We start from the raw sequence: 72,089 nt of genomic DNA on the forward strand, positions 1-72,089 counted from the left end.
ACCCACAGCAAGCATCACCCTCAATGGTGAAAAATTGAAAGCATTTCCCCTGAAATCAGGAACAAGACAGGGGTGCCCACTCTCACCACTACTATTCAACATAGTCTTGGAAGTTTTGGCCACAGCAATCAGAGCAGAAAAAGAAGTAAAAGGAATCCAGATAGGAAAAGAAGAAGTGAAACTCTCGCTGTTTGCAGATGACATGATCCTCTACATAGCAAACCCTAAAGACTCTACCAGAAAATTACTAGAGCTAATCAACGAATATAGTAAAGTTGCAGGATATAAAATTAATACACAGAAATCCCTTGCATTTCTATACACTAACAATGAGAAAACAGAAAGAGAAATTAAGGAAACAATACCATTCACCATTGCAACAAAAAGAATAAAATACTTAGGAGTATATCTACCTAAAGAAACAAAAGACCTGTACATAGAAAACTATAAAACACTGATGAAAGAAATCAAAGAGGACACAAACAGATGGAGAAACATACCGTGTTCATGGATTGGAAGAATCAATATTGCCAAAATGGCTATTCTACCCAAAGCAATCTATAGATTCAATGCAATCCCTATCAAGCTACCAACGGTACTTTTCACAGAACTAGAACAAATAATTTCACAATTTGTATGGAAATACAGAAAACCACGAATAGCCAAAGTAATCTTGAGAAAGAAGAATGGAACTGGAGGAATCACCCTCCCTGACTTCAGACTCTACTACAAAGCCACAGTCATCAAGACAGTATGGTACTGGCACAAAGACAGAAATATAGATCAATGGAACAGAATAGAAAGCCCAGAGATAAATCCACGAACCTATGGATACCTTATCTTTGACAAAGGAGGCAAGGATATACAATGGAAAAAAGACAACCTCTTTAACAAGTGGTGCTGGGAAAACTGGTCAACCACTTGTAAAAGAATGAAACTAGAACACTTTCTAACACCATACACAAAAATAAACTCAAAATGGATTAAAGATCTAAATGTAAGACCAGAAACTATAAAACTCCTAGAGGAGAACATAGGCAAAACACTCTCTGACATAAATCTCAGCAGGATCCTCTATGACCCACCTCCCAGAATATTGGAAATAAAAGCAAAACTAAACAAATGGGACCTAATGAAACTTAAAAGCTTTTGCACTACAAAGGAAACTATAAGTAAGGTGAAAAGACAGCCCTCAGATTGGGAGAAAATAATAGCAAATGAAGAAACAGACAAAGGATTAATCTCAAAAATATACAAGCAACTCCTGAAGCTCAATTCCAGAAAAATAAATGACCCAATCAAAAAATGGGCCAAAGAACTAAACAGACATTTCTCCAAAGAAGACATACAGATGGCTAACAAACACATGAAAAGATGCTCAACATCACTCATTATTAGAGAAATGCAAATCAAAACCACAATGAGATACCATTACACACCAGTCAGGATGGCTGCTATCCAAAAGTCTACAAGCAATAAATGCTGGAGAGGGTGTGGAGAAAAGGGAACCCTCTTACACTGTTGGTGGGAATGCAAACTAGTACAGCCACTATGGAAAACAGTGTGGAGATTTCTTAAAAAACTGGAAATAGAACTGCCATATGACCCAGCAATACCACTTCTGGGCATACACACCGAGGAAACCAGATCTGAAAGAGACACGTGCACCCCAATGTTCATCGCAGCACTGTTTATAATAGCCAGGACATGGAAGCAGCCTAGATGCCCATCCGCAGATGAATGGATAAGGAAGCTGTGGTACATATACACCATGGAATATTACTCAGCCGTTAAAAAGAATTCATTTGAATCAGTTCTAATGAGATGGACGAGACTGGAGCCCATTATACAGAGTGAAGTAAGCCAGAAAGATAAAGAACATTACAGCATACTAACACATATATACGGAATTTAGAAAGATGGTAACGATGACCCTATATGCAAAACAGAAAAAGAAACACAGAAGTACAGAACAGACTTTTGAACTCTGTGGGAGAAGGTGAGGGTGGGATGTTTCAAAAGAATAGCATGTATATTATCTATGGTGAATCAGATCACTAGCCCAGGTGGGATGCATGAGACAAGTGCTCGGGCCTGGTGCACTGGGAGGACCCAGAGGAGTCGGGTGGAGAGGGAGGTGGGAGGGGGGATCGGGATGGGGAATACGTGTAACTCAATGGCTGATTCGTGTCAATGTATGACAAAACCCACTGAAATGTTGTGAAGTAATTGGCCTCCAACTAATAAAATAAAATTAAAAAAAAAAAAAATCATCCATATTCTACATGTCACTTTAGCTACAGTGTTTAAAAACATTCCTAACACAGAGTTATAGAAAAATGAAAGTGGTTTTCAGTTTTTCTACAGGGAACTTAATAAGAAGTTATGAATAATTTGAATTCATAAATTAAATTTTGAGACAGAAGATTAAACATTTTTCATTATATTATCTTTGGTTTTCTTCAACTTGGTGCAGTTCGAATGACAATTTTTTCAAATGATTTCAAAAATTACTTATTTGTTCTTATTTTTAATCTCAGTTGCAAACACATTCTTTAATGAAACTAATCATTACTTTGAAATGTTTAAATCAGTATTTAAACTAACATCAAGATTGGTTACAATCTTGAATATTAGCATACATATATATCAACTACTTAATTGTAGTCATATAACCTCTATACAAATTAGAAAACTGGTTTTTAAGTTTTAATTTACAACTAGATCATTGAAATCATATTGCACATAGAGTAGGATGACTTACTTGACAGAGAATGAATTCTTATGTATAATTTTAAAGAATAATTAATACTACCTTAATCTATACATTTGAAAATAGTTATCATGTGGTATTTAAAATTTAATATTTAAAATTGTTTGTATTAAGTAATGTCTGATATTTTAACCTATTGCATAATAGTTTAAAAACCAAGAGAAATGATTTAAAAAAATGCTTTTCTGATGATGGTGTTGTGGTGGTTTAATTGTTATGTCATGTCCGACTCTTTTGCAACCCATGAACTATAGCCCACCAGGCACCTCTGTCCATGGAATTTCCCAGGTGAGAATACTGGAAAGAGATGCTGTTATCTTCTCGAGGGAATCTTCCCTACCCAGGGAATGAACCTGTGTCTCCTACACTGGCAGGTAGATTCTTTATAGCTGAACCACCAAGGAAGCCAAGGGATATAAATCTAATTTGAATATTTGCAGCAGAAATTTGTCAAGGACAATTGAATTAAAGCATGTTTAAAGTTCAGATTTTTGCATAATGTTTTAGAGAGCTGAAAACTTTATTAACAAATCTATTTTTTTTCCTTTAGGTTTACTTTTTAAAATATTGTAGTTTATTCATATTTTCATAAAGGATCAAAAGTCCCTTGAGAGATTTATAAATTCAGGTACTATGGCTACATTAATTTCAAAATTTGCTGAATTTCAATGTACTTACCAAGAAAAACCACTAATTGTTTACTTTTCAGACCATTTTCTCGCTTCCGATATATTGGAATATTTGAATTTATGTCACACCTTTCAGTAGAAGCAGGGGAAAACAGAAGAGGTCATATTATCATAAATATTTGAAGGCTAGATAAAAGTATATGCTAATGGGTTGAATGTGTCTTATGCTAAAAAAAAGAGATGGGTTATGGATAATCTTAAAGGACCATCAATTAGAATGACGTATATATAATTTTGAAATATGTGATATTTCAAATGATATATACTTTTAAAATATGGAAATAATAAAGAATAGCAATTTAGTAATTAGAAAGATCAGGACAGACAAAACTATATGGTCAGCTCGCATAGAAAGAGAAAAATAATTTTCCACAAGTCAACGTCTAAAAAAGATATAATGAAAACAATTCTCTTCATAGAGTAGAAGATTATTTAGAGATTTTATGAAATATTCAACGGATGACAAGTACGTAATTTATTTTTATAATATTAGAATTTAGGGAAACATCTGATGGCTCTGTATATTTTGAAATAATCAGCAGGTGATATTTAAAATTATGAAACATAATTAATTTCTGTGATAATTTCACTTAAAGTGCATGTAGATAGAGATTTCACAAGACAGATAGTATGAGGATGAAAAGATAAGGAGAAAATGACCAAATAAGATCACATGGTTAGTTAAATTGGAGAAAAATGAGGAGAGTGTGTTTTACTGCTATTCAAGTGAAACACTACTATAATTGAGAAAAAATTGTGTTATATGATGTTGGCCAGTCATGCAACATAATACTGAGGAATGAATTAAAAATAAATAGGAAGAGGAAAAAGTGTAGAACATTTCATAATTTATTTACAAATCATGATAATATAAATATAAGATCAAAAATTAATTTCATGTACAATAAGTTGTACCAAAAAAGCTTAAATTAAAATTAATTAATAAGGATAAAATACCATATAATAATGTCAAATATATCCTCATAAAGAAGACACTAAGAACATTTGAACTTATGGCTGGACTTAACCAATCTGCTAATTGATGTTATTGTTCTCCAGTAAAAATATTTCTTGCTTACAGACAAAATAATCACAGAAAATCTTTCAAGTCTTATCAGTAGACTATCAAACCTTTTGTAATAATACTGAGCAGTAACAACACTATAGGAGAAAATATTATAAACAATTGAATGAATATCTGAGCAACTTTCTTTAATAAATTTTAGATAAAAATAATCAATAGATTATATATAAAATATGCTACTGTTGTTGTTCGCTATGTAAGTCATGTCTGATTCTCTGTGATCCCATGAGCTGCAGCATGGCCAGATTTCCCTGTCCTTCACTATAATATGTTCCACAAATATAAAAATGATCCAAAGAGGACCAAGAAGGTCAAAATATATATACAATATATGCATATATGCTAGATATATATGTGCAAAGTATTTCCTATTATATATACATATACTAAGAAAGAAATTCATATATCTCACCACACTAAGAACCACACAGAAACTTTATTTATCCTCTCATGGTTGTCTCTTATACATGGAGAAAATAATTTTCCTTAATCAATGCCTATTAAAGATAGTATTAATCACATCAAGATACATAATAATCCCTTACTTTCTTCTTGGTTCAGTACCATGAAAACACTGAAATGGATCAATGCTACACTAATTTAAGGAATCATTCTGATCTTTGAAAGAAATATTTTGTTCCTTGGAATTAAAAATATCAAAATCAATAAAATGTGAGATACAAAGTAAGAGAAAATTTTAAATGAAGGTTTTTTAGGCATGAGAGGACTCATTCCTACTTGAAATGTTGATTTCCAAATTCATACATTCTGGCTTTTGGAAAAACCGTACCAAATGCCATGATTTGATTCAAAGCATTTATCACATTCTTGGTGCATCAACCCAAATCTGTGCAACTCACACTACTATGAAGTGGCTTTCTTCCTCAGAAGCAATGTTGTGTAGGACATTAGAGTAAATAAGAGAAATTCTAAAAAGATAGTGGTAGTATAGCAATCAATTTAAAATCTTCCCAAAGTTAGTGAGCTAAGAAAGCCAAAACTCCATGGAAAATACTTGTTAAAAAAAAAAACCCAAAGCCCTCAATCTGCTCCAGTTATGTATTGCCACATAACAAACTGCCTTAAATACTAGTGCCTTAAAAATTACTTTTTGTCATTGTTGTCATTTAGTTGCTAAGTCTTGTCCGACTCTTTGTGACCTTTGAAGTCCACAAGGCTTCTCTGTCCGTGGGATTCTCCAGGTAAGAATACTGGAGTGGGTTGCCATTTCCCTCTACAGGGGATATCCCCAACCCAGGGATTGAACCTGCATCTCCTGCATTGGCAGGTGGAAATTTTTTTTAATACTGAGCCACCAACAAAGCCCACTTTTTAAAATTATACCTCATATTTTTGTGGGTCAGGAATTCAGACAAGAATTAGGATGGCAATTCTTCAGTTCTATGTGAAATTGGCCGATATTTTTCATTGGTAGTCAAAGGCATTTGGTCTGATCTGAAGGGCTACACACAGCATTCTTGTATCTCTGTAACCTTGGGTGGGATGAATGAAAGGCAGAGGTTAGCTCAAACTACTAACCAGTTGACTTACTTAGGACTCTCCTGAATGGTGGTTGAAAGGTAGGAAGATTTCTTACATGATGGCTCAGGGCTTCCACATGGAGTATTCCAAAAACCAAGATGTAGAAGCTACCAGTTTCCTGAGGACTGGTATGATGTTAATTTCACCACATGCCATTTGCCCGGGCAAACACAAAGACTTGCCAAATTAAAGGTGCATGGTGTACACTCATCTTTTAATGGAAAAATTGTTAAGAATTGGCAGCCATGTTTAATTTTATTGCATGACATGAACATGAAGAAATATGAGCAACTGAGAATAAAATAGAACCAAGTAATTCTTACATAGCTATGAGAAAAGATACCCAGGAAAAGCAGAATTACTTGTCCTATTCTAGAGAAAAGAGAAAGCCAAAATCACTGTTGAAGCATCACTGAAAATTTTGGAAGGAGAATTTGGGAAGTCAAACTGCAGACCAGACCCAAATCCTTGCTTTTCTACTCTAATTAAGTTTCTCCAGGACCCTTTATCTCTCTAATGTCAACACCATCTTTTTCGTGCCATTTTTTTTTTCTTTCTCTGACAACACATTCAATCCACATTAGTGCTATTTGTTCGAAATTCAAAATAAAAGTCTGTTTCTCTTCACCTCCCCTGCTATGATCCTGGTTAAAACTACCATCATCTTACAGCTTTTTTATTTTGATTTGTCCATCTGTCTTCCCTGTTTTCTAGTTGACAGCCTCTTGTTGAGCATACTCAAGAGTTCAACTCTTTGTCAATTATCTCTTTTTTGAAATTTTAATTTATTTATTTTACTTTCAGTTGTGCTGGGTTATTGTTGCTGTGCAGGTTACCCACCATGAGATCTAGTTCTTCTCTAGTCCTATAAGGACACTAGCTCAGAAGCATCCACAGCAGCTGCTAAGACCCTAAGACAAGCTACAAAGTGCAGACAGTTTATGTGGAAAGTGACCCCAGGACTCACTGGGAAGGAAAAGCAATAGATAAAGTGTAACTATCAAGGATGTAACCACCAAGAGCACTTGAAGCTAAATTCTGCTGAAGAACACATTAGACAGTGGAGTTTATATGCCTCAGAGTTATCTCCAAAAAGAAGACAAGGAGCTGAAATATTGATACTCCAATGCCCATTAGTCAGAAGAGGCAGTCTGCTCTTCTAGGAAAGACTTTTCCAAATAGGTAGAAATCTACCTGTAGCTACTTTTTCCTTATTGATCCTTGTCAACTCTGGAATCATGCATGTTACGTCCAGTCCTTTTGGAGTACAACTTTACAGCTACTGCAAGATAAATGGGCCTAAATCTGTCTCACATGACCTGCGGGGGCTTCCCCTGCAGCTCAGTAGTAAAGAATACATCTGCCAATTCAGGAGACACAGAGATGCAGGTTCAGACGCTGGGTTGGGAAAAGCCCAGGAGGAAATGGCAACCCACTTCAGTGTTCTTGCCTGGGAAATCCTATGGAGGAGCCCCACGGGCTACAGTCTAGGGTCTCAAAATAGTTGGACATAACTAAACCACAACAACACGTGGCCTATGAAGGCTAATTGTGCTTTTCTTTCCAACTCAGAAGTCAGTGACATTGTAAGGGTAGTTTGAAATCAACTGTGATGCATTTTTTCCCCCATGGAAATTGAAAGAAAAAAAACAAAACATGCAAATCAGAGCTTTTTCAGAGAGCTAGTTGTTAGACTTTTATTAGCACATCCCTGAAGATCACAGGTGGTACAGTGGTAAAGAATCCACCTGTCAAAGCAGGAGACGTGGATTCAATTCCTGGGTTGGGAAGATTCCCTGAAGGAGGAAATGGCAACCCACTGAAGTATACTTTCTTGGAAAATCCCATGGACAGAGGAGCATGGGCTACAGTTCATGGGGTTGGACATGACGAGAGACTGATCACACATGAAGATAGCTCCTATCTCCAAGCTCTTGCCAGTAGCTAGTGAAATTTGCTGTCTGGAGAAAGGGTACAGATTGATCTGAATGTATTTACTAGATTCATTCTCAGGCACCTCTGTTTTTCCTTTCATGCTGGTTGACAAACAGCTCCATCCATCTTATGAATTTTTAATAAATTTCCTTATAGGAGTATCAGAAGGAAGCTGATCATTATGGATCTAACTTTGTATCAGCTGCTTAGTCATTTATCATGATAATATAACTACAAGTTAATGCTTCAGTACAATATGAGGGAAAAAGTACTAATAAGAAAACCTATTATCTTCTTTGGAGAATAATAAAAAAGACTTTTAACATTTTTTTTTAATTTGCCTTGATCTTGGCAAAATAAAGTTTAAATAGAAGAAAGGACCCATTGAAATATAACTTAAGCAAGTTTGAAAATCACTTCCTTTTAATAAGCAACAAGAGCCTGCAGTGTCTTCTTTAATTCTTGTAAATAATTTATCATTTGAATCTCCCTGCCTCTAAGGTATAGGGTATCTTTTTTTTTTTTTTCCTTCTTCACATGCCCTTTAGCTTATAACTACATCAAAGATAGATCTGAGCTGTTTAGAATAAATGCCTCCATTTCAGAATACATGTCATGTTATTTTTAAAGATGTTATGACATGGCTTATCTGACAGGACCACAGGATTTATTTTAAGAGGTGAAATAGCACATTTAACATGGACTTTGATTTTCATTTCTGCATTTAACATTGTTGGTAGGATAAGCAAATTTTGTCCACTTGAAAATTTATAAGTGATTGCTCTTCTATATGAAGCTGTGAAATAAGAAAAAAAATGGAACCTTTGTCAGAAATGTAGATGAAAAATATGTATAATAGACAACCTCAGCTCACATGTATTCATTACTCATATTCTTCCATTTGAAATATATAAAACTAGACTCTTCAATGAAGGAGAAAATTCTTATTTTTGTTTTAGTTCTTCAGTTAGTGTTTATCAAAATAAGGTATTCAACAAACCTAATACAAAACATAAGAATCATAAGAAAGAGTATAAACCAACTATTGTTTTAAGTTTAGTAAGTCTAAACTTCTCTGAAAGGAGATCAAACCAATCAACCCTAAAGCAAATCAGTACTGAATATTCATTGGAAGGACTGAAGCTGAAGATGAAGCTCCAATATTTTGATCACCTGATGTGAAGAACTGACTCATTGGAAAAGACCCTGTTGCTGGGAAAGATCGAAGGCAGGAGGAGAAGGGAACAACAGAAGATGAGATGGGTGGACGGCATCACTGACTTGATGGACTTGAGTTTGAGCAAGCTCTGGGAGCTGGTGATGGAAGGTGAAGCCTGGCGTGCTGCAGTTCATGGGGTCACAAAGACTTGGACATAACTGAGTGACTGAACTGAACTGAATGAACTGAAATCATCACATTATTTCATGGGTCCTAAAGATCCTTCTTCCTAGCATGTAGATTGGTACCACTTCTGGTCCCAAGAATTTCAGGTCCTGATGAATTCTTTTATAAATGAAAAGGGTGGTTGGCCTCCTTCCAACTCTCTTTGTGAGTATAAGCTTGGACATAAATTCCATCTACTGTTCCAAGAGATAGCATCCGTATTGAATTCAGTTAAATATCACTGGTTATTTTTAAGTAAATTTGTTTAAAAATGAATTCAATAAAATGAGAAAAATTTATCACTTGCTGACACATAATTTTTGTAAGTAGAATAGAAAGAGAATAATTTAATGAGCAAAATATTCACTAGAAAAACTTCTAATAGTGACCATGACCACATAATGTTAAACCAGCCTAAAGGTAAGACTTGAGTAATTTTTTCCATTCTTCATGAATATGAACTTGTTAATATAGATTCACAATCGATGCCTATATGAACTCCACTAAAGGGCAAAACACTAATTTTCAAAGACATTCATCTGCTTTCAACTATAGGAAGTTTCTGTGGTGGAGGAAGAATAAAGACAGTTCTATTACTCTATTATTCTTGGAGTGTTTCTTTTATTTTAATTTATAGATCCCCTGTAATAAGGTCCCCAAGAATTAAGTCGTTTGTACTATGTCAGTGCAGTGGTTAAAATGCAAGACCATACAATTAAGTCTAAGAGCAGTTAGTTGACATACCAAAACCTTAGAAATGAGTAGATGAGAAAGTAAGAGACATTATGGACCATCTACCAAAAAAAAAAAAAAAAAAAAGTCCAGAATCCGATGTTTTGTGTGTTTTCTATCTGATAATTTTCAATTTATCAACAAGTAGCAAATTTCCTATTCTAGCATATTAAACTACAAAGCATATATATATATATATATATATATATATATATATATATATATATGTTTATTTTCTTTGAAATAAATGTCTTCATAAAGTAACTGAGTGTAAAATATGATATTCAAAAACTGTCTTCAAAGTATTCTTTTAACAGGCATATCAAATTATTGTTGTTTGTTTAGTCGTTAAGTCATGTCTGAGTCTGACTCTTTTGAGATCCCGTGGACTGTGGCCCACCAGGCTTCTCTGCCCATGGGATTTCCCAGACAAGAAGACTGGAGTGGGTTGCCATCTCCTTCTCCCAGATATCTTCGTGACCCAGGTATGGAACCCCTGTCTCCTGTATTGAAGGCAGATTCATTATCACAGAGCCACCTGGGAAGTTCAGTTCAGTTCAGTCGCTCAGTCGTGTCTGACTCTTTGCGACCCCCATGAATCGCAGCATGACAGGCCTCCCTGTCCATCACTAACTCCCAGAGTTTATCAAACTCATGCCCATTGTGTCGGTGATGCCATCCAGCCATCACATCCTCTGTTGTCCCCTTCTCCTGCCCTCAATCCCTCCCAGTATCAGGGTCTTTTCCAATGAGTCAATTCTTCGCATGAGGTGGCCAAAGTACTGGAATTTCAGCTTCAGCATCAGTCCTTCCAATGAACACCCAGGACTCATCTCCTTTAGCATGGACTGGTTGGATCTCCGTGAAGTCCAAGAGACTCTCAAGAGTCTTCTCCAACACCACAGTTCAAAAGCATCAATTTTTCAGCGCTCGGCTTTCTCCCCAGTCCAACTCTCATATCCATACATGACCACTGGAAAAACTGTAGCCTTGACTAGATGGACCTTTGTTGGCAAATTAATGTCTCTGCTTTTTAATATGCTATCTAGGTTGGTCATAGCTTTCCTTCTAAGGAGTAAGTGTCTTTTAATTGCATGGTTGCAGTCACCATCTGCAAAGATTTTGGAACCCCAAAAAATAAAGTCTGACACTGTTTCCACTGTCTCCCCATCTATTTCCCATGAGGTGATGGGACCTGATGCCATGATCTTAGTTTTCTGAATGTTAAACTTTAAGCCAAATTTTTCACTCTCCTCTTTCACTTTCATCAAGAAGCTTTTTAGTTCCTCTTAACTCTCTGCCATAAGGGTGGTGTCATCTGCATATCTGCAGTTACTGATATTCCTCCCTCCCGGCAATCTTGATTCCAGCTTGTGCTTCTTCCAGCCCAGCGTTTCCCATGATGTACTCTGCATATAAGTTAAATAAGCAGGGTGACAATATACAGCCTTGATGTACTCCTTTTCCTATTTGGAACCGGTCTGTTTTTCCATGTCCAGTTCTAAATGTTGCTTCCTGGTCTGCACACCAGTTTCTCAAGAGGCAGGTTAGGTAGTCTGGTAATCCCATCTCTTTCAGAATTTTCCACAGTTTATTGTCATCCACACAGTCAAAGGCTTTGGTGTAGTCAATAAAGCAGAAATAGATGTTTTTCTGGAACTCTCTTGCTTTTTCGATGATTCAGTAGATATTGGCAATTTGATCTCTGGTTCCTCAGCCTTTTCTAAAACCAGTTTGAACATCTAGAAGTTCTTGGTTCCTGTATTGCTGAAGCCTGGCTTGGAGAAGTTTGAGCATTAATTTACTAATGTGTGAGATGAGTGCAATTTTGCAGTAGTTTGAGCATTCTTTAGGACTGCCTTCTTAGGGATTGGAATGAAAACTGACATTTTCCAGTCCTGTGGCCAATGCTGAGTTTTCCAAATTTGCTGACATATCGAGTGCAGCATTTTCACAGCATCTTCTTTCAGGATTTGAAATAGCTCAACTGGAATTCCATCACTTCCACTAGCTTTATTCATAGTGATGCTTTCTAAGGCCCACTTGCCTTCACATTCCAGGATGTCTGGCTCTAGGTTAGAGATAACACCATCGTGATTATCTGGGTCATGAAGATCTTTTTTGTACAGTTCTTCTGTGTATTCTTGCCACATCTTCTTAATATCTTCTGCCTCTGTTAGGTCCGTACCGTTTTTGTCCTTTATTGAGCCCATCTTTGCATGAAACGTTCCCTTGGTATCTCTAATTTTCTTGAAGAGATCTCTAGTCTTTCCCATTCTGTGACTTTCCTCTATTTCTTTGCATCGATCACTGAAGAAGGCTTTCTTATCTCTCCTGGCTATTTTTTTTGGAACTCTGCATTCAAATGGGAATATCTTTCCTTTTCTCCTTTGTTTTTGACTTTTCTTTTCACAGCTATTTGTAAGGCCTCCTCAGGCAACCATTTTGCCTTTTTGCATTTCTTTTCCATGGGGATGGTCTTGATCCCTGTCTCCTGTACAATGTCACAAACCTCTGTCCATAGTTCATCAGGGACTCTGTCTATCAGATCTAGTCCCTTAAATCTATTTCTCACTTCCACTGTATAGTCATAAGGGATTTGATTTAGGTCATACCCGAATAGTTTAGTGGTTTCCCCTACTTTCTTTAGTTTAAGTCTGAATTTGGCAATAAGGAGTTCGTGATCTGGGCTACAGTCAGCTCCAGGTCTTGTTTTTGCTGACTGTATAGAGCTTCTCCATCTTTGACTGCAAAGAATATAATCAATCTGATTTTGGTGTTGACCATCTGGTGATGTCCATGTGTAGAGTCTTCCCTTGTGTTGTTGGACGAGGGTTTTTGCTATGATCAGTGTGTTCTCTTGACAAAATCTATTAGCCTTTGCCCTGCTTCATTCTGTACTCCAAGGCCAAATTTGCCTGTTACTCCAGGTGTTTCTTGACTTCCTAATTTTTCATTCCCTATAATGAAAAGGACATCTTGTAGGTCTTCATAGAACCGTTCAACTTCAGCTTCTTCAGCGTTACTGGCTGGGGCATAAGCTTGGATTACCATGATATTGAATGGTTTGCCTTGGAAATGAACAGAGATCATTCTGTTGATTTTGAGATTGTATACAAGTGCTGCATTTTGGACTCTTTTGTTGACCATGATGGCTACTCCATTTCTTCTAAGGGATTCCCGCCCACAGTAGTAGATATAATGGTCATCTGAGTTAAATTCACCCATTCCAGTCCATTTTAGTTTGCTTATTCCTAGAATGTAGACATTCACTCTTGCCATCTCATGTTTGACCACTTCCAATTTGCCTTGAATCATGAACCTAGCATTCCAGGTTCCTATGTAATATTTCAGACATATCAAATAATATAATTATGTGCTGAATAAATTCAAAGTAATATTTAATTGAATCATTTCAAGAAATCTAAAGATATTTTATTTATAAATATTTATTATATATATTTAATAAATTAAATAATGTATTCTCAGAGGGTCTTTAATTCCTCTTCACTTTCTGCCATAAGGGTCATGTCATCTCCATCTCAGGTTATTAGTATTTCTTCCCATAATCTTGATTTCAGCCTGTGTTTCATTCAGCCTGGCATATACTGTTTTAGGTGCTCAGTCTTGTCCAACTCTTTTGCAACCCCATGGACTGGATGGTAGCCTGTCAGGCTCTTTTGTCCATAAGATTTCTCAGGCAAGAATACTGGAGTGGGTTGCCATTTCCTTCTACAATATATTGGCATATATTACATACAAACATACATAAATAAATATATATTGATATAAATAAATGCATATTATATATAAATAAATATATGTCATACATAAACATACATATAATAAACATATATGAATAAATATGTATAAAAATATAAGCATAATGGCTAGTCTATATTAAACTAGGGGCTTTCCTGGTGGCTCAGATGGTAGAAAATCTACCCATAATGCAGGAGACCCAGGTTCGATCCCTGGGTCTAGAATATCCCCTGGAGAAGGAAATGGCAACCCACTCCCGTGTTACTCCCTGGAAAGTCCCATGGACAAAGAAGCCTGACGGGCTACAGTCCATAGATTTGCAAATAATCGGACATGACTGAGTGACTAACACTTCTGTATTTATTAAATTATAAGCTTATAGTAAGTATTATAACTATAATAATTATGAATATAAGTGCCTTATAAGTCTTATTTCTGTATGATTAGCTAGTATATGATTGGCTTCCCTGAGAGCTCAGTTGGTAAAGAATCTTCCTGCAATGCAGGAGACCCCAGCTCAATTCCTGGGTCTGGAAGATTCCCTGGAGAAGGGATAGGATACCCACTCAAGTATTCTTGGGTTTCCCTGTGGCTCAGCTGGTAAAGAACCCACCTGCAATGTGGGAGACCTGGATTTGGTCCCTGGGTTGGGAGGATCCCCTGGAGAAGGGAAAGACTACCCACTTCAGTAGTCTGGCCTGGGGAATTCCATGGGCTGTATAGTCCATGGGGTCACAAAGAGTTGGACACGACTGAGGGACTTTCACTGACTCATCTGTATTCATACTTGTATTACAAGTATAATGCATAATTATGTAGTGTATATAAATGTGTATATACACTATTTAGCTATATTTTCAGTGATAACTATATTGTTCAATTAGATCAGTTCAGTGGCTCAGTTGCGTCTGACTCTTTGTGACCCCATGGACTGCAGTACGCCAGGCTTCCCTGTCCATCACCAACTCCCAGAGCTTACTCAATCTCATGTCCATCGATTTGGTGATGCCATCCATCTATCTCATCTTCTGTTGTCCCCTTCTCCTCCTGCCTTCAATCTTTCCCGGCATCAGACTCTTTTCAAATGAACCAGTTCTCCACATCAGGTGACCACTTTGGAGTTTCAGCTTCAGCATCAGTCCTTCCAATGAATATTCAGGACTGGCTTCCTTTAGGATGGACTGGGTGAATCTCTTTGCTGACCAAAGGACTCTCAAGGATCTTCTCCAACACGACAATTCAAAAGCATCAATTCTTCAGTGCTCATTTTTATTTATAGTCCAACTCTCACATCCATATGTGACTACTGGAAAAAACATAGCTTTGACTAGATGGACATTTATTGACAAAGTAATGTGTCTGCTTTTTAATGTGCTATTTAGGTTGTTCATAGTTTTTCTTCCAAGAAGCAAGCGTTTTTCAACTTTATGACTGCAATCACCACCTGCAGTGATTTTGGAGCTCAAATAAGTAAAGTCTCTCACTGTTTCCATTGTTTCCCCATCTATTTGCCATGAAGTGTTGGAACCTGATGCCATGATCTTGGTTTTCTGAATGTTGAGTTTTAAGACATTTTTTTCACTCTCCTCTTTCACTTTCATCAAGAGACTCTTCAGTTCTTCTTCACTTTCTGCCATAAGGGTTGTGTCATCTGCATATCTGAGGTTTTTGATATTTCTCACGTCAGTCTTGATTCCAACTTGTTTTTCATCCAGCCCAGCACTTTGCATGATGTACTCTGCATATAAGTTAAATAAACAGGGTGAAAATATACAGACTTGATGTACTCCTTTCCTGATTTGGAATCCATGTCCAGTCTTTTGATCCATGTCCAGTTCTAACTGTTGTTTCTTGACCTGCATATGGATTTCTCAGGAGACAGGTATTGGTCTCATATTCCCATCTCTTTAAGAAATTTCCACAGTTCGTTGTGATCCACACAGTCAAAGGCTTTGGCGTAGTCAGTAAATCAGAAGTAGATATTTTTCTGGAACTCTTGCTTTTTCGGTGATCCAACAGATGTTGGCAACTTGATATTGTAGCCAATATATAATTTAAAGACTTCTGTGTTCTGTCCTGAAAATTAACTTGCTCTATATTGTATTATTTTACTGTATAGAGTTCAGATTGTTTAAGATTAAATCTCAACTTCTTCACCAGTTCAAATTATCCCTTGATTATAGACATCAGGATAATCTGGCCTGGGATAAGAAGTGAGCCAGTGTATGGATTCATTGACTGTGGCTCCAGAGTTAGCCAAGATTAAATAGCCTATTTCCTGGGGCATATTTGAGGTTTTTATTAAGTTCTTAAAGCAGCTCTAGAAACTCCTTCTAGCTGTATGCAGCTATTTAGTTTTGTTTATTTTATTTTGCTTCTGTAGAATACATGGGTCATAGATAGGCATAGATAGTGAGTATTATTAAGTTTACTGCTTAATAACATGATTCTACTTTTTTAAAGTTATTGACATATTTTGAAAATCCATAAAATATGGATTTTATAAATGTAAGTATTTTGAACACATGTGTGCTAAGTCACTTCAGGCATGTCTGACTCTTTGCAACCCTATGGACTGGAGCCTGCCTGACTCCTCTGTCCCTGGGGTTCTCCAGGCAAGAATACTGGAGTGGTTTGCCATGTCCTCCTCCAGGGAATCTTCCCAGCCCAAGGATAGAACCTGAATTTCTTATGTCTCCTGCATTACAGTCAGGTTCTTTTACCACTAATGCCACCTGGGAAGCCCAATCATTTTGAATAGGAAAACCTGAAAAATAAGGTGGTGTTCATCATACAAGTTTTAACATATGCAAACAGACACAGGAGAATATCTGATTTTTCTCTCAAAACTCTTTGCATGTAAGTTTATCACTGCCTTGTTTCTTTGCATGAAATCATAATTATTCTGTGAGTGTATCATTGTGTGGCTAATAAAAGTAGCATTCTGATATATAAAATATATAATATTTCTGTCAGCATATTAACAGGCTGGTAGACTTATATTCTATTTTACAAATGCTCCCGCTTTTTCATAGAGCTGTTAATTATCATAAAAGCTTTTGTTAGCATGAGAAATCCTTAGATAGATCAAGTGAAAACTGGTGATGAAACACTGTTGATGGACATGTTTACTCCTAAATCCACCCCACACACTCCAAAAAAAAAAGAACTTAGTCAAATTGGTTGTCCTGAGCTACAAGCAAACAGTTACACCCAAGGGTGCAGCAAATACTTAAAACTCCTTTATTGGTTCCATGCCATTGAAGGGACATTTTTAACCATTAGAATGAAGTATTTTTTCATGTCTTTGAATGAGGGGGTTTGCATTTTTGTACACTGTCATATCCCAGTGTCAGATTAAAGAATTGTCTCAGCTGTGCTATAACCAGATTCCATTTCTTTTAAAATGTTTAATGCATCCAGCTTATTTATGAATTTTATTGGGATAAGAAGACAACACATTTTAAAGTGCACAATGCAGTATTATTGAAGCAATTCAGATCTCATCTCTCTCTAAAGAGGTGTTTTATTTAGCATAATATGTCTTAGGATTCAAATCTTGCCTTTACTTTTAATAAGTTATGTAACAGCAAACAAATAAATTAGCATTTATGAGCTTCAGTTTATTCATCATTAAAATAAATGTGACAAAGTAGCCAAGAACATACAACAAAGAAAGGAAAGTCTCTTAAATAAATGATGTGGAAAGTGGACAGCCACATGCAAGAGAATGAAACTAGATCACTTGTACCATATGCAAAAATTAACTCAAAATGCATTAAAGGTTTCCTAGAAGGAAACATAGACAGTACACATTTCACCCTCAGTATTAGTAATACCTTTTTGGATGTCTCCTCAGAAAAGGGAAATAAAAGCAAAAATAAACAAACATTGCTACATCAAACTAAAAAGCTTCTGCTGCAAAAGAAACCATCAATAAAATAAAGAAAGATAACCTATTGAATGAGAGAAGACATTTGTAAATCATATATCTGATAAGGAATGAAGCCAAAATTTATAAAGCTTATATAACTCAATAACATATAAACAACAGTCCAATTTAAAAATGGAGAGAAGATCTTAGATATTTTTCTTCTTCCAAAAAAGACATATAGATGGCCAATAGGCACATGAAAGACTGTTCAACATCACTAATTATTAGGAAAATGCAAATCCAAACTACAATGAGATACCACCTGACAGCTGTCAGAATGACTGTCATCAAAAAGACAGACAAGAAATGACAAGTGTTGGTAAGGATGTGGACAAAAGGGAACCCTTGTGCACTAGTGAAAATGCTATGGAAATTCATCCAAAACTTAAGAAAGAAACTACCACAAGATCCAACTATTCCACTTCTTTTGGTTTACCAGAAACCTACAACTTTTAAATTGAAGTATAACTTACTACAATGCCATGCTAGTTTTAAGAGTGTAACAAAATAATTCAGATATATCTGTATTCATATCTATATATGAATATATATTCTTTTCAGATTCTTTTCCATTATAATTACAAGATATTAAATATAGTTCTCTATACTATGAGGTAGGTCCTTGATGTTTCCGTATTTTATTAATAGTAGGATGTATGTACATTTTGTTATTTACATGTTAAAAACACTCAGGTACAACAGTAATAGACCACAGGGTTAGTTATTCAGTTGTTTCCAACTCTGTGCGACCCCATGGACTGTAGGCTGCCAGGCTCCTCAGTCCATGAAATTCTCCAGGCAAGAATACTGGAGTTGGGTAGTCACTCTCAGTAGTGTGTATATGTTTCAGTAATCTAAAACTCCACTTTTTGGTGTTTACCAAAAAATACAAAATCTTTAATCCAGAAAGATGTATGCACTATCATTTTTCAGTTCTGTTCATTTTTATCCCAGCATTATCTGCAATAACTAAGATATGGAAACAGCCTAAGTGCCCATGGACAGATGAATTAATAAAAAAGACACAGTGTTTGTGTACAATGGAATCTACTCAGAAATTAAAGAAACCAGCAAATCTTGTCATTTGCAATATAGATTTGACTTGAGGGTATTATGCTAATTGAAATATGTCAGAGAAAGACAAATACTGTATGAGTGGATTAAAGAAAAGAAAAATAAAATAAACACATAGATACAGAGAACAGATTGGTGCTTATCAGGGGGTTGAAAGGAGGGCAAAAGGGGTAAAGAGGTCAACTGTGTGGTGATGAATGGAAACTAGGTTTTCGGTGATGAGCATTCTGTGGTGTGGGGCTCCCCTGGTGGCACAGTGATAAAGAATATATCTACCAATGCAAGAGATGCACATTTGATCCCTGTGCTGAGAAGATCCCCTGGAAAAGCAAATGGCAACCGAACCTGGAGGATTCCATGGACAGAGGAGCCTGGTGGGCCATGGGGTTGCAAAGAGTCAAACACAGCTGAGCACACAGACACTGCTGGTACTACTATGCTGTGGTGTGTCGAATTACAATGCTGTGTACGGGAAACATATATAATATGCTCAACCAAAGTTACCCGAATAAAAAGAAGCCTCAAAAAATGCTGATAATGTTGCCTGTTTATATTTACTTTTTATAGTGTCAAAGAAATTTCAAAAGAAATATCACTCACATGATTAGGTGGTAAACTCTGGAATTCTATACATTTTTAAAATCTTAATAACAATTTGCATTTTTATGTATAAGATGTATATTGATAACCTCTGAACAAACCTTTGAAACAGTGCACAATAAAATTCTCAGTATTACTTCTCTCAAAATAGAATAAAATACAGAATATTATCAAGAATTTCTGATTTTCTTCATTCAGTTATTAAAATTATCTGGAACATTTATTTCTTGGCCAGATTCATAGACTCATGTACTCTGCTCTAATTATTCCCTACTCAAGAAAAATATTGCATTTTATGTAGAGCCCTGCAACTACTGAATTAGAAAATTTGGCACACATTCTTAAGACAAGAGAAAGATATAAATAGAACACATTCAACTTCTTGGAAGCAGAGTCCCTATGAAGGAAAAAGCATATATTTACAGCTATCAGGAGACACATACTTTTGTTCCTCTTGCAATAATGCTTATTTTATTGTTAGTTAACCAGAAGGTGTACTTGAGGCCATCAATTTAAGAATGATGATATGGCAGTCCCAGCTGCCATATCCACTTCATACTGATAATCTTTTCACATTATTTGCAGAAGCAGATTGACTCATTCTAACAGATCAGTAGATCAAAAAAAAAAAAAAAAAAAGTGATAAGGAGATTGAAACCGAAAAAAAAGGGGGCAAAGGAAAAGAGGAGATGGTTGGATAACATCACCAACTCAGTGGACATGAATTTGAGCAAATTCCAGGAAATAAAGAAGGACAGGGTAGCCTAGTGTGCTGCAGTCCGTGGGGTTGCAAAGAATCAGACACAACTTACAGCCAAAAAACAACAAGAAAGGAGGTTAACAGATAATTTGATGAGTCAGTTATATTTAATTAAATTGTCATCAAATTATTTTTATAAATGGAGAGAGTGATATCATCAAGAGGGCAGAATAAAATACCCCAGCCTCCATCCACAGTTGTAGGTTGACAGTTAGAGAGCTTTCCACAAACAGAAATTTTCTGGGAGAGCTCCATAGTCCAGTTAAGAAACTCCAGCAACACGATAGAACAAGAATTTCCTGAGTATAACCATGCAACAAGGGAAGGTAAAACAGCTTCACTGCCTATATAGTTCCATCCGCCAAGCCAGCGGTCCTCAGTGACCAGGAGCAACTCTTCATTCACAAAGAGTTTCCTTTACCAGGGATGGGAGAGCAAAGTGAGTAACCAGCTACCCTAGCCTTCCTGGGTACATTGTGAAGGACCCACTTTGGTTTTACTCCATCCAGAGACTGACAAAGATGAGATTTGTAGAGATGTCTAGAAGCAAGGAAGAAAAGCAAAGAATGTCAACACCAGCCAATGTATTTATAAGCAACATCTTGACTGGTCAGAAATCAAAATCAGATAACATATGCAAAACAGTTCACAGGGTTTGCATATAGAAGCTGCTAAATAGAGAGCAAATTATTCACTCCCCATGCTCAACATTTTCTGTTCTTTAGTAAGTCAGCATACTTGTGTGCTTCATGGCAGACAATATTATTATCAAACAGTCATTTCTATCCTTCCTTGTGAAAACACAAAACAGAAACAAAACGTATTTCCGGGTGACAATGGCAAACCCATGCCACCTTCCTACATACTTGCTTTTCCAGTTTGGATTTGCAAACTAGACATGACCATAAAAATATATGCATGAATGTAAATATATCCTATATATACTTGTATCTCCTGTAAAGAAAAATCTTCTGGTGTGCTTCTGAGAGAGAAAACATCCACCCAAAGAAAAGTCCTTTTGCTTACCACTCACACTGCATTTGAATTTAGGCATGAAAATTTTGTGTTGAATGAAAAGACAGGATAATGAGATTCAGGGCAACATACTGAGAATGGTTGAAAGAGTAATAGACTGATCAATTCCTTGACCTTCTATAAGATCCCCTGGCAGTAAGATAATTAAGTCTCTATTTCTTTATCCACTATTAGATGAGAATTCTGATTTTTGGTATAATTCTAAATTGGATAATCAGAAATTGCTGTGCCTGTATATCCTAATTTTCTTCTGCTATCATGGTAAGAATGTGTACAGTTTAAATCAATGTTGTTAATAGAAATTATTCAACTTATGGATTTAATGTTGCTTGGCAAATTGAGGAAATGAATAAAATAGGACTATTCCCTACCCACAGAGATCTTTAACTTTATTGCAGAAGTAAGAGCAAGATCGTACATCACCTTTAAGATAACATAATTCTCCTTAAACTCTCTCCTCTTCTAAACCTGAAGGATCATGTCCATACCTCTAAAATTATATTAGAATACTGTACACAAAGAGACTTCATTTATTTATTCACATATGACTTATTTTATCTAATAAACATTGCTTGAACAGTAGTAATGGACAGATTCTTGACAGGCGTAGACATGTTTTTAAAGATGAAGAAGACACAATCGCTTCCCTCTAGGAGCTCATGGTTTACCTTTACAAATTAGCACAAATTCACGGTATATTTATTAAGTTCATGACTCCAAATGCATTCTTAATATAATAATGAAGCAAAAATGTCACCACCACCATCAAGAATACTGTAATTAGCTGTACCAGAAAAACCTGCAAATAATTCACAGAAAATTATACATAAAAGCTTACTTGTGAAGACTTTGTCATGTTTTGAAGAAGGAAGGTCTCAATTCTATGTAAGAAACTTGAAAAATCCAGTTAAGAAAGAAATATATTTGTATGGTATTTTAAGGGCATGGTGAGCTGTGGGGAAATAAAGAACCAGACGAGCTAAAATTCCAGTTTACAAAGGGTTATTCCTAGTGGAACTGAGATCACTGAACATTTTCAACCCTGGGCACATTTGCAGAATATGAGCTTATTCTGAGGCTTACGCATGGCAATTCAATTCAGTTCAGTCACTCAGTCATGTCTGACTCTTTGTGACCCCATGGACTGCAGCATGCTAGGCCTCCTGTCCATCACCAACTCCCAGAGTTTACTCAAACTCTTATCAATCAAGTTGGTGATGCCATCCAACCATCTCATCCTCTGTTGATCCCTTCTCCTGTCTTCAATCTTTCCCAGCATCAGGGTCTTTTCCAAGGAGTCAGTTCTTCACATCAGGTGGCCAAAGTATTGCAGTTTCAGCTTCAGCATCAAACCTTCCAATGAATATTCAAGACTGATTTCCTTTAGAATTTACTGGATGGATCTCTTTGCAGTCCAAGAGACTCTCGAGAGTCTTCTCCAACACCATAGTTCAAAAGCATCAATTCTTTGGTGCTCAGCTTTCTTTATAGTCCAATTTTCACACCCATACATGACTACTGGAAAAACCATAGCTTTGACTAGACAGACTTTTTTTTTACTAGACGGCTAGTGCATGTCAAAGGTTGACTATTCTACTGAGTTTTCCAGAGGAGGAAAAGAAGCTTGTGATGGCCCATTAGGCCAGCAAAACCATTACCAATCTATAAAGGATCCATGGTCAGTTTTCATCATGGAGCACTTACAGATGATGGGAGAGTATATCAAGCTGGGAAAGAATGGAAGAGACTGGAAGAGTAGAGTTAAATCTTCTATAATCTTCTGATACATAAGAGACAAAGTACCAGTAAAGGAAGAAACAATGACACCAAAAACACGACCTTTAAGTTATTCAAAGCAAACAATTAGTAAATGTGTATAATTAAGCTGTAGCCCAGGCAGTCTCAACCCAGCTATATCATAGCTCCTCATCCTACAAACTTGTCAGAAATTCAGCTGAGCTGGAATAGAGACCTGAGCCATCAGTTATTGGAGTAGATGATTAAAGAAACAAGCCAAATCCTTTTCCCTTATAGGTCATTACAAAATACTGAGTATAATACAAGTAGGATCTTATTGACTTTCTATTTTATATATAGTGGTTTGTATCCACTAAACCCAAGCTCCTAATGTATCTGAAGAACCAAACCTTTCTGATTATCTATTTTATATACAGTAGTGCATATGTACTAATAGATTCAAGGAATTAGACTGACAGAAAGAGTGCCTAAAGAACTACGGAGGTTTTTAACATTGTACAGGAGGCAGTGACCAAAACCCTCCCAGTGAATAATTAGAGTTACCAGGGGAACATTTAATGTAAAGAGGGGCACAATAAAGGACAGAAACAATATAGACCTAACAGAAGCTATTGAGAATAGGTGCCAAGAATACACAGAGGTGGCAACAATACACAGAAGAACTCTAAAAAAAATATCTTCATGACCCAGATAACCACGATGGTGTGATCACTCACCTAGAGCCAGGGTTCCTAGATTATGAAGTCAAGAGGGTCTTAGGAAGCATCACTATGAACAAAGTAAGTGGAGGTGATGAAATTCCAACTGAACTATTTCAAATCCTAAAAGATGATGTTGTGAAAATGTTGCACTCAATATGTCAGCAAATTTGGAAAATTCAGCTGTGACCAAAAGACTGGAAAAGTTTAGTTTTCATCCAATCCCAAAGAAGGGCAATGCCAAACAATGTTTGAACTACTGCACAATTGCACTCGTTTCACATACAAGCAAATTAATGCTCAAAATTCTCCAAGCCAGGCTTCAACAGTGTGTGAACCGAGAACTTGCAGGTGTTCAAGCTGGATTTAGCTTCCAGCTGGAAAGGCAGAGGATCCAGAGATTATACTGCCAACATACACTGGGTCATAGAAAAAGCAAGAAAATTCCAGAAAAACATTTATTTCTGCTTCATTGACTACACCAAAGTCTTTGACTGTGTGGATCACAACAAACTGTGGAAAATTCTTAAAATGATGGGAGTAGCAGACCACCTTACCTGTCTCCTGAGAAATCTTTATGCAGATCAAGAACCAACAGTTAGAACTGGACATGGAATGATGGATTGATTCCAAATTGGGAAAAGAGTACGTCAAGGCTGTATATTGTCACCCTGCTTATATAACTTATATGCAGAGTACATCATGTGAAATGCCAGGCTGTATGAAACACAAGCTGAAATCAAGATTGCTGGAGGAAATATCAATAACCTCAGATATGCAGATGACACCACCTTTGGGACACAACACAAAGAAGAACTGAAGAGCTTCTTGATGAAGGTGAAAGAGGAGAGTGAAAAACCTAGCTTAAAACTCAACATTTAAAAAATGAAGATTGAGGGATATAGTCCCATCATTCCATGGCAAATAGATGGGGAAACAATGGAAACAGTGTCAGACTTTCTTTTCTTGCACTCTAAAATCACTGCAGATGGTAACTGCAGCCATGAAATTACAAAACAAAAACAAAAACAAAAACAAAAGCTTGCTCCTTGGAAGAAAAGCCTTGACCAACCTAGACAGCATATTCAAAAGCAGAAACATTACTTTGTCATCCAAGGTCCATATAGTCAAAACTATGGTTTTTCCATTAGTCATGTGTGAGTATGAGAATTGGACCATAAAGAAGGCTGTGCACCCAAGAATTGATGTTTTTGAACTGTGGTGTTAGAGGAAACTGTTGAGAGCCCCTTGGACTACAAGCAGATGAAACCAGTCAGTCTTAAAGGAAATCAGTCCTGAATATTCATTAGAAGGACTGATGCTGAAGCTACAATACTTTAACCACTTGATGCACAGAGTTGATTCATTAGAAAAGAAACAGCTGCTGGCAAAGATTGAAGGCTGGAGAAGAAGGGGATGACAGAGGACAAGATGGTTGGATGTCATCACCAACTCAATGGACAGGATTTTGAGCAAGCTCTGGGAGTTTGTGAAGGACAAGGATACCTGCTGTGTTGCAGGTCATGCTGTCACAAAGATTTGGATATGACCGAGCAACTGAACAACAGCAAAGTCTGTAAATGCAAGCTTCCTTGGTAGCTCAGCTGGCAAAGAATCTGTCTGTAATGCAGGAGACCCAGGTTCAATTCCTGGGTAGGGAAGAAGATCCCTTGGAGAAGGAATAGGCTATCCACTGCAGTGTTCTTGGGCTTCCCTTGTGGCCCAGATGGTAAAGAACCAGCCTACAATGTGCAATGTGGAATACCTGGATTCAATCCCTTGTTGGGAAGATCCCTTGGAGAAGTGAATGGCAATCTACCTCAGTATTCTTGCCTGGAGAATTCCATGGAGAGTGATGCCTATCAAGCTGCAGTCTATAGGGTCTTAAAGAGTCAGACACGACTGAGGACTAAGTACAGTGTTAATCCCAAACTCCTAATGTATTATTTTTCTGTGTACCTGAGACAGACACAACATTATAAATATACTATACTTCAACAAAAGGCAGCAACCCAAAAGTGAAAGATCCTGCTTTCAGTCACTTACTCTAACGGTCTAAGCAGGAGCTAAAACCAGATAAAGCATAGAATTCCCTGCTCTATTTTCTTATAAGGAAAATGCATGAATTGGTGAATAGAAGCTTCTGTTAGTGCAGTGGTCACCGCACTGTGGAGAAAGCCCTACGCAAAATGTTCAGGCCATTGTATGGTCTGGGGGCCTACAGGGAAGGTAGTTGAGTTAGAGGCAAGATTGTCTTCAGGATTTCTTCTCTTTTCCCCATAAAGTGTCACAGCAGAAGTCCCTGAAGAGGACTTATGCCCCATACCTCATATAAAAAAACTTAGAAATGAGGGTCCCAGAGCTGGAAATGAGAATATGTGGAGAGCACAATCGGCCCGAGGAGCTGAGTCTTAACTAAAACCCCCTTCCAAGACTGCGATGCACTTGCTGTGCCCCAAATTTGATGTGGGAAGGCAGTATCCCTGCTGAGGCCTGCCAGTGAAAGCCTTCTTAATTGCCTGTTTTCAGGCTAAAAAACAAAACAAAACAACAGCAACAACACACTCGTATGTTTTAAGCCTGGAGCTGTACTCCTCAGACCCGATACTCTAAAAACAAGCACATTTTGAGCGAAAGTAACAGGGGCTTAAATTTCTATCGAATATTTTTGTTTTCCTTTTCTTCTTTGCTTTGGAATAATTTTGGCTTCTACAGAATTTTCCTGTGGTTGTGGTTTAGTCACTAAGTCATGCCCGACTCTTTGTGACCCCACAGGCTCCAGTGTGGTAGGCTTCCCTGTCCTCCACTAGCTCCCTGTTCATGTCCGTTGGGTTGGTGATGTAATGTAACCATTTCACCCTCTTCCACCCCCTCTTCTTTTGCCTCCAATCTTTCCCAGCCCCAGGGTCTTTTGCAATGAGCCAGCTCTTTGCATCAAGTGGCCAAAGGACAGAAGCTTCAGTTTCAGCATCAATCCTTCAAAATAAAATTTATCAAAGTAGAGCTCAGATGGTAAAGAATCTGCCTGCAATTCAGGAGACCCAGGTTCAACCCCTCTGTTGGGAAGATCCTGTGGAGAAGGAAAGGGCTACTCACTCCAGTGATCCTTGCCTGGACAATCCCATGGACAGAGGAGCCTGATGGGTTACAGTCCATGGAGTTGCCAGACATGACTGACTAATACGTTCAGCTCACTTCAAAGTTGACTTGGTTAGTGAGATGGAAGAGAGGAACTCTGATATATTGCTAAGAAAATAAAGAGCTCTGCCAAACACAGGTTGAAAAAATTCTAAATTAGCCTAAAACATCCTTTGTAGATGAGCTTGTAAGGCTGATTAGATTCCTCTCCCAGGCTCAAATATTTTACAAAAATTCCATAATTGCAAACTACAGTGATACATGATGTTGACAAGATCTTTCTGTGGTAAACATTGATCATTCATATTTTCATAAAACATAATCCATTTAGCCATTATAAACAGTTGAGTTCATCAGATTTCCTTTTTCTAACATGATAAAAAAAATAATGAGACATAATAATTATGGGCTTTTCCCCCATTCTCTGTATTGAGGGCTTCTGGAAAGAAGGGGTCACTGTGACCCAGTGACCCATGATCATGATAACATTCTTTCTCAGGTCAACATACTATTAGTCCTCACTAGCAGAAAGACCATGGGGAGTCATTATGGAGAATGTTTCAGACCTGCCTACATTTCATATTGAAAACAAGACTTTGAATTAAGGATTATGGAGCATGACTGACTAGGGAGTGGACTGGTTTTTATTCTATTAAACGGTGAAAATAAAATTTCAAAAAGAGACCTCTTTTTTTTGTGGGTGAACCTATCTCCTAAATGTATTACTCAGAAGGAAACTTCCATGTGAAATCTGAAACTAAAAACTTATCTTAATGTGGGAACAAAACCACAGTTTTGGAGATCCGCCTCTGATGATCTTAAGATCAGATTTTTCTTGATCCTGGTGTTTGTCTACATCTTTTGAATTTTAGAACAATTTGGAGTTAAATTATCTAATTGATCTGGACCTGATTTAACAATTCAAGTCTTTTTATTTTTTGTAAATATCAAAGTTTATATTATATTTTCTAGTTTAATAGTTGTTTATGCCTCACTGTACCATACTTTGTCAATTGAAGTTTTGATTTCTGTTTTCAGTTTTTCTAGGGTTTACTTCTATGACTATTACACTTATGCTATACAAATTTAGGATTTCCCCAGAGGCTCAGAGGTCAATAATCTGCCTGTAATGCAACAGGAGATGTGGGTTCAAACTCTGGGTCAGGAAGTTTTCCTGGAGGAGGAAATGTAATCTACTTACAGTGTTCTTGGCAGGAAAATCCCAGGGACAGAGGAGTCTTCGTGGGTTACAGTCCATGGCATAGAGCAAAGAGTTGGAGGTGACTGAGCACTATGCAAATTTAAGAATGTATTTATCAGTACACCATTATGTGATATGATGAAATTAGTATAGTCATTTTAGTCTTTCCTCAGAGAAGTGCATTTTCCCTTAACAGTTGATAGGAGCCCTTCTTAACAGTTCTCCAGTTACTTGTCTCCAACTGAACTACAAACATTAAACAAAATGAAAATTAAAAAGCATGGTGCTATACAGTAGGTCTTTGTCCCATGTTATGTGGCAGCCTGGATGGGAGGGAGTTTGGGGGAGAATGGATGCACATAAATGTATGACTGCATCCCTTTGCTGTCCACTTGAAATTATCATGACATTATTCATTGGCTATCCTCCAATACAAAAAAAGAATTTAATTAAAAAATGCCATTTAAAAAAATGGCATGGTGGTCACAGAATCTCCCAATGATTATATCTTTTCAAAATCAGGAAGGAAACAGCTCCTTTTTCAGATTTAGACAAGCATTTTCTCAATCATGCTTCCATGCTGTGTATCACAGGATGATGCACACTCTGTTGGTAATGTTTTTAAAGTGACTCCTCTGGATTGTCACCATATGTTTTATGCTTTTAAATGTTTTCAACATGTTAAACTTCTTTGTTTATATAGTAACATTTGCCATTAAGAATTAAGCTCTTCAGATAGTAACAGAGAACCTCCACACAATAAATAACAGTGCCTTCAAAATGTAAAAGCTTATTTTTCTTCTTCATGAAAGTTTAGAGTCTGCTAGTTCAGATCTTATTATAGGGTCTCTTGTCCAGGAAGTCCTCAGAGACTCCAGTTCTCACTACCCTATTACTCAAATGTCCACACTACAAATGGTTTGCATTTTAAAGGTCAACTCATGGCCCCAGTAGGTGCTTCAGGACCAGTTACCATTAATAAGGTCTGGCAGCATGGAGGAGGAAGAAGTGAAGCAAAGGGGAAAAGAGTGTTTTACATTGTTGCTTACATTTCATAACCAAGACCTGAGAATATCTAAAAACAAGAGTGGGTTGCCATTTTCTCTTCCAAGGAATCTTCCCAGCCCAGGAATTAAACTCTGTCTCCTGCACTGGCAGGCAGATTCTTTACTACTGAGTCCCTGGGGAAGTCCTTGACTTATCGTATATCTATTGCAATTTGGTAAATACGTAGACACATTGCTAATTTTAACAGGTGAATTTTATGGGTATATAACAATTTGAATGCTATTTAAAAATACTACTATTGGGGTAGGCTTTTTTCTAAGTTTTAGTGCTAGAAAAGCTTCATAGTGCAGTGTTTAACATGTTAGATTTGCCTGAGATAAAAATTTTGTTTCTGAGAACTTTACCACTACCAGGTTAATATACCTTAGGTGTATTAAAGTGGGATAGGGAAAAGTTTCAGAAAATGTTCAGAAGTCAATCAGTGAACCAGGTCTACAGAGGGTCAGAAGTTTTAAGATATGACAAGGTTCTTTCAAATATTATTATTCAATGTGTTATATAAGGGGTGAAACTACTGTAAGAATACATTTAGTAAAATATTATATTTGCTATTGAACTATCATAATGCTGTCCATTGAATATGAAGACTGATTCCTTGTATTTTATACAATATTATTAGTGTCTTATACCTCATTGATTAGTATACTGAAATTCAGTGCCTATGAAAAATGATTTGCAATTTTTTAGAGTATATCTTAATAATTTTATATACAATGAAATGTTTATTGCTATTGGGTTGACCAAATTGTTTTTTGGACTTTTCTGTAAGATCACATGGAAAAATCTGAATGAACATTTTGGCCAACCTGATATATATAAAAAATGTCAAGTCTTAGATAAGAAATGGCTCTCTGAAACTGTGTAATAATAAGCTTATGTACTTAGTAAGAAGTCGAGAAACTTTTTCCCCTTGCTTTAGCCAATGCAAAGGGTAATTTCAACCATGTTTACAAAAAGCTAGGAAAACTTTCATATATTATAAATTGTTTCTGGGTGGACTTAATTTCCTTTCTTTTCGTTTAAAAAACCAGGGCATATTCATTTTCAGTTAGGAGAATTATCACACTTGAAAGTGTTAGTTGCTCAGTCATGTCTGACTTTTTGCAACTCCATGGACAGTAGCCTGCCTGGATCCTCAGTCTATGGGATTCTCCAGGCAAGAATACTGGAGTGGGTTGCCATTCCCTTCTCCAGGGGATCTTCCTGACCCAGGAATTGAACAGAGGTCTCCTGCATTGTAGGCAGATTCTTTACTGTTTGAACTACCTATCACACTTACAGTCAATATTTGAATTGTGGTGTTGGAGAAAACTCTTGAGAGTCCCTTGGCCTGCAAGGAGATCAAACCAGTCAACCCTAAAGGAAATCAACCCTGAATATTCATTGGAAGGACTGATGCTGAAGCTGAAGCTCCAATACTTAGGCCACCTGATGTGAAGAGCCAACTCATTAGAAAAGACCCTGATGCTGAGAAAGATTGCAAGCAGGAGGAGAAGGGGATGACAAGACGAGATGGTTGGATGGTATCACCAACTCAATGGACATGAGTTTGAGCTAGCTCCATGAGATGGTGAAGGACAGGGAACCCTGGCATGCTACAATCCATGGGGTGGCAGAGAGTCAGACATGACTGAGATACTGAACGACAACAGTCAGTTTTATTTACTAGCATATGAGCTAGTCCATTAAAAATATTTCTATTGCATTTTAGCAGAGTTCCAATTCTTCTGCCATTTATATCTTGCCATTAGAGTCTTTTAATACATCATTTTTCTTTGAAATCTATTTCTATATATCTGACTAAAGCTTCCTGTAACAATGCACTTTCTTTTGAATATGATTCATTTCTCATGTAATCTTCTGAAATGGTACACACTAGACAGGCTTTGAAAAAGAGACTGGATAAGTAAAGATTATTGGCATTTTCTTGGATATATTTGTGTTATCCACCTCTTGTTGTATTGAAAGCTGTGTCATTTTAAGATGCCTTCTTTCAGTGCAGTTAAATAATTCAGGTGAAAAAAATTATGTTATTTGCAGGAGAAGAGTGCTTGGTTTCCTTAGTTTTAATTTTTTTTTTTTTAAAGCAAATGTATCAGAACAAAATACACCAAGGATTTTATTTGTCCTTTCCCAGGCTGGAGAAATTCATGGTACAATCAAAAGACCCAAGAGTGAGTATACAATCTGAAAGAACAAAAAGCAGACATGCAGGAGGAAAACACACAATGTGTATGAAAACAATGAGATTCTTTTTATGCTTTCCTTGTTTTTGCTAGGTTCTTAGCATTAACCAAGTAGCAGATAACTAAATCTTGACAGATCTGCCCAAACGTTTGTATATGCCAGAACAGTTCAAGAAGGAGGAGAGAACCATAAAAATAGATTTGTTAAAAAAAAAAATACCAAAAACCCTTTTCTGAAGTGGCTGGTTATATGTGATGGGGCGTTTGTCTTGCAGATAGACCTCAGGCTTTTTAAGCTGATCCTCTATGCTCTGTCCAGTTCTGGAGGGTTCAAGACAATTAGAGATTGCTCAAGGAACTCTTATCCTCATTCCTGAGTCAAGGTAGGGATTGGATGTCTCAGCATGTTGCACTAGGTTTTTAAATTTTCAGGCTTCTAACTGGTGCCTACTGTCTTCACTCATCTCTTTTGGAATCCTAGCTAGAAGGGAGTCTAACTCCACATATGAAGAAGGTTCTCTTCCAAGAATTAGGAAGTTTCACTGGGGACATGCCCAGAAAAAGTAGTTCTTTATTTCCCACTTCAGGTCTCCAAATATGGAGCAGATGCAAATGAATCATGAAACAAGGAACCTAGACCTGAGGGTCTTTGCCTGGGCAGAGCAGTTCTGTGTTCCAGAGCAGAGCCTTTATAAGAGAGCTCCGTAGGCCTGAGACTTTAGCTCAGATTGCTGTTAGTGGAGTCTGCACCAGGGATGTGCAGCTGCCTCCGTGATGTCACGTGTTCCAGGGCAGCTTGACTAGAGGCTGTTATCCTGTAGGGGGTTTAGGTCTACACTAAACCTGTTTTAGTGTAGATGTTTTCTGTAAATGTGTCTTTATATGGATGTTCAGGTGGAGTTGAACCCAAAGGTGTATCTGAAGGTGATTTAAACAGTCATACAGATGCTTAAGAATTTAGGGTTTGGTCCAGTGCCAAAAACTTGCTAACTTACTTCACAAATAGTATGCTAAGAAAGCAAGCTTAATGTACCAGAAAAAGATGAACAAAGTGAAGGAAAATCTCCAATGTAATAGGGCAAGTCCTTTGCATGGGGAAAACTCTCTGACATCACAGCTAGAAACATAAATGAAACTGGAAATCTGTTGATTAGTGTTTTGAAGGGAAATTATCTCTCTCTTGACTATGCTGTTAGTTCTTCTCCATGTTCAAGGAGTGGTCACCTTAAAATAAGTAGAGTTAATCCACAAAGTTATTTACCTCTGTGATGTCATTTTGAGTCCACATATTTCAAACATTAAGTGCTTTTACTCATACATAAAGCTACTGGAAAGTCACCCTCATAAAAAAAAAGAGTGTGCATAGTTGACTGGGAAAAGTGTTTGAAGACGGAGAAAGCTGTTTCTTGAAGCAGAGCAAATAGTGTGGTAATGAAAAGACAAAGATCAAGAAAGAAGTGTTAAAAGAGAACCTTGAAGGGCTTAGTAATAAGATTGAAGGAAATATAATAATGACACATCAAGGAAAAAGGGAGGACTGGTAGATCTATGTTGAAAACGTGTAAATGCTATCAAGAGGTGGAAATACAGCCACTCCGCAGAGAAGGAGCTGTAGCACAATATATTGCTGGCATGACATGGGATATGTTGTTATGCTCAACTTGGAAAGCCAGATGGACCCCATGCAAAATTTGGCATTGATTTTGACACTCATGGCCACACATCCTAAGATGGTATGTAGATGCTTGTTAATTACATAATTGCTATTTCTTGGAAGAGTATGACAACACCTCAAGCAAGTACAATATGTCTTGAGAGAACAAGGAAAAGAAATTGACATGGGTTAGGGGCTGAGGTCAGGGTGAGTTTCCCCAACAGGGGCAGGGGCTTATGAGATTTTAATCTCCAGTTGACACCAAAAGGGTGAGCACTCAGGGTTTCTTATCAGTTTGTCTCAGTGGGAGAAAATATACTTGATAAAAGATACAAGGGAAATATTCACAGCAAATTTATAATAGGAAGAATACAAAAGTACTGTAACCTAGTTTTATCTTCAAATTTTCTAAAAATGTGATTAAATATACAAAATAATGATAAAGGAAATTAAATATTAAATATTCTATATTGTCAATATACAGTAGGCATATAATCTGACATTATAATATTTGGTAGAAACTTCTTGATATTGCATATATTAATATAATAAAATACATATGGCTGGTAATAGAAATTATATCAGCAAGGTTTATAAACATTTCATCAGATTTTGGGCTAGTCAGTTTCTCAGGAGATTGTTTAGAGAGTGAATCTTTTGATAACCAGATAGTAATAAGCCTCTGACAAATGTATCTAGGCTTTACTCATCCTTGAAAGTTAAAAACAAACTGACACCACATATGCATATTTATTTTGCTTTTTGGCTGCTTTCTTTGTTAGTGACATTGCATACAACAACTTAATTATCTGGATAAAACTGCCTTACATTTAGTAAATGCAGCACTGCAACAATATTTTGTACAGTTTTATGACAGAGATAAATTACAATTGAACAAGTGAAGTTTTTATTATAGTGCCAGTTTTCCACTCTGATGGAATTAAGTTTGAGCCAACATTCTCATTCAATTCCTCCTTTTCAGGAATTTCAATTCAAAACAGTAAGTATGACTTAATCTAGCACTTGGCAAACAATGTCTTTGGCAAGAAGAAATTTGTTCAGTACAATTTTACAAAGAACTCAATATGAAATTGGAGACCAAAAAAATGAAATGTGAAATAATATAAAGGTGCTAAATTCATTTTATGTTATATTCTATCATAATTCAAAATGAATTTTTATAATTTGGAATATGAAATTTAATTTTATATGCTTTACACTTAAATTTTTTTGAAGTTTTATATGTACTTAATAGAATCATTGTGCACCATGAAGCCTATGTTTCATAGTTATTAAAAAATGTAATAAAACCAAAAGCAGATATTTTAAGCTTAAAGGCCTAGAAAACAAAAAAATATATTCATTTATAAAGTAATAAGTAGATAGTATAGATTTTAGTATAGATTTTTAAATTACAAAAATACAGAATGCTTTCAGTTATGTTATTATTCTTAGATTTGTATAATTATTATCTCTAAAAATCCATGGGCCATAGTTGTTACATATATATATACATATATATATGTGTGTGTGTGTATATATATATATATATATATATATGGAGAGTAAAATGTAGATTATTGAATCTTTTGAAAATTGTAAGAAAGAATACTTTAAAGAAATAACTACTATATATTTTACAGGTAAAACAACAATCTGAAGTTACAGTAGGGTGAATAAAAGCAGGCACATTCTAGAAAGAAGTGGGAATTTGCAAGAACAGAACAGCATAAGGCAGCTATCTTGTCTTTAGCAGCTTTTGCCTGAAGGCACACTGCAGTTCACTCCACATGCAGCAGATAAAATTATGATAGAATATTCACAATCATATTGGTTTTAAACAAAATAGGAGAGAGCTGGGACCACAAAAGATGCTTCAAAGGATGGGTGTGCTTGTGAATTAAGTCACTTAATGCTGTCCCACTCTTTGCAACCTTATGGACCGAAGCTGCCAGGCTTCTCTCTCCACCGGATCCTCCAGGCAAGAATACTGGGGTGAGTTGCTATGTGGGGGATCTTCCCAACCAAGGGATCGAACCTGCATCTCTAATGTGTCCTGCATTGACAGGTGGGTTATTTACCACTAGCACCACTCAGGAAGCCCCAAATAATGGGGAATTCCATTCAGTTCAGTTCAGCTGTTCAGTCATGTCTGACTGTTTGTGACCCCATGGACTGCAGCATGCTAGGCTTCCCAGTCCATCACCAACTACTGGAGCTTGCTTAAACTCATGTCCATTGATTTCGTGATGCCATTCAACCATCTCATCCTCTGTTGTCCCCTTCTGCTCCTGCCTTCAATCTTTCCCAGCATCAGGGTCTTCTCCAATGTCAGTTCTTCACATCAGGTGGCCAAAGTGCTGGAGTTTCAGCTTCAACATTAATCCTTCCAATGAATATTCAGGACTAATTTCCTTTAGGATTGACTGGTTTGATTTCCTTGTTGTCCAAAGGACTCTCAAGGGTCTTTTCCAACACCACAGTTCAGAAGTATCAATTCTTTGGTGCTCAGCTTTTTTTATAGTGCAACTCTCATATCCATACTTGACTAGACAGACCTTTGTTGGCAAAGTAATGTCTCTGCTTTTTAATATGCTGTCTAGGTTGGTCATAGCTTTTCTTCCAAGGAACAAGTGTATTTTAATTTGATGGCTGCAGCCCAAGAAAATAAAGTCTGTCACTCCACATTCTTTTTCAGTTACTGATAAACTAGGTATGACTTGCCCCTGGCAATATTTGCTCTGTCTGGTTGAGAAGTCTTTATATATATATATATATATATATATATATATATATATATATATATATTGCAAATGCATGACAGTAAGTCCCAAAGGTAAAGTTTGTCAGATTAGAATCTGATTGTCCCCAGGCAAATTTGCCAAACAAAAACAATTCATGGAAAATTTCTTGAAATCAGTGACTTTAAAAACCTATTTTAGTTATAATCCAAACATAGATTTTGTATAAAGGAAAATTCCATTAGCAATAAACACTCGACATCCCAGAAAAATCATGCAAGAAACACATGTAAAACTCTATCACCTCCACTGCTGCATAAGGAAGAACAGCTATACACTCTGTTCACAAAGGAGCGGTAAGCACGCTTCCCTGAAAGCATTTGACAAACATTTTCCAAAATGTCAAAATACTATAAAAATGTTATTTTTATTTTTGAGGTGTTATTTACCAAGCATAAAATGCATAAAAGTTAAGGGCACAATTCAATGAATTTTATACATGTACAACAATGATCCAAGCTGTAGGATGCATTCATGTTAAATTGCTTCAGTGGGCTCCACCTCTTGTGCCACCCTATGGATGGCAGCCTGCCAGGCTCCTCTTACCATGGGATTCTCCAGGCAAGAATACTGGAGTGAGCTGCCGTGCCCTCCTCCAGAGGATCTTCTGAACCCAGTGATTGAACTAGGACTCTTAATGTCTCCCACATTGGCAGTCTGGTTCTTTAGCACCAGTGCCACCTGGCAACCCTCAAAACTGTAGATTAGAAATGTATAATTTGTATTTTTTTCCTCAATTTAATGTTTAGACATTTATCCACATTTTTGCATAAATCATTTTGTGCCATAGTGAGATATTTGGAAGAATGATACTTTGATGTTGATAATATTTTACTGTATGACAATACTGTATTTGTTTTCCTTACTCCTTTCATATTTAGTTTGTTTTCAATTATTTTTATGAAGAAAGTTCTTGTGAACATATTTGTGGATTTGTGCACTCATTTCTTTTAAGTACATACTTAAAAGTGAGGTTTCTGGGTGATGGAATTGCCCTAAGTGTAGCATCTAATTAGAAGGAGCAAAACTTTTCCCCCCAAATTTTATTAACAATTTTATACTCATACAAGCAATGTGTGGGAATACATTTGCCCCATTTCCTCTTCAAATTTGGATTTGCCATTCGGTTTCTTAATCAAGTTTTTATAATTCATATTGTTGGGGGAGTTTGTAATTTCCTTGGTTCTGTCTTGTCACAACAAGCGCCTGACAGACCATTGTTACAGCCCTCGGAAGGACCACTGTTACAGCTCTTGGATGGACCCGTGTTACACCTCAATTTTATTTAGAAAGTAAAGGAAAATACATTCTTAAGGCATGAGGCAATGCCGACCCAAAAGGCACGAAGAGAAGAGAGGCCCCGGTCCAGTTTTTGCTCCTCTTTTTATATGCTTTTTTCTCCTCCGCCAGGGCCTGCTGTATGTAAATTGGGCTAGCCAGAAGTGCCATTTGTTTTACCTGAGGTCCTCACTCTGCTCCTCAGACCTTATTTTGTTCTATTTTTGCGAGTTTTTCCCTTCCTTGTCTTTTAGTCACTGCCATTCTGGACTCCTTTTTCCTATTCTAACTACCTAACATTACCAACTCAAGAGATAGGAAGTCCAATTCTTTGGGAATCGGGGGGTGGTGGGGGGGGGAGTCAAGGTCTCTCTGGTCACTTCCTGCTGAACTGGGATGGCGAGGGGGCATTGGGCCTCCCCCTCTTTCTAGTCTCAAGCCTCAGAGTTCTTATACTGGTGTCCATCTGAGGGTGAGTGATATTTTCTGTGGTCGGCTGTAGTTTTATATATCCTTGTTGATCTGACACTACATATTGAAACTTGTTGACCTGGGCAGAGACAAAATGGGTTAGACAATTGATAATACATGGAACAATCTCAAGCAGCATCAATATGGTAATGACAGGGACTAGTAGGGGCATTAGCCAACTCCAAATTTCCCATCACCAGAAGGATCCCCCAAAGAGAGATTGTAGCCAACTGGCAAACTCTCCATCTCATTCTTTGAGATCCTGTGGGGTCTGAATGCTTTTCTTGAGGACTGTGAGATTTTCTTTAACTTAGCTGGAGATATTTACCCAGAAACAACATGTCTCTCTCAAAAAGTCTCAAGTTCCTTCTTGTACAGGGATCAGGAGATCTATCTCCTGTCTGTTTTGGAATACAACCCCTGCCAAGCTGTGTTGGCTCTTTAGGGTTGTCCTGAGAAATATTATCCCCAGAAACTTAATTTTGGGGGTGTTCATTAGAATGGTTACGACTCATTTGTAGTTCTGAATAGGTATCTGAGATCTCCCAGGGGCTCACAGGTGTACTGAGTGTCCTCTTCTGTTTTCTTCCATGGTTTGACTCATGAGTAGTGAATCCAGGAATCATGTCCTTGTCTGCTGCAGGGGGTAGAAAGTATTACAGGGTAGGGGCCCTTCCATGTGGGCTGGAGTTGAGCCTTTGGGGGCCCATCTTTCCAGACTTTAACTAGGACTTGACTCCCTGTACAGTGGGGGCTCTTTAGAATATTTTGGGTCCTGGTTGACACCCAAGCGTATACCCTGTTGGAATTGCCATGGATTAAGACTGGAGGGTCTGAGACTCTGGATCTAGGAAGATGTCATTGACATAAACAAAAGGTCTCCCATATATATATGGAGCTCATAAGGACTATGACCAACCTGTTCCTTAGGGGCAATGTGGATGCAGAGGAGAGCTATTGGTAAAGCCTCCTTCCATCCCAGGGAAGTCTCCTGGATTATCTTTTTTATTGCTGATTTTAAGAATTGGTTGGCTCCTTTTACTTTTCCTGAAAACTGAGGCGTTCAGGCACAATGGAGATAAAAAGTAATACCCAATGCTTTAGAGACACCTTGGGTGACCTTAGAAGTAAATGATGCCCCATTGTCACTTTGTAATGATCTGGGCAGACAAAGTCTCAGAATTATTTCATGGAGCAGTTTTTTTTTTTTTTCCCCCCACCAGCTCCTCAGCTTTCTCAGTCCAGGTGGGAAAGTCTTCAATTCATCCTGTGAATGTATCTATCATGATAATCAAACCTATCATGAAAATAGGTATTTATACCCTTGAGAAACTGGCATCTGGGTGAAGTCCATCTGCCAGTCCTCTCCTGGGTAGGTCCTACATCATTGGACAAGCTGGACCAGTTGGGATCTTTGAACGCCTTGGGGGTTATTTAATAGGTAAGTGGGACAAGAGGAGACCACTTGCCTTATAGTCATTTGGAAGCCTGTTCCTCTGAAGGACCTTTCTAGTGATCTTTGGAGGGCTTTCTCCCCTAAATGAGTGGTGGCATATAAGGAGTTAACCAATTTCCATTAGAGGTTCCCCAAGCAGAAAAAGGAGTCCTTCCTTTTGTAATCACCTCATATGATCTTCTTGAAAGCCCTCACTGTTAGTTTTAAGAGTCTCACCTTCAGTGTATGAAGGAGTTTCTGGCAAACTAGTCTGTGGACCTAAGGTGGCAACCCATATTAGGTCATTGTTATGTAATGCTGCTCTCTTAGCTGCCTGACCAGCTGCTTGGTTCTCTCGTGCCATTTCTGTGTTCCCTTTTTGGTGTCCTTTAGAGTGGGAGACTGAAACCTCAGTGGGCAGATGGACTGCCTCCAAGAGTCCAAGGACTTGATCACCATATTTGATTGAGGACGCTTGGGTGGTCAAATGGCCTCTTTCTTTCCAAATAGCAGCATGTGCATGTAGCACCAGGAAGGCATATTTGGAGTCAGTGTAAATGGCTACTCTTTTCCTTTTCCCAGCTCTAAAGTTCAAGTCAGGGCTATGAGCTCAGCTATCTGGGCTGAAGTACCTGGTGGCAAAGGTTTAGCCTCTATGGTCTGAAAATTGGAAACTACTGTATATTCAGTTCTTTTTCCATTCAAGACAAAGCTGCTTCCATCAATATATCAGATTTCCTCAGGATTGGTCAGAGGATCTTCTGACAATCCCTGTCAGGGTTTTGTACAGTGGCCCAAGGTTTCTAGGTAAGTGTGAAAGGGGAGAGAGCCCTCGTGGGTAAGCAGGAGGGTACCTGAGTTAAGAACCTCACAAAGGGATATAGTGAAGCCTGGATTTTCCATCAGCATTACTTGATAGCCGAGGATTCTTTAATCAGACATCCATAAACGGCCTCTCCCATTTAGGAGTTTTTTCATTTGGTGGTTGGTAAAAATAGTTAGTTTGCCCCCAAAAGAGAGTTTTAAAGCATTTTCTATCAGGATTGCAATAGCTGAAAGATTTCAAAGCAAGGGAGGCCAGCCTCTGGAGGTTGCGTGGAGCCTCTTGGATAAATAAGCTACCGGCTGGGGCTCAGGTCCCAACCTTTGAGTTAACACTCCCAAGACTATTCCCTCTTTTTTGTGGACATAATGTTGGAATGCTTTTTCTGGGTCTGGCAATCTTAAGGCAGGTGCTTGAGTTAAGGTTTGTTTTAGTGTATACTCTGCCTTCTTTTGAGGAGTTCCCCACATCAGTGGGATTGAATCACGCTGTCTGTTCAAGCTTTCATATAAGGGCTGAGGAATTAGACCAAAGCTGGGTATCTAGACTCTAAGATACCCAGTTAGTCCCAAGAAAGCTCGCAATTATTTTTGAGTTGTGGGAGAGCACAACTGAAGGATTCCTTGTACTCCATCAGAGGACAGCCTCCTGGACACATGTGCAATCTGAACTCCCAGGTAAGTGACCTTTGTCTTGACCATCTGACAGCATGGGAGACTTTATATGCCCTCTCTCCCAAAAAGTTTAGAGCCTGAATTGCATGTTGTTGGGCGTTTTTCTCATCTGGAGAGCAGATTAGTGGGTCATTTTATATTGTAATGTTTTCCCATTAGGTCCCAGGTCCAGATCTAGGAGATGCTGGCTAAGAGCCTGCCCAAAAAGGTTGGAGCTATCTCTGAACCCCTGAGGTAATACTGTTCAAGTTATCTGTTGGTGTTTTTCTCCTGGAACCTCCCACTTGAAGGCAAAAAGATATTGGGATTCTTTAGCCCAGTGGTGTGCAAAAGAATGCATCTTTGAGATCCAAGACTATAAAGCACTTGGCAATGGGTAGGATTTCTCCCAAGATTACATAGGGATTGGGTACTGTGGGATGGAGTGGGGCTACAGCTTCATTTATCATCCAGAGATCTTGAACCATTCATCAAGTTCCATCCTTTTTATTTACAGGGAGGATCGGGGTGTTACATGGTGAATTGGTGGGGACCAATAGCCCACAGGCAAGGAATTTATTTATTAGAGGCTGTAGTCCTTCCCAAGCTTCTCTTCTGAGGGGATATTTCTTCCAGTTAGGAAACCGAGTGGGATCTTAGAGGACAATGATGACTGGTTCAGTTTGGTGGACTCATCTAGGGGCCCCCTTGTCCCACACCTGGGGGTTAATTTTGTCCTCCCATAGTTTTTGGTCCCTCTTTATTGGAGGGGTTGTAGTGTGTTCCTCAGTAATAACCAGAAGCTGTAGGACTCTAAGGGCTGAAAAGCTTCCCATCACATGGGATGTCCCCAATTTAGAGAGTATATCTCTTCCCAATAAGGGAGTAGGACACTCAGGGACCACCAGAAACTGGTGGTAAAATATTTGTCCATCCCAGCAACAAAGAAGTGCTTGGGAAGCAAAGAATTGTTTAGTAGTTGTGTTTCCTGTAGCACCCAAAATGGTACAGGTTTGGGAGGAGAAGTCTCTTGAGTAGGAGGTCAGGGCAGAGTAGGTAGCCCCTGTGTCAAAAAGAAATTCTCAGACCTACCTGCCACATCAAGTTTCACCCTTGGATCCAGTGGGTTCACTTGAACTTCCAGTCCAGTGATGGGTGTCTGTGACAGGCAGGCTGGCTGGAGTGGGCCGCTTCAGTACTGTTGAACCATCGTGAGGGAAGGCTTGACACTTGACCTTGAGGCTCTTGGGTCCTGAAGGCAGAGTGCTGTCCAATGTCCCAATTGATGGCATTTGTAGCATGTCATTTTAGGAAACTTGTCACGGTTTGGATATTCTTTGGCCCAATGCTCCGCCTGTACACAGATTAGGCATTTGCCTCATGCCTTGTCCTTCAAGGACTCGGGATTTGCCACAGGCCTTCCCTGGAGGGTGGCCAGCATCTGGGCATACCTTGCCTCTTTCCCTTGCTCCCTTTCCTAGGCCTTGGCCTCCCTCTCCTGTTCTCCGTATAAAAGGTATTGATGTCTGTCTGGACCATCTCATCTAAAGAGGCAACAGGGTCCTTTTGCTGTAGCTGTTGTAACTTTACCCTGATGTCTGATGCACATTGTGGCAGGAATTTGTCCTTTAAAATCACCCATCCCTTGTAAGAGTCTAAGTCTAGATTGGTAATCTTTTGGAGGACCTCTTTTAGTCTTTCCAGAAAGGCAATGGGGTTCTCATTGGGCTCCTGAGTAATTGCTGAGACCTGGGCATAGTTGATTGCTTTTTGCTGGGCTGCTTTCAGTCCTGCCTTCACACAGATCAGAAAAAAAGATCTCTTTCCCAGATGTGCTCAGGATCATTATAATTCCAATTGGGGTCTGAGGTGGTGACTGCAGTTTCCCCTACTGGGTATTTATCACTTGACATGTGAAGCCCCATAGCAAACCTTCAGGCTTCCTTCAAGACCCCAGTATGTTCAGGGTCAGATAAAGTTTGACTAAATGTGACCATGATGTCCTTCCACATCAAGTCAAAGGCCAAGGTAATGTCTTGGAATGTATTTATATATTTGCCTGGGTCATCTGTATAGCTTCCCAGGTTTGTTTGATCTGTCTTACTTCTAAGAGGGAGAGGGGCTTATGGACCCAGGTTGGTCTGAATTCTCCAGTTTCGACTAAGGGACATACTCGAGTTGGTTTTCTGGAGGGGGTGCTCCCAGATATGGGAGCACGTTTGGATACAAGGAAGGAACATCAGGCAATTTGGGAGTTGTGGGAGATGAGCCTTCATGGGGTGGGCGTGGGGGTTCTTTCTCTTGGTTGTCTGTGCCTAACACCATTTGCCTAGTGATCTCACTTCTAGGGCATACAACAATCCCATAGTTAAGACAGAGTTCCTTCATATTTCTTAGAAGAAAACTTGGACATAGTGGATCTCTGTCCATTTCCCTTGTCTTTTGCAGAATAAGTCTAACTGCAAGATGGTATTGTAATTTAAACTCCCATCCTCAGGCCAATGTTCCTTGTCCCCCAGAGGATACCATGGCCAGGCAGGGGCACAAAAAATTTTAAGTGACTTCTCTTTAGATTTAGAGGATTTAACAGGTTCTAATTATCAAAGATGCATCTCAAAGGCATCTGCCAGGAAGTGGATTGGTTATTTCCCATCTGAAAGACAGTGATGACAGGGAAGAAAAGAAAAAAACAAAAAACAAACAAACAAAACTAATAGGCCTCCTTAAATGTCCATGGGTGGACTTCCTTAAGGATGAGTCTTTTTGAAGTTTATGCTACCCATTACTGTTGCAACCTGAGAGCCAGGTGTCCCTGGGTCAGGGTGCAGATTCCCAGGCAAGCTGAGGCATGACAGCCTCCTGGAGATGGAATCCCTGGGCAGGTCGAGGCATGTCCACCTCCTGGGACCCCTGGACTGATGGATCCCTGAGCAGGTTGAGGCATGACAACCTTTCGGAGCAGGTGGAGCCCCCACCTAGAACCAGACCCCTAGGCAGGTTGAGGCAAGTTGACTTCCTGGGACCCACGGACTGGAGTTGGGTATCCCCAAGATCTCCAGCATGACTAGTGCTGGGTAGGATTAAGGGGTTGTAATTTTAACTCATTTTCAGTTTGTTCACCACAGATGGGAATTGATATCATGATGTAAAGCAATCCAAGCTTGTGCCCTGAGACTGGGAACGTGGTGAAACAGCCATAAGCCTTATGTTTACTCTTACTGCTCTACAAGAATGTAAGTCACTGATTTCCTCCCCTAGTTCTCCATGAAAGCAGATTATGGTGTATCCAATGGTAAACATTTCATTGTCATAGACCCACTTTAGGTAATAACAGAAGTAATCATGATGGAGTGGTTATCTGGTCCTGTTAGGGGCATTAAGAGTATCTTAATAATGAGTGGGATATAGCAATGTTGCTTACAAGGGGGCAGGGTCCTGGTTGTAGCAGTTAGTAATTGGCTTAAGAACAAATTGATAAGAGACAGCAGACCAGATGTTCCACCAAAGTGGAGTGGAGATTTGATCCGGGGGGTATGTTTATAACTTTAGAAGAATGGTGGTAAGGGTTTGGGCCCAAATGGCCTGCAGGGCTAACTCCCAAAGTGGCAAATATTATCTTTGGAAGCCCAATTGCCCTTGAAGGGATGCCAAAAGATGGACTTGTAGCAGGTATTATGTGTCTGTCACCCGCCTTAGCAGGTTCACTGAGAGAAGTTGTTGTTGCACTTGTTGTAGGAAACATGGAAGATGAAGGCCTGACAATCTAGAGGGATTGATATTATACAGTATTTCCCTCCCAAAGGCCAGCTGTTTTCTGGTTGTCCGTCCAGAAGTTTGTAGAGGTAACATTATGGCCCTGTACGGGCCTCAGAAAAAGAGCAGGAAACGGGAGGGAAGGGAGCAAGGCAGAACTTTTGAAAGAATGGCATAGCCCAAGGGCATAATGTAAACCAATTAAAATCAAAGGTGTTCAAGATGACAAGTTAAACTAAACTGTTGATCTCCAATCTGCAACCTAAATGACACACCCAGAGTTGGCAGGACAGTTCCAAGCCACTGTCAAAAGACAGAGGAGTGGGTGGTTCCCCAATGGTTTGGATGATCCTCCCACTCATTATCATATGCATTCACCCAGCTCAAAAAAACTAGCCACACCCTGTTCCATGGCCACAGCACTTGCCCTCTGTGATGCCTACACCCTGCAGAGTGTGTTTCCCTCTGAATCCATTCAAATCCACCTCTTTCCTATCACTGTGTCTCTAACTGAATTTTTGCAATGAGATATGAGAGCCTGATATTCATTAGGTCCTGAAGCCAGGCACCACGGTTTTTGGCCAGGCTCAAGTCCTGGGAGAGAGGAGCTTAAGGATGGGAGGGAAAAGTATGGAAAAAACATGCTGAATAATCCTCTTCATAAACTGCCAGAAAATCTGCTAAATACGTGACCCATGCTCACAGTTTTCATTGGCCTGATCCTTGGAACAAAGAAGACTAAGGACAGAAGAGCCCCCACCTGCTTGGGTAACAGCTACTAGGGTGTGGAAGATAGTGGAGCCTTCGGGACGTGCTAGGGAGTAGCCCTGCCAGAGTCCCTTATTGCACCCACTGCTATTTGCCTGTTCATGGGGGCGCTCAAGGAAACAAGAAGTGAGAGATTATAAAGGAATTAAGATTTTGTTAGGCATATGTCCTTCCAGCCATAGGAGCGAGGACCTCCTACCTTAACCGGAGGTCTTCTGGAATCTGAGATTGAGCTGCGTGAGCTTTCTGGGGAGCTTGTTTTTCACTGTCCCAGTTTCCAGCATGCAGGGCTTGTCACTTCCCCTGCGCTAGGCTTTCTTCGCACTCAGCTTCCACTGAGGGAGCTTTCACTGAGTTGGGCTCTTGCAGTGTTTGGCCTCCTCCTTGCAGGGACTGCACTGAGGTTTTTTTAGCCAGGTTAAATCTGAGAAATGGCACCATACGTGTCAAGGGAGTCTGTAATTTCCTTAGTTCTGTTTCATTGCAACAAAAACTTGAAGCGATGGGCGGACCAGTCTTACAGCTCCATGTTACAGCTCAGCTTTATTTAGAAAGTAAAGGAAAATACATTCTCAAGGCATGAGGGCATGCTGACCCAAAAGACCTGAAGAGAAGAGAGGCCCCCCAGCCAAATTTTGGCTCCTCTTTTTATATGCTTTTTCTCCTCCCCCTGGGCCTGCCCCATGTAAATTGGGTTAGCCAGGAGTGCTGTTTGTTTTACCTGAGGCCCTCACTCAGGTCCTCAGACCTTCCTTTGTTCTATTTTTGTGGGCTTTTCCCTTCCTTGTCTTTTAGCCATCACCATTCTGAACTCCTTTTTCTTGTTCTAAATACCTCACAATAGAAAATGAAAGATACTTATTTTAATAGACAGTGTTATTAAATTATGACAAGCATATGCAACTCTGTACCTACAAATCGATCAAGAGAATGAATATTTCATCGCAACACAAAGATACCTATGTCCCTATAAAGTCCAGTAATTTCACTCCTGGGTATATGGCCAGAAGAACTGACAGCAGGGTCTTGAAGAGTTCTTTGTACATCATGTTAATAGCAGCGTTGTTTGCAGTAGCTGAAAGGTAGAAGCACTCCAAATGTTCATTGACTTGTGAATGAATTTTTAAAGTGTAGTATATATATATAGTAGAATACTACTGAACCTCAGGAAGACATGGAATTCTCACAGATGCTACAATGTGATTAGACCCGTGGGCATTATGCAAACTGAAATAAACTAGTCACAAAAAGACAAATGCAGTGTGAATACAACTAGAGTTACCTAGAATAATCAAATTTATAAACAGAAAGTAAAATGGTGGTTGTCAGGGGCTGGGGGTAGGAAGGCATGAGGCTTTGTAGTTTAACGTGTGTATAATTTCAGTTTTGCATGATGAAAGTGTTCGAGAGACTAATGGCAGTGAAAGTTCCACAAGGTATATGTATATAAGGCCATTGAATCATATACTTAAAATGTTCAGGGTGGTAAATTTTAAGTAGTGTGCATGCCATCACAATTTAAAAAATAAAAATAGAAAAAAGATACCAGCGCTCCATTTCAGGCAGTCAAACCCATATCTCTTTCATTGGCCACTGTAACAAAATACCACAAACTAGTGGCATAAGACAAAATACATGTATGCTTTTACTATACTGGAGGGAAGAAGTATACAATCAAGGTATTGTCAGGGCCATGCTCTTTTAAAAACGTCTATGGGAAGATCTTTTCTTGCCTCTTCCAGGTTCTGGTAGACCCAAGCATTCTTTGATTGTGGCAGCATAACTCCCATCTATGCCTTTACCTTTCCGAGGTAATCTTCCCTCTGTGCCTGTGCGTCTCTGTTGCTGTTTAGTCATGGTAAGTCATGTCCAGCTCTTTGTGACCCCGTGGGATTCAGCACCCCAGGTTCCTCTGTCCTCCCCTATCTCCTGGAGTTTGCTCAAATTCATGGCCAATGACTTGGTGATGCTATCTAACCATCTCATCTGTCGCCACCTCCTTCTCCTCTTGTCTTCAATCTTTCCTAACATCAGGGTCTTTTCCAATGAATCAGCTCTTTGCTTCAGGTGACCAGTCCTATTGAAAATGGTCTCACCCTAAATGAGTGTGACTCCATCTTTACTTGATTACATCTGCAAAGATCCCATTTCCAAGTAAGGTCAAGTCACAACTACTGAAGTTAAGACTCCAGTGTATCTTTGAGGTGGTGGGGGGCACAATTCAACCCCAACATACAACTCCATCCCCAGGAAACCACTTATTCTGTCATTATGGACTACTATGGCTTTTATAACAATTAATATAAATGGTATAATAGAGTACGTACTGAGGCAATCTGGCTTCTTTGGCTCAGCATACTGTTTTAACTATTATCCATATTTTTCAATGCTGTTGTATCATGCTACAGACCCATCAGTGATGTGCAAAAAGATCAGTTGCTTAACACCTTTCATAAAACTTGTTATTAACAGTCATTTCAGTATTAGCCATTCTAGTGGGTCTGAAGGGATGATACACTTAAAGATTTATTGACATTCACTTAAAGAAGAATAGCATTTAACATTTTCATGGACTCATTTACTTCTTGTAGATATTCCTTTGTGGAATGTCAAAATATTATGTCCACTGTATGTTAGAAAAGTATCCCCTCCCCCCAAACCCATATCAATATACAACTGATCCCACACTATTTGTTGAAACTCTTATCTTTTCTCATTGGATTTTCCCGGACACCTTAGTCAAGATATGTGGATCATATATGTGTGGATCTATTCATGAAATGTATTTGATTCCATTGAGATAATACATATATTATGTATATAATGTTTGATATTGATTCACAGGTTGTGGATATTAGCTCTAGGGAATGCTCTATCAGTTTTCTTCCTGGTGTTTCTTTCCTCAGCATCCAAAGGTTTCTTCACAAGCATATACTGAGCAGTATTCAACTAAACTTTTAAGGGGACACTCTCAAAATCTTTAGATCTTTCCTTCTATGCAGTTCTCTCTTTCTGTATACAGTTCATTTCAGTTCAGTAACTCAGCGTGACCCCATGGACTCTTTGCAACCCCATGGACTGCAGCATGCCAGGCCTGCCTGTCCATCACCAATTCCGGGAGTTTACTCAAACTCATGTCCATTGAGTTTGTGATGCCATCCAACCATCTCATCCTCTGTCAACCACATTGCCTCCTGCCTTCAATCTTTCCCAGCATCAGGGTCTTTTCCAATGAGTCAGTTGTTCCCATCAAGTGGCCAATCTATTGGAGTTTCAGCTTTAGCATCCGTCCTTCCAATGGACACTCAGGGCTGATCTCCTTTAGGATGGACTGGTTGGATCTCCTTGCAGTCTTAGGGACTCTCAAAAGTCTTCTGCAAGACCACAGTTCAAAAGCATCAATTCTTCATCACTCAGCTTTCTTTGTAGTCCAACTCTCACATCCATAATGACTATTGGAAAAACCATACCCTTGACTAGACGGACCTTTGTTGGCAAAGTAATGTCTCTGCTTTTTAATATGCTGTCTAGGTTGGTCATAACTTTCCTTCCAAGGAGTAAGTGTGTTTTTATTTCAGGGCTGCAGTAACCATCTGCATTTATTTTGGAGCCCCCCCCCCCAAAAAAAATAAAGTATATCACAGTTTCCACTGTTTCCCCATCTATTTGTCATCCAGACCACCTGACCTGCCTCCTGAGAAATTTGTTTCCAGGTCAGGAAGCAACAGTTACAACTGAACATGGAACAACAGACTGGTTCCAAGTAGAAAAGGGAGTACATCAAGTCTGTATATTTTCACCCTGTTTATTTAACATATATGCAGAGTACATCATGAGAAATGCTGGGCTGGATGAAGCACAGGCTGGAATCAAGATTGCCAGGATAGATATCAGTAACCTCAGATATGCAGATGACACCACCCTTATGGCAGAAAGTGAAGAACTAACGAGCCTCTTGATGAAAGTGAAAGAGAAGAGTGAAAAAAGTTGGCTTAAAGTTCAACATTCAGAAAACTAAGATCATGGCATCTGGTCCCATCACTTCATGGCAAATAGATGGGGATACAGTGGAAACAGTGGCTGACTTTATATTTTGGTCTCCAAAATCACTGTGGATTTTGATTGCAGCTATGAAATTAAAAGGCAATTACTTCTTGAAAGGAAAGTTATGACCAACTTGGAAAGCATATCAAAAAGTAGAGACATTACGTTGTCAACAAAGGTCCATCTAGTCAAAGCTATGGTTTTTCCAGTGGTCATGTGTGGATGTGAGAGTTGGGCTATTAAGAAAACTGAGTAATATTCCATGGTGTATATGTACCACAGCTTCCTTATCCATTCGTCTGCTGATTGGCATCTAGGTTGCTTCCATGTCCTGGCTATTATAAACAGTGCTGCGATGAACATTGGGGTGCACGTGTCTCTTTCAGATCTGGTTTCCTCAGTGTGTCCAACTAATAAAAATAAATGAAAAAAAAAAAAAAAAGAAAGAAAGAAATTTGAGAACCTAAGAATTGATGCTTTTGAACTGTGGTGTCGGAGAAGACTTGAGAGTCCCTTGGACTGCAAGGAGATCAAACCAGTACATCCTAAAGGAGATCAGTCCTAAGTGTTTATAGAAAGGATGGATGTTAAAGCTGAAACTCCAGTAGTTTGGTCACTTGATGCAAAGAGCTGACTCATTTGAAAAGACCCTGATGCTGGGAAAGATTGAAGGAGGAGGAGAAGGGGACAACATAGGATGACCTGGTTGTATGGCATCACTGACTCAATGTACATGAGTTTGAGTAAACTCCAGGAGTTGGTGATGGACAGGGAGGCTTGGCATGCTGCGATTCATGGGGTCACAATGAGTCAGAAACAACTGAGCAACTGAACTAAACTGAACTAATGGGACTGGATGCCATGGTCTTAGTTTTCTGAATGTTGAACTTTAAGCCAACTTTTTCACTCTTCTCTTTCACTTTCATCAAGAGGCTCTTTAGTTCTTCTTCACTTTCTGCCCTAAGGGTGGTATCATCTGCATATCTGAGGTTATTGATATTTCTCCCAGCAATCTCGATTCCATCGTGTGTTCATCCAGCCCAGTGTTTCTCTTGCTGTATTCTGCATATAACTTAAATAAGCAGGGTGGCAATATACAGACTTGGTGAGAGTTGGGCTGCTCTCACCAAGAGAGTACTCCCTTTCCTATTTGGAACCAGTCTGTTGTTCCATGTCCAGTTCTAACTGTTGCTTCCTGATCTGCACGCAAATTTCTCAAGAGGCAGGTCAGGTGGACTGGTATTCTCATCTCTTTCAGAATTGTCAACAGTTTGTTGAAATTCACACAGTCAAAGGCTTTGACACAGATAATAGAGCAGAAATATATGTTTTTCTGGAACTTTCTTGCTTTTTCTGTGATCCAGCAGATGTTGCCAATTTGTTCTCTGGTTCCTCTGCCTTTTCTAAAATCAGCTTGAACATCTGCAAGTTCATGGTTCACATGTTGTCGAAGCCTAGCTTGGAGAATTTTGAGCATTACTTTATAGCGTGTGAGATGAGTGCAATTGTGCAGTAGTTTGAGCATTCTCTAGCATTGCTTTTCTTTGTGACTGGAAACAAAATTGATGTTTTCCAGTCCTGTGGCCACTGCCGAGTTTTCCAAATTTGCTGACAAGTTGAGTGCAGCACATTCACAGCATCAGCTTTTAGGATTTGAATTAGCTCAAGTGGAATTCCATCACCTATACCAGCTTTGTTCATAGTGGTGCTTCCAATGGCCCACTTGACTTCACATTCCAGGATATCCAGCATTTTCCTTAATATTCAGCCCACGGATCCCCACTGACTTCCCTTTGCAGGTTCCTAACTGCTGTCTCAACTCAACAGAATTTTTGCCTTACTTTAGCTTTCTCTATTTCCTTACATTGTATCTTGAAAACTCTCTCCAATCTGAAATCTGGGCTAATTTTAAGCCTTATATTTTTGTTTTCTTTGTTTTAGGAATAACTGTCTGGTGAGCTAGTTTTCAAAAATCTGAAAACTTTGTGTCCTATATTTGTTCATTTTTTAATTATTTAAAGTTGAAGAGTCAATTTAGTCCATCTTCATTCTACCTGTAAGCCGACATCAATAATTTTTAAAAATTATATTACTTAAATATAAACTCTTTTCACAGGTTCAAACATAAACTTATTCAAGCCAAAATATTGATTTATTTGTCTTTCAAATCCATATTCATTAGATATCCCCTTGAAATGATCTAATTTCTTAATAAACATAGAATGATTGAATAAATGCAAGAGGTAATGTATGAATCAATGAATAGGTGTGTTGACATTAGCATCATTGCTTTTAATGACAAAGGATAGCTTCATCAAGACCCAAGGAAAGGAGAATAATTTTGAAGTCAGATAGAGAAGAGAAACCTATGGATTCAGACAGAAGAATGCACAGAGTGTTTCAAAAATATGCCCAAATAGACATCTGCCCCTTCTGTCACAAATGCTCTCTCATTTGAAAATTATCACTTTAAAAATTCAGATGATAGCATTGAGCCTATAATTTGAAATTATTTAAAAATACTTTCTGGTAGAAAATTTTCCTTTTGGAAGTAGGAAGAAAATAAAAATTATGTACTACTTTGACAGCTTTTCCATGTTAGAAATAAATCCATAAATTTCTGCAAAAGAACTGCATATGAATAATAAAATGCTTTAAATATTATCTTCAATAATACTATTTGGCAATGCCAAATTTTATAGACTCTTGCTATAATGAAGTATGTGTCCTATATTCACACTTTGGCAATGCTCAAAATTGCACTGCAATTCTTAAGCAGAGTGCTAAATTCTGCTTTGCCAATAAAGATACATCAGCTTAGTCATCTGTCATAAATTTCCTCTGATGTGGATATTAGTAGAAACCTCTGACTCAACTCAACTCTAAGTCAAGATGTAATTTGCTACATAATGTGTTGTGATGGGAAGAGAGAGAATCAATTTTCATTTTGGAGCAAATGGAATAAATTTACACCTGCAGTTGACAAAGAGGTTATAACCTCAACCCAGGAATGCAGAGCAAGCCACAGATGTTCCTAGCTTTAAAATTTGTTGATTTGATTACTGTAATTCACTGAGTCTACACACCTGAAGCTACTGACCCAGTGACTTCAGCTGGTCTAGAATGAAGAAAATCAACTATATTAAACTGGCTATTGGCAATAACACTTCAATATATTTTCATATGCATTGTATCTAATTAAATGACATTCCACCATCATTTCTAGTGACCAAGTAGAGGAACTTGTAATAAAACATTTGAAACTCTCTATGAACCTTCAAGTCAACTAGAACAAAAGTGGAAAATCATCCTCTATTATATACTTACTATATATCAGATAGTGATTTGCAGGTAATACAGGTATATAGAAGCAAGCACAATTATCTATTTAATTTCATGATGGCAACAATACTGTTATTTGTCATTTATTATTTTCATATGTATATAAAGATTTTTGAAACATAGAGACTTGAGTCATATAAAACTTGACAAACAATACTACTAAAAATATCATAGTTGAGTTGAATCTGATTTTAGAATAGAACTCAATTTTCTAAAAAACATGGGTACAGGCAATTTTTAAAGTATTATGAATATAATTTCAGTTCTTGAAGAAAGGTTTTTAAAAATTTATTTTTCTATTAGAATAACTCCCCTAACAATATAGATTTTAGTTATGTATATTGTGTATATTATGCCTTTAAGTTATAGAGTGTGCCATATAATAAAGTTTTACTGCAAGAGATATGTTTTAAATAAACAAATAATAACATCTGAATATGAATAAGAACTAGAAAATGTTTTGTTCTTCCTCTCAGATCTCCCACTTTGCAGGCGATTCTTTACCATCTGGGCCACTAGGAAAGCCCAAGAATACTGGAGTGGATAGCCTATCCCTTCTTAAGGAGATTTTCCCAACCCAGAAATGGAACCTGAGTCTCTTGCATTGCAGACGATTCTTTACCAGCTGAGTTACCAGGGAAGTGTTCTTCCTCAGATGTCTAAATAAGAAACATGTTTTTATTTCCCTTCATGAAAATCATGTCAGCTATCATTATCCTTATAATGAAAACACTTCTTTTTCTGCAAGAGAGGAACCTTTAAAATACTGAAAGGGATTTTAAAATACTGAAGAATATGAAAGGGAAGAAAATGGCAAGACCCTTCATCTTCTTCTAGGTCTTTTATCCACACTGCTTTATAGATCTACTCTGAACGGACAGAGAGATTACTTGGTGATGACTTAGTAAAGCCTGTAATGAGAGTGTTTCATGGAGAAGCAACCAGTCAGCATGGGCAAGATATGAATTGGAGGAAGTGGCTCTCGGCAAACATGCCTCCAGAATTTGGATATTTCTTTTCCAAATGGTAGAGAATTTGGCCATTATTGCTTAATAAGACTCAGACCTACGGGTAAGCACACAGAAGTGAATTTGTAGATGGAGTTGGTGATGGACAGGCAGGCCTGGCATGCTGCGATTCATGGGGTCGCAAAGAGTCGGACACGACTGAGCGACTGAACTGAACTGACTGAACCATCAGGCTGAATAGCTTTCAGGTCATTCTATCAGATGAATCATTTTGCAGAGGGTCCCAGGACACGGTCAGGTTTATGGGAGCAGGGTCAACTTCCAGGTGTAGAGGAGGCATGTGGAGGACAGATTGTTCAGTGCTCTGGGACAGCATACCAGGAGTGAAAGCAGAAACATCGGGGTCCCCAGAGAGCACTGCGTAGAGTTACCTAAGCTCTAGAGTAGGTTCTCGTTAGTTATCGACTTTACACATAGTATCAATAGTCATACATGTTAATCCCATATCCCAATTCATTCCACCCACGCCATCCACTCCCTGCTTCTGCCTTGGTAACCATAAACTTGTTTTCTTCATTTGTGACTCTATTTCTGACTGAACCAATGTGATGGTCAGGAATAGAAACCAGATTCTTAATGGAGAAGCAAAGACAGAGAATAGATACTAAATCCAGATGACTTCTGACTTGTAGGTTGAAGGCTGAAAGTTTTCTGCATACCTTGATCAAAACTGACTGCTGTCTGGAGTATGTGGTGGGATTTTCCTGCAGATAAAATTGTCTTACAGACTGTTGTGTGGCCTTGGAGAGTGAGTGAAGTGAAATTAGCTCAGTTGTGTTTGATATTTTGTGACAGACACAGGCTCCCCTGTCCATTGAATTCTTCAGGCCAGGATACTGGAGTGGGTAGCCGTTCCCTTTTCCGGGGGATCTTCCCAACCCAGGAATCGAACCATGGTCTCCTGCATTGCTGGTGGATTCTTTACCAGCTGAGCTACTAGGGACTCAGAGAAGACTGTGCTAAAATCTTTAGTATTAATTATTAATAGAGAATTCCAATGTAACTACAGAAAATTACAGTATGAGTGTCTAAATGTGCACTGAAATCTATCTGGAAGTGAAAAAAGGGAAAAGACGAAAAGACTAAACCCTGTGATTTAGCGTGTATGTTTGTCATGCTAGAGATTCAACAAACACGGTTGAATGGAACCTTTATCACAGTAACAAATTCATGAAGCACAGTCAACAGTTATCTTGCTCTGGTAAAGCTGTTGCTTGGGAAGCTAAGGTAAGGACTATGCCACAGAAGGAGAAAAGAGATTCAGAAGATGAGATGGTTGGAGGCATCACTGACGAAATGGACATGAACTTGGGCAAACTCGGAGATGGTGAGGGACAGGGAGGCCTGGTGTGCTGCAGTCCATGGGATCGCAAAGAGTCGGACATGGCTGAGTGACTGAACAGCAGTAACAACAATGTCACATTTAGAGGAAGTGTCATGTTCACTGTATGAACCGGGGCTTTTCTGAGGAGGAAATTCATGAGCTTTCATAGAGATTAACACTTCTGATGTGCCATTTCTCCATGTCTGTCTGCTTCTCTTCCCAATGCTACTGATCCATCCTAGATGGACTTTTAAGAATGTCTGTGAAGTGCATTTAGCACATGAAAATGCATTCCAGTCTTCTGTATAACATGAACAGTAGAATTATATGTGATAAAAAGGCTTTTGTGAGAGCCAAGAAGACTAAGTGATACTGATAAATGATTAAATTTTTTTTTTTGGCTACAGAGACAACTTTCGAAAGCATCATTGAATTATACCCTCAAAAATGCAGCAAGTGATCATATATATGCTGTATACTAACTTTTAAATGCTAAATAATAAATATTTGATCTTTGTTAGTATCTTAAACAGAATATATGCTACAAATATTACTAATTTTAATATTGTATTAGAAAACCAGTATATGATTATGACTGTCAGTTTGAACATTTAGAAAAGTGTAATAAATGAGTAGTATGGTAATATAACTTTAATGCCAAGACCTGGGGTCAGCAAAATATAATCTGCTAGCCAAAGCTCAAAACATTTACTGTAGCACTCTTTACAGAAAGAGTTTGCAAGTCTTGACTTAGTGGATAATACCTTTTACAATTGATTCTATTCTGCATATTGTGTGCTTTTATTGGCCAATGTAATTTCTTTTTTTTCCAATATTATTTCAATGACATTAAATACCCTGCATTTTAAATGTCTTATATTTATTTTTTGAAATAAACTAAAAATTTCATGTATGTGTGTGTGTGTGTATATATATATATATATATAATAGGTTCATAAACTACTTTAAAAATTAGAAAAATTCAGTGAAATAAATCCAACTCAAATTGTCAGTTCAGTTCAGTTACTCAGTAGTGTCAGACTCTTTGCAACCCCATGGACTGCAGCATGACAAGCTTCCCTGTCCATCACCAACTCCCAGAGATTACTCAAACTCATGTCCATTGAATCAGTGATACCATCCAACCATCTCTTCCTCTGTCATCCCCTTCTTCTCCTGCCTTCAATCATTCCAAGAACCAGGGTCTTTTCAAATTAGTCAGTTCTTCCCATCAGGTGGCCAAAGTATTGGAGTTTCAGCTTGAGCATCAGTCCTTCCAATGAATACTCAGGACTGATTTCCTTTAGGACTGACTGGTTTGATCTCCTTGCAGTCCAGGGACTCTCAAGAGTCTTCTCCAACACCACTGTTCAAAAGCATCAATCCTTTGGTGCTCAGTTTTCTTTATAGTCCAACTCTCATATCCATACATGACTAGATGGGCCTTTGTTGGCAAAGTAATGTCTCTGCTTTTTAATATGCTGTCTAGGTTGGTCATAGCTTTTCCTCCAAAAAGTGAGCATTTTTTAATTTCATGGCTACAGCCACCATCTGCAGTGATTTTAAAGACCAAAAAAATAAAGTCTGTCACTGTTTCCATTTTTTCCCCATCTATTTGCCATGAAGTGATGGGACTGGATGCCATGATCTTCATTTTTTGAATGTTGAGTTTTAAGCCAACTTTTTCACTCTTCTCTTTCACTTTCATCAAGAGGCCCTTTAGTTCCTCTCCACTTTCTGCCATAAGGGTGGTGTCATCTGCACATCTGAAGTTATTGATATTTCTCCTGGTAATCTTGATTCCAGCTTGTGCTTCATTCAGCCCTGCATTTCACATGATGTATTCTGCATATAAGTTAAATAAGCAGGGTGACAACATCCAGCCTTGACATATTCCTTTCCCAATTTGGAAATAGTCTGTTGTTCCATGTCCTGTTATAACTGTTGCTTCTTGACCTGCATACAGATTTCTCAAGAGACCGGTAAGGTGGTATGGTATTGAATATTTGAATAATTAGGAAAAAATGTTTTGCTATCTCTAGACACTCACTGCCTTTTCCCAGGAGATTATATAACAAATATTCATATCTGTTTTATTGTGGATATGAATTGAAACTCCCAAATTGTATAATGTGGGCTTCCCAGGTGGCTTGGTGGTAAGGAATCCACCTGCCTATGAGGGAGACTTAAGAGGCATGGGTTTGATCCCTGGGTTGGGACAATCCCCTGGAATAGAAAATGGCAACCCACTTCAGTATTTTTGCTTGGAAAATACCATGGACAGTGAAGTCTGGTGGGCTAGAGTCCATAGGGTTGCAAAGAGTCAGAATTGACTGAGCAAATGAGCACCCAAATGGTCTAATTCTAACCTGTTTTATATATGCAAATATCATGGCCTCTGGTCCCATCACTTCATGGAAAATAGATGGGGAAATAATGGAAATTGTGACAGATGTGACAGACTTTGTTTTCTTGGACTCCAGAATCACTGTAGATGATGACTACAGACATGGAATTGAAACACACTTGTTCCTTGTGGTGGGGGTGGGGGGAACTATAACAAACCAGACAGCATATTAAAAAGCAAAGATGCTACTTTACTAACAAAGGTCCATATAGTAAAAACTATGGTTTTACCAATAGTCATGTGTGGATATGAAAGTTGGACCATAAAGAAAGCTGAGTGCCAAAGAACTGATGTTTTTGAACCATGGTGTTGGAGAAGACTCTCGGGAGTCCCTTGGACTGCAAGGAGAACAAACCAGTCAGTAAGTCGTGTCTGGCTCTTTGAGACCGCATGGATTGAAGAAAGCTGGGCTTCCCGTTCTTTCACCATCTCCTGAAGTTTGCTCATGTTCATGTCCATTGATTCATGATGTCATCCAACCATCTCATCCTCTGTTATCCCCTTCTCCTCCTACCTCAATCTTTCCCAGCATCAGGGTCTTTTCCAAAGACTAAGCTCTCTGTAGCAGGTGGCCAAAGTATTAGAGCTTCAGCTTCAGCATCAGTCCTTCCCACAAATATTCATGATTGATTTGTTTTAGAATTGACTGGTTTTATCTCCTTGCAGTCTAAGGGACTCTCAAGAGTCTTCTTCAACACCACAGTTCAAAATCATCAATTCTTAGGCAGTTAGGCTTCTTTATGATCCAACTCACATCTTTACATGACTACTGAAAAAAATAAAGCTTTGACTATACAGACCTTTGTTGGCAGTGATGTCTCTGCTTTTGAATACACTGAATATGCTGTCTACTTTTCTCATAACTTTTCTTCCAAGGAGGGCTTCCCTTGTGACTCAGCTGGTGAAGTAACTGCCTGCAATGAGGTAGACCTGGGTTCGATCCCTGGGTTGGGAAGATCCACTCCAGTATGCTGGCCTGGAGAATTTCATGGACTGTATAATTATTACCGTTACTATTACAAATAATCAGATAAGTCATACATGACTGAGTGAGCAACTTTCACTTCTTCCAGGGAGTGAGTTTCTAAATTTCATGGCTGCAGTCACTGTCCACAGTGATTTTGGAGCTCAAGAAAATAAAGTCTGTCACTGTTACCACTCCCCACTCCCATCTACTTGCCATGAAGGGATGGGATCAGATGCCAGGATCTTAGTTTCTTGAATGTTGAGTTTTAGGCTAGCTTTTTCACTCTCCTATTTCACCTATCAAGCAATGTGTCCTGAATAGTATTGTTTCAAGAATACCAGGAGCCTTCACTACTAGGAATCATTTTAATTTCATCAAGTTAATGTTTTAACATTAAAAATAGGTTATTTTTATCAAATGTGCTGTAGATAAAATTTAAAAATAAAACTAATAGATGAACTAAATGATATTTATTCAGTATGACTAGAAATATAAAATTAAAAATAAATATTCACATCTAAAATACATATAGAAACATAATTTTAGATATAAGTAACCATGTTACATTTTCAAAAGTTATTTTTTATGCTTTGATTATAGCTGTACATATTGAAATAAAAAATTGTGTTGAATAAAGTTTATCAGTGTTGGAAAAAGTAAAAATTTATTTCATTACCTGGATTTCAATAAGGGCATTGTTTTTTTAAAAAACTAAGCAAAAATCAATAGCTTGAATCTATAATAGAAATTACCAATTAGGAAATATAATGAAAAACAAATCCCAGTCACAAAAATTATAAAACTTTAAATTACATAGAAATAAATAGACTTTCTAAAAAATTAAAAAAGTATATATAAAGAAAACCATTAAAATTCTCACTATTAAAATAAGAATAAATTGTGATATAAACCTCATAAAACAGGCCAAAATAATTTATACATTTCATATAGTTAAAAAGAAAAGTGTCAACATTCCCCTTTGAGTGGTAAATTGGCAAATTAATTTTTAATTACATGGGAAAGAAAATATGAGAAAATCTAAAGCATTTTTGAAGTGTTTATACTGTATTTCATTTGATTGTGCTACAAAACTGTAGTAGTTAAAACTGACATGTTTCTTCATAGGCAACAAAGAATAAATAAATATAGAAATAGCCAATATATAAAGAGACACTTGTATAGGATTTTATTGCATGAAAAATGTATTTTTAAATCAGTCAGCAAGGGATTTAAAAGAAAAATAGTTCATATCTCTTCTTCACATCATTTTTGAAACTAAATTCCAAATATTTTAGAGTTTTTAAAAAGGAAATATGCTAAAAAGTTTCCTAGTAGAAAACACATATAAAATATTTTATTGTGTAAGGAATAGCATCGTCACAAAAAACTGAACCTATAATAATAAATAATTGGCTGAATGAAACGCATAAAATATAAATCCATTCATAAATTTAAAAAATTAACAATTAAAAAATGGGTAATTATGTGCAATCCTTATGAATATTCAAAATAGTATTTTAAAGCAGAAATTAAGGTGAATTAGTGGTGAAGAGAGGGCTTTATAGCTAATATTACTGCAGTAGGAGGCAGTGAGGAGCAATAGTTTTTACTGAACAAGGACCAGAATGGAAATATAATGGGGGAACCAGATCACTGACTCAGATAATGGGGTAGTCTTACATCATGTCATTTTTCAAAATTACTGTGAATATGTGACCAGCCAGATGATGTTGAGGAAGGTCCATAGAACATGGGTTTATTAAAAGTGAAGTATATGAACACGACTGAGCAACTGAACTGAACGGAAACCTTGCACAAGTGTATGTTGATAATGATATAATAAACACTGGCAAATGAAAGCTATGAACAAATGCCATAATATGAGCAAAGTTATCATTCAGAATTGTTTAAAATGATAAAAGAACAAAATCAAATACTGAACACTAAAAATATGTTCATACCTGCAAATTTGTATGTTTACAAGCAAATACAAAGTACAAATACATACATCTATATATTTATATTTATTTATATCAAGATGGATATTAAAGTGAGAAAACCTTCAATCCTTGACAAACAGCTTGTTCAGTTGCAAAGCCTCCTGCATCTCATGCATTGGCAGGCCACATAGCTTGTTTTGTTTAGTGCTGGATTCCATTTATTATTAATACTATTTTGCTTAACTCTTTTCTGATAGCTCAGTTGGTAAAGAATCCATCTGCAATGCAGGAGACCCTGGTTTGATTCCTGGGTGGGAAAGATCCACTGGAGAGGAGTAGGCTATCCACTTTAGCATTGTTGGGCTTCCCTTGTGTCTCAGCTGGTAAAGAATCTGCCCACAATGAAAGAGACCCAGGTTCGACCCCTGGGTTGGGAAGACGCCTAGAGAAGAGAAAGGCTACCCACTCCAGTATTCTGGCATGGACAATTCCATGGACTGTATAGTCCATGTGGTCGCAAAGAGTTGGTCACAACTGAGGGACTTTCACTTTTACTTTTTTCATCAAAGTGCATTGATGAATGTTACCATTTATTATTTGTGTAATTTTATTTGAAACTAGCAACAGAATTCTGTACCACACAAACTATAGAACATCTTTGTTAACAGCATTGGCTCTGGATTCATACATTTTAATGTTTGAATCTCAACTTTGTTATTTTCTAGTTTGATCATCTTAGGTAATGTGATTGCATCTAAATTTCTCTGTTTGTTTATATATGAGAAATTGCATTTCGCAGGAGATGCAAGAGACATGGATTCAATCACTGGATCAGAAAGATATCATGGAGAAGGAAATGACAACCCACTCCAGTATTCTTGCCTGGAAAATCCCATGGACAGAGGAGCCTAGGGTCGCAAAGAGTTGGTCACAACTGAGCAACTAACACTCTTACTTTCACTTTCAATAATCCAGCACTCTTCCTTGGCCATTGTGCCGATCCCTACTTTCTAGCTATGGGCCAAAGAAGAAAGCTATAACATTGCATGTATCCATCAGCTTGCTAGAAAGAAGGAAGTCACCACAATGAGTATGTTTTCTTTGTTAAAGAGCTTATTGCCCTTGGTATTATGAAGGATATGGGTTGGTTTGGGTAGAGCTGCCATTTTTTGCTTATCATGAGTGCACTAGCCAGTATCAAGCAGGGTTAGACATCCTACCATCCCACCCGCACACCCCCTCTGCAGCTTTTAGCACCACAGCTACCCTCAGTTTTCATATATCACAAATGTATCAGCCCTGCAGTCTGGACATCCTTTCTAGAGATGCTGAGAGGGTCATAATGAGCCCCAACTCTGAGCCTTAACCTCTAGCCATTGACATTCTGAGTTTACTAATTTTGCTAAGAAATGTTTCACTAACTTCCAGAGCATGCAAAAAATCACATGTTAGTTTGATCTGCCTTCATTTTGATTAATTTTGTAATATTTCTAAGATGTATTCTCTGATGAAGAACCTTATTTTGTTTTAAAAATTAATTATTCAGGTTTTCTTCTCAGTTATATATCTCATGTATCATCTCGGTGGGGAAAAATTGGAAGATATTAATAGGTTTTCCATCCTTGTCTTAGTGAGAGTCATTTTTATGTTTTGCACCAAAAAATGCTCTTTAATATTTCATTGTTACAATTACTAGGCCATGATGTGGTTCCTCAGAGTCAACAATAAAAAATGTAAGTAACTCTTGAGATTACTGCATCTGGTTTGCCCAGTTTAATTTCTCCTTAGTAACTATTTAGGGAAAAGTGTATTATGCTTTAGAATGGTTGGAGAACAGCTGTTTTGCAGACTATATCCTTGTCAACATTATATCCTGAAGTTAAATGACTGCATTACCTGACCTTTATTCTTGGGCTGAAAGCCAGTTAATGGCTATAGCAGCAACTCATATTGAGGGAACAGATTTGCATATTGCATTACAGCTTAATAACCAAAAAGATGACACATGGTGAACCCTTTATAAATACATCTAATTGCATTTATGGAGCAGTGGATGACAATATATATGAGTAAAACTTTTGTGTAATGTAAATACTTAAATACATGTGAAGTACATGTTTGACCATAGAAGAGTAGAGAAGATGGATTTAAAAAACAAGATATAAGACAAAACAGAGAGAAAATGAGAAACTAAGCTAGCTGATGGGAGTCTTTATTTCTCTGCTATTTATTTTTTCAGGTTGCTAAGACTTTTCAGGAAATATATGATTATTGATACCCAGACAGGCAGACAGCCAAAGATCATTGAGCATTTTCCATTAGAGAATATGAGATATATTTATTTTTTTAGATTAAAAATATATACACAAATACATATTTTATGTATATGTTCTATGTACATGTTAATAAAATATTATGAGCTTTATTTTAAGTTGCTAATTTCATATTTACATTATTTAAGAGTAATAGATTGTGCTCAGGGCTCATTTAAAATCAGAAGTTTGTATTAGACACAGACAGACACTTACTTATCCATGGTCTACTTAGAGTATGAGAGTCTCTTAGAATGATGTCCATTGCATTGAAATGAATGTTCAATATATTGTTGTGGGCTGTTTGTAAATTTGTTGTTCAGTTGCTATGTTGTGTTGAACTCTTTATGACCCCCATGGACTGTAGCCCACAGGCTCCTCTGTCCTTCAATATCTTCCAGAGTTTGCTCAAATTCATGTCCACTGAGTCAGTGATGCCCAACACCAATTAAGCTAAAATATTTTCTTTAACATTTTTCAAATAAATCAATTTTCTTTCTAGTTTTCTTTTTTCCTTTCTTTCTTTCTTTCTTTTCTTTTCTTTCTTTCCTTCCCTTCCTCCCTTTCCTCTTTATGACTTCTTCCTTCCATCCTCTCTCTCCCCTCTCTATCTTTCTTTTCCTTTTGTATATTGCATAAATTCAACACCATAATCTGTATCAAAGCTAATTGCCATGAATTTGATCAATACTTTTCTGTTGCTTTGTACTAAAACTCTAAGTAGTAGCTTGTTAATGAGAATTTGGAGTACAAAATGCCCCTCAACTTCAGTGTTTTTCATCATCTAAGCAATTTTTTTTCAAGACTTTCTTCACCAGTTCAGAAATCTTATATCAATTGCATGCCATAACATGAAAAAATTTTGGCAGTCATCAATTTTAGAGAGTGGTTGTTTCAGTAGATTATTTTTAATCTGATAAAAAGTGCATCACTGAAAAATTTTAACCTAACCTGGGGAATGCCCTAACAGAAGGAAAATTTATTCATGGTTTTGAATAAGGACTATTTTTCAATAAAAAAGTTCCAACATGAATATTCCTAACCCCTCATATTTTTCTTTTCTTGGGCTTAGAATATTTTACCATGACCCACTGGGCCTTGGCCAACAATTTATCTACTCCTCATTAAATACAAATATCCTAACACAATCCATCATGTTGAATTTTTCTCTATGCTAAATACCTGCCAAGAAGTTTATCACTTTAAGGCCTTTCCCTTCAATTAAAAAATCCTTTTCTTGGCCTTTCCCATTGCTGGAACTTTCTCATAAGCCAAGATTCACAACCAAGTCCACCTCATAGAGAAAACTTCCCAAACTCGCTCTGTTAAATACTTGAATATGTGTCTAGACAGTCAGAGCTGATGCCACTTGCTACAAAGAACTGACTCGTTGGAGAAGACCCTGAGGCTGGGAAAGATTGAAGACTAAAGGAGAAGGGGGCGGCAGAGGATGATAACAACACTGAACAGATGGACATGAATTCAAGCAAACTCCGGGGGATAGTGAAGGACAGGGAAGCCTGGTGTGCTGCAGTCCACAGGGTCGTAAAGAGTTAGACGTGACTGAACAACAACAACAATAACAACAGCAGCATAGTTAATTTACATTGTTGTGTTAGATTCAGATGTATAGCAAGCAAAATCAGTTATGCATATGTATATATTCACTTTTTTATTTTTCCATATAGACCATACCAGGGTTGAGTAGGGTTCACTGTGCTATACAGTAGCTCATTATTAGTTATCTATTATCTATATAGATATAGATATAGATATAATAGATATAATATATACATATTATATATACACTAATATAGATATATAGATATATACACTAATATATATATATAATAGATATATACACTAATATTTATATATATATATATATTAGTGTATATATTAGTGTATATATGTCAATCCCAATCTCCCAATTTATCCCTCCTCACCATATTCATTTATTGCATTGTTCATCTCTAGTAGAAGGTAAGCTCCAGGAAAGCAGTGTACAATTTTCTCTCTTGTTCTAGGCTTTTCACAAATGTCTGGAAGACACAGTAAGTACTGAATAATCATGTTAAATGAATGGATGGATAAATGAGAAGATGAGTGAGGGAAAGTCAAAATGCTTGCAACTAAAAAATCTCTCAGAAATTAAAAAAAAAAACTCTTTAAATAAACTTATTAAGTTATATTAATGTACAATAGACAAAAAAGTGTACAACTGGCCAAAATTTTACAAACTGACCGCATTCATATAGCCAGCACATAAATTAGAAATAAGATACTATTCACACCAAAAAAAATCTCATTCATACCCATTTCAGTTACTACAGTAGATACACCATGAATTGCAAGTGTATTAAACTATTTAAACAGATTGAATATATTTTGGTAAAGATAAGAACTCTCCTGTATTGTTCCTTTAGCAAATGTTATTAGTTTACCAAGATGTCCATCTTTTCGACTCACTCATTCCTTCAGACTCTGCGAGGAGGGAGAAAGTGAACTACTATAGTCTGTTACTAAACCTTGTTTCTCATGACATAAACATTTATGGAAGAAGAACAATAATCAACATGTTTTTTTTTTAAATCTTCATTACCAAACCATTCCAAATTATAACAATAGCATCCTAATATATCAAATATTAAATGAATATTTTTAGGTATAATAATTTGTGAAAATTTCATCTTATGCTAGAAAACATTTTGACAACTTGTTACAAGGATTGATTAATATCAGTCCATATAACAATTGATTTGTTATAAGATGATTAATATCAACAGGTCCCATAATATTGATATAAAGAAAAGCTGACCAGGATTGGGCAGAGGGGTATGGGGTCAAGGCTTTCTACCTAAGGAGGATGGGCAGAAGAAAGAAGGCGCGTGTCTGGCAGGTATAGCAGGTGGGGGTTGGAAGCAACACAGGTACTTGCTGGTGAGCTGACTAGAGGAAAAGAACAGGTGCTGTGGACTGAACTGTGTCGTTGCTGTTCAGTCGCCCAGTCACGTCTGACTGTTTGTCATCCCGTGAGCTGCAGCATTCCAGGCCTCTCTGTCCCTCCCCATCGCCTGGAGTTTTACCCAAGTTCATTCACTGCATTAGTGATGCTGTCCAGCCATCTCATTCTCTGATGCCCTCTTCTCCTGCTCTCAATCTTTCCCAGCATCGCGGACTTTTTCAATGAGTCATCTATTTGCATCAAATGACCAAAATACTGGAGCTTCAGCATTAGTTCTTCCAGTGAACACTCAAGGTTGTTCTCCTTTAAGACTGGCTAGTTTTATCTCCTTGCAGTCCAAGGGACTCTCAGGAGTCATTTCCAGCACCCTAGCTTGAAGGAATCAGTTCTTTGGTGCTCAGCCTTCTTTCTTTCTTTTTTTTTTTTTTTTTTTTTTTTTTGGTGCTCAGCCTTCATTATGGTCCAGCTCTCACAACTGTACGTGACCACTGAGAAGACTATAGCCTTGACTATACAGACCTCTGTCCACAGAGTAACATCTCTGCTTTTCAACATGTTGTCTAGGTTTGTAATCACTTCCCTGTCAAGAAGCAATTGTCTTCTGATTTCATGGCTGCAGTCACTGTCTGCAGTGATTTTAGAGCCCAAGAAGAGGAAATCTGTCTCTACTTCCACATATTCCCCTTCTATTTGCCATGCAATAATGGGGCCAGATGCCATGATCTTAGTTTTTTAACATTAGTCTTAAGCCAACTCTTTCACTCTCCTCCCTCACTCTCATCAAGAGACTCTTTGATTCCTCTTCCCTTTCTGCCTTTAGAGTGGTATCATCTGCATATCTGAGGTTGTTGATGTTTCTCCTGCCTATCTTGAATCCAGCTTGTTACTCATGCAGTGCATTATTTCTCATAATGTGCTCAGTGTACAGGTTAAAGAACCAGGGTAACAGCAGACTGCCCTGTCATATACCTTTCTTGATCTTGAACCAGTCAGTTGTTCCATATAGGGTTCTAACTGTTGCTTATTGACTTGCATACAGGTTTCTCAGGAGACAGGTAAGATGGTGTGGTAGTCCCATCTCTCTAAAAGCTTTCCACAGTTTCTCATGATCCAGAGTCAAAGGTTTTATCTCTGTTGATAAAACAGAGATAGATGATTTTTTTTTTCCTGAAATTCCCTTGCTTTTTCTATAATCCAGCAATTGTTAGCAATTTGATCTCTGGTTCCTCTTTCTTTTCTAAACTCAGCTTGGACATCTGGAAGTTCTTGGTTTGCATAATGCTGAAGCCTAGCATGCAAGATTTTAAGCATGACCTTACTAGCATGGGAGATGAGTATAATTATCTGATGTTAGCATATTCTTTGGTACTACCCTTCTTGGGAATTGGGATGAATATTGACCTTTTCCAGTCCTGTAGCCACTGCTGGGTCTTCCAGATTTTCTGACTAATGAACACAAAACCTTGACGGCATTATCCTTTAGGGATCTGAATAGTTCTGCTGGAACTTCATTGCATCTGCTAGCTTTATTAACAGCAGTGCTTCTTAAGGCCCACTTGACTTTGCACTCCAAAATATCTGGCTCTGGATGACTTACCACACCATTGTAGTAATCCGGTTCATTAAGACCTTTTTTTTAATACAGTTCTTCTGTGTATTCTTTTCAATTCATCTTGATCTCTTTAGCATCTATTATGTCTCTACCATTTTTATCTTTATTGTGCCCATCTTTGAGTGGAACGATCCCTTGATGTTTCCAGTTTTCCTGAAGAAATCTCTAGTCCTTTCCCTTTTGTTTTTTCTTCTATTATTAAGCACCGTTAATTGAAGAATTGTAACCCCTCCCCAACTAATTGAAGCTCTAAGCTCCAATGGATGGTATTTAGAGATGGGGCCTTAGGAAATTAATTATGATTAGATGAAGGCATGAAGGAGTTGGGGGACTCATAATGACATACTGAAGTGAGTAGCCATTCTCTTCTCCAGGGGATCTTCCCAACCCAGAGATCAGATCGACCTTGGGTCTCCTGCCTTTCAGGCAGATTCTTTACTGCCTGAATCACCAGAGAAGCCCCAAAGAAACTGCTTATTTACTCAGTGATATCCAACTCTTTTTGACCCTATGGACGATAGCCCGCCAGGCTCCTCTGTCCATGGAATTCTCTAGGCAAGTATACTGAAATGGGTTGCCATTCCCTTCTCCAGAGGATTTTCTGAACCCAAGGATAGAACCCTGGTCTCCTTTATGTCAGGCAGATTCTTTACTATTTTTGCCACCAGGGAAGCCCCATAATGATATTAGTGACTTTATAAAGAGAGGAATGGAGACATAGATTTGAGGACACAGTAAGAAGACATTTGCCTTCAAGCCAGGAGAAAGGTTCTCACCAGGAACCAAATTGGCCCATACCTTGATTTTGGACTTCCCTCAGACTCCAAAACTGTGAGAACCAAATGTCTATTGCCTTAAGCCACCCTTCACCCTCTCCCCATCCAGAGGAGCTTTTTTGAACTAGCTTTTCAGAATTTTATACCCTGAGTTGCCTGAATTATAGTAGCAAGCTTTTACATCAGTGTTCTTGTACTCTCAGTTTACATTCTAGGCTTCCCTGGTTCCTTACTGTTGAGTCACATCCCCACATATTTCCTCTGATTTTTGCTAGTCTACATTTCTAGGTTCTGAAGTCATTCTAAGGACCAGTTTCCTTTCTTCTGAAGCAGAGATACTATCCCTTTAATTGATTCAACTGATTCACCCTTCCCTAATTAATTGTCAATGTGAAATTAGAGCAGATTTTTAAATATATAAAATATTGACTTCTGAGACAAATACTGTCTCAGTATTGTCATACTGAGACAAATACTTCCATTCTGCCACCCCTAGCAAAAGAGAAAGAAGTATTTCTTTAGTCACAGACAGTGAGTACAGGGAACTTGGTGACAATGACTATGACGTTAAGGACAGGATTTGTAAGGACCAAGGGAAGTCTAGAGTTTGGGGGGCTGAAGTACATCCACCCTGATACCAGCACTCTGGTTTCAGGCTTCTCTAACTTCCCTATCAGACCTCGACTCTAGCATGAAGCATATGCTGCTGTGTATTTATCCTTCCCTTTATTTTTTTTTTGGCTTTAAAGTGAAAGTGTTAGTTGCTCAGTTGTGTCTGACTCTGGGACCACTTGGACTGTAACCTGCTAGGCTCCTCAGCCATGGAATTCTCCAGGCAAGAATACTGAAGTGGATAGCCATTCACTTCTCCAGTGGATATTCCTAACCTGGGGATTGAACCCAGATCTACCACATTGTGGGAACATTCTTTCCCATATTAGCCACCAGGGAATCTATGCAATCAAATCCAGGCATTTTACGAGCACAGTTTTCTCCTGGCTCAAGGAAATGAACACCTTGCCACAGAGGCCTTCTAACTTTCACCCCCATCCATAAATTCATATTTCCCCAGCCTAGGCCCGTTATTTGCCCAGTGGCCCTTTGCAATAGTCAAAGCACTCTACAGTTCTCATACTTACTTTTAAGCATCCCAAGCGCTATGGATATTGTTTGGACCAGGAAAGGCTTCCAGTCATCTGCCATCCCAATCCATGATGCCTGATAGTCTTAGGCACTGTAATGCTATACACCACCATACTTACAATCAGCAGAGGGACCCGACTTACCATTGGGCCAATGTGCCAGCCAAAACTGCAGTCCTGAGGCTCTGCTCCCTAGGACAATGTCCATTACTAGTTGTCTTGGTTTAAAATCTCTAAGTAATACTGCAAAGCAAGGTTTCAAGTAGAAGTAATTTATTTAATAACAAATTCTAGGAAACATTGGTATAAAATAAGGAAGTTTTGCACAAACTAGAGGGCAATCTGTGCATTACCAAGGAATGTCATTTGTCACTCACTGGAGCTTAATGTCACTAAGGAACATTGAGATCCAGTTCAGACACACTTGGGTAAAAAGTAATTCCACCTGCAATAGAATGATTTATTCATTAACTCCTGTCAGTTGTTGTTTGACATCTATTGGAGCACAGTCTTGGGATGGTGGTCATTATTTTGCCAACATTGTAAGCATACTGTTTATGAACATAAATCAGGCACCAGTGAACAAAACAATTTATCAGGCAAAGACATCCAGATACTGACTCTTGGAAACTGGACAGGGATCACTAGAATGTAAAAGTCAAAGGATGTGAGTATGGTGCTGACAGCTTCTGCCACAACAATTCAGTACAGAAAACTTGTATATGTTTTTATCTCAATCATCTTGAGTCTATAGTAATGTGGCGTTCAACCAAGAACTCCAGATTTTTATTCATTTTTGGCATTGATTATAATATATATACTGTATACTATTTCTACATCATTTTTTGGTGTTTGAAACCCAGGCACAGTTAACCAAGATATCTATTTCTATGCTCCATTCAAACCACATATATAATTTCATTATTGTCAAGGCTGCAATCTGATAATATGCTTCTGGACTTGAGCAATCTAGTAGAATGTTTTCCCTCAAACTTTAGCAACTCATGTTTACCCCAAAATTTCCTTAGGAAGATCTTGTTGGGATTAGCATAACCTGAAACTTTTATATAGCTGGACAGACAATTGGGTCATTTTAAAATTTAAATGATGAAATGAATAGTACTGAAAATAGCAAAGGTAGACTGTGGTAATAATAGAATCAGTCACCATATGAAATTAAAGGATGTTTTTTTTTATCAAGACACTCTATTTTCTAACTGAGTCATGTAATTATAACATGTAGCAATCAAACTATTGATTTTACCATTTAGTCATCATTAGCAATTAAAGCCTGGTAATTCAATAAGAATCTAATTTATTGTTTTATTATTGTAACAAAGCCAAAACATCTTATGTGCCTTATTTATTTACAGGCTTACTAATGTACTGTAGTAGTACTAATGCAATGTGCAGAAGCTACAATACTTAGGCCACCTGATGCAAAGAGACGACTTATTAGAAAAGACCCTGATTCTTAAAAAGATTGAAGGTAGGAGGAGAAGGGGACAACAGAGGGTGAGATGATTGAATGGCATCATCAACTCAATGGACATGAGTTTGAGCAAGTTCTAGGGGATGGTGAAGGACAAGGAGCCTGGCACGCTGAGTCCATGGGGTCACAAAGAGTCAGACATGATTGAACGACTGAAAAACAACAATGTACTATAATCCCAAATATAAAGTAAATATAGGTTTGCTTCCTTTCCTTCCCCTAATTTCACATTCTATTGATATTTGTATTATCAGTTCAGTTCAATCAGTGATGCCACCCAACCAGCTACCCCTCGGTTGTCCCCTTCTCCTCCTGCCTTCAATCTTTCCCAGCATCAGGATACTTTCCAATGAGTCAGTTCTTCCCAACAGGTGGCTAAATTATTGAAGCTTCACCTTCAGCTTGTCCTTCATCCAGCCCACCATTTCCCATGACATATTCTGCATGTAAGTTAAATAAGCAAGGTGACAATATACAGCCTTGACTACTCCTTTCCCAATTTGGAATCAGTCTGTTGTTCCATGTCTGGTTCTAACTGTTGCTTCTTGACTTGCATACAAATGTCTCAGGAGACAGATAAGGTGCTCTGATATTCCCATCTTTAAGAATTTTGCACAGTTTTTTGTCAAAGGCTTTAATGAAGTCAATGAAGCAGAAGCAGTTGTTCCTCTGGAATTCACTTGCATTTTTGATGATCTAACGGATGTTCACAATTTGATCTCTGGTTCCTCTGCCTTTTCTAAAACCAGCTTGAACATCTGGAAGTTCTCAGTTCATGTAGTATTGAAGCTTAGCTTGCAGGATTTTGAGCATTACTTTCCTAGCATGTGAGATAAGTGCAATTTTGTGGTAGTTTGATTATTTTTGGCACTGCCTTTCTTTGGAACTGGAATGAAAACTGACTTTCTCCAGTCTTGTGGCCACTGCTGAGTTTTCCAAATTTGCTGGCATATTGAGTGCAACAGTTTCACAGCATCATCTTTTAGGGTTGAAATAGCTCAAGTGGAATTCCATCATCTCCACTAGTTTTGGTCATAGTCCATGCTTCCTAAGGCCCACTTGAGTTCAAACTCTAGGATATCTGGAGCTAGGTGAGTGATCACACTCTCATGGTTGCCTGCATCATAAGATCTCACGGTAATCCAAGCCTATGCCCCAACCGGTAACACTGAAGAAGCTGAAGTTGAACAGTTCTATGAAGACCTACAAGACCTTTTAGCACTAACACCCAAAAAAGATGTCCTTTTCATTATAGGGGACTGGAATGCAAGGTAGGAAGTCAAGAAACACCTGGAGTAACAGGCAAATTTGACCTTGGAGTACAGAATGAAGCAGGAGAAAGGCTAATAGAGTTTTGCCAAGAGCATGCACTGATCATAGCAAACACTCTCATCCAACAACACAAGGGAAGACTCTACACATGGACATCACCAGATGGTCAACACCGAAATCAGATTGATTATATTCTTTGCAGCCAAAGATGGAGAAGCTCTATACAGTCAGCAAAAACAAGACCAGGAGTTGACTGTGGCTCAGATAATGAACTACTTATTACCAAATTCAGACTTAAGCTGAAGAAAGTAGGGAAAACCACTAAACCATTCAGGTATGGCCTAAATCAAATTCCTTATGACTATACAGTGGAAGTGAGAAATAGATTTCAGGGACTAGATCTGATAGACAGAGTGCTTGATGAACTATGGACAGAGGTTCATGACATTGTACAGGAGACAGGGATCAAGACCATCC

The sequence above is a fragment of the Muntiacus reevesi genome, chromosome 14 (genome assembly GCF_963930625.1).
Source record: "Muntiacus reevesi chromosome 14, mMunRee1.1, whole genome shotgun sequence".
Lineage (NCBI taxonomy): Eukaryota > Metazoa > Chordata > Mammalia > Artiodactyla > Cervidae > Muntiacus > Muntiacus reevesi.